The 72089-nt window shown below is 42.9% G+C and overlaps 1 protein-coding gene across 1 annotated transcript; it reads right to left on the bottom strand.

The window, feature by feature from the left end:
* Window positions 1-28895: 28895 nt before the first annotated feature.
* On the bottom strand, window positions 28896-39412 carry IL26 (interleukin 26). Its single transcript, XM_073624029.1, has 5 exons — window positions 39150-39412; window positions 38949-39005; window positions 38721-38858; window positions 33328-33396; window positions 28896-29988 (listed from the first exon to the last, which is right to left on the bottom strand). The coding sequence occupies exons 1-5, from the start codon at window positions 39312-39314 to the stop codon at window positions 29869-29871; spliced, it is 549 nt and encodes a 182-aa protein (XP_073480130.1). The 5' UTR covers window positions 39315-39412; the 3' UTR covers window positions 28896-29868.
* Between the last annotated feature and the right edge of the window lie 32677 nt (window positions 39413-72089).

The raw sequence follows: 72089 nt of genomic DNA, 5'->3' as shown, positions 1-72089 counted from the left end.
CTTCCCGTTTGTTCCCCGTCCAGTGCAGCTGAGGCTGCAGAGAAAGGGATTGGGGAAGCCCTGTTTTTCCCTATCTCTCTGTTTAACCCTTGATATTTCACCAAAGTCCCTCTACAAATTTTTATTTCTTTTTTTACAATTTTGTTTTTTTAATTATTTTTTACAATGCTATTTTTATTTATTTATTTATTTTACAATATCTTTAGGAGCCTTTCCTGAAGAATTAAAAAAATTAAATATGTTTTTTGTGTGGATATTTCACTATGATTTACAGCACCTTATCCCGTTTTCCTGGACCTCCCCATGTCAGCCTAATATGGGTCAGCTCCGCCCCCTCTGAACCCTCCAGGACCACCTTTTTTCTAGCCCATAAAAGGCGGCTGTCGGACCAGGCCAGTGTTCTTTTTTCGTCCTCGCTCCGGACGTCTTTAAAAAAAAAAAAAAGAAAAGAAAAATTTTTCTTATAATGTGAGTGAAGAAATGGGTGGAAGTAAACTCCTGTTCGGGTTAAGCCTCTCCCGGTACAGAAGACCCCCCCCCCCAGATGGGCTGTAAATCTCCCAAGGTGGTGGGTTCCCGTGGTGCAGGGACGTTTGCTAAGCAGTTTAAATTACTGTGCTGTTCTCTGGCAGACAGAAACAGGCAGGTTAGTGGGGCTGTGTGTTGTTTTCACTATGCAGCTGTTTACCTTGCTTTCCCTGGTGTCTAGCGGTATGCTGGGCTCTGCAGTTCGCCCCTCGTGTGTCTCTGAGCGGGGCGGGTGACGTCATGACGGCTTCCCTTCTCATTCGGTTGCCGCTGCTAGCCTTAAGGGGCGGTGTTCCCATGCTCTGGCTTCCCTGCATTCCTCTCAGCGCTCCAGCTCGTCAGGCTGCTCTGCCTAAAGGTAGGCTCTTTTTCTCTTCTGATGCTGCATGCTTGCTAGTGCCTGATACCGCTGTACACAGTGCATTGATCCACACACTTGCCTTCCAGGTCCAATTTTTTTTTTTTTTTTTACGTATGTGTTTTTTGTATGCATATGTACTCAGATTTTATTTTTTATAATTTTTAAAATTTTTATTTTTTAAATGTTTAATTTTTTTATTTTTTAAAAGAGAACACCTCTTCTGTCTTTTACAGAGAGAAAAACCCAATGCGAGCTAAATGCCCGCAAAGAGGTTCTAAGTCTGCTGCACTGCCTCAGAAAAGTAAGAAAAAATCGAGACATGCCAAGTCGCAGAGCCGCATGCAGGTTTCCTCAAGATCTTGGTGTTCCAGATCTCCTTCTCCTGAGCCTCATTGTAGTCGCTCATGCCTGAGCCAAAAGAGATCAAGCCATCGAAAAGCCTCCGAAAAGACCAGATCCAGTCACAAGCACAGGGAGCAGTCTTCCTCTTCATCCAGGTCCTCCTCTCCAAGTCAATTGGAGGAAGCAGGCCTGTGCGGCTGAAGCCCTTCTGGGAAAGTTGGTGTGCGCTTCTTGTCTTCAAGAAACTGCGCGAGATAAAGCATCTGAAGCTCGTCAGGTGAAGTCTTGTATTAAATCTGCAGTCAGGGAAGGGCTAAGAGGTGCATCCAAGAAAAACGCCCAACCAGCATCCTCTTCAGTAGATTCGGATTTGGAGGCAGGCGGAGAGATTCCTCAGAGGCCGAAGTAACCCCTAAATCACGCACCTTCGATTTTGCATTAGTCCCCATATTGGTGAACTCATTGCAGTGGCAGGAGGAAACCCCTCCGCCGAAAAAACAACGGAAATACTATCCAGAACTGAAGAAATCCCTGCCTTCCTTTCCCCTCATTTTTGAGATCCAAGAAATATTGGAGGATGAATGGACTAGGCCGGAAAGAAAGTTTAGCGTCAATAACAGATTATCAAAGTTGTATCCATTCAGCCAGAAGGATGCAGAGTTATGGAACACTACCCCCAGGGTGGATGTCTCGCTGCAGCGTTTGGCCTATCATATCACTCTACCATTAGAAGATTCGGTCTCTTTCAGAGATCCCATGGATCGGAGAGTGGACATGGATTTAAAACGATTGTATTCAGATTGTAACAGTAGTTTTTTATATCTCTCCCCTTGATGAATCATTACACTATTTAATTACTTGTTTATTTTATACACTATTTATTAACACTTATATAGTGATGGACGTTTGTCCATGAGTGTATATTGTATATAATTTTATGTTATTTTATTTTTAGATATTTATGAGCAACATCATTTTTATTTTTATTTTTGTGTAGATATTTATAATATTTTGGAGTTCTTTTGAAACACTTGGACTATTAATTTTAGTGAAGCCCACACTGGTTTGGGTATTGTTGTGCGGGATGCACAGTAGTGCATCTTTTATATATCTTATACTTTAAAGTTTACTGATCATTGAGTAAAGCGCTTCAATTTTTCACTTTTATATTCCTACAGACCTGGCAGGCCATTCTCCAGACAATGGAGATCAGCTGGTTCATTCTTTCCAAAGGCTTCCAAGTCCAAACCTGGCCAAGCCACGAAGGCCTTCGACAAGACCTTTTGAAGGTTTCTCCACCCAAGACCCTCATGTGGGAGCGAGGCTCGCTTAGTTCGAGAGGGTTTGGGCAGATGAAATTCAGGACGCATGGGTTTTGGCCATAATTCAAGATGACTATCATCTCGAATTTGGATCAAGACCTCCACAGTCCCTGTTTATGGAAACCTGAGTCCCGGCTTCCTCGGAGAGGAGGCACTGTTTGCAAAATTATGTAGATGAATTGCTGACAGCGAAACCCATCATCCCGGTGTCAATGCAAGAACGGGGTCTAGGAGTCTATTCTCCGTTGTTCCTAGTATCAAAAGCTTCGGGAGGTTTCAGACCCATATTAGATCTGAAGGCTCTAAATTCTTATATGAGGGTTCCGCCTTTCAAAATGAAGTCGTTGGAGACGATAATATCCGTGGTGAAAGAAGGAGACTGGATGGTCTCCATCAACCTGGCGGACCCCATTTTACATGTTCGCATCCATCCAGCTCATCATCGTTTCCTCAGGTTTGCAGTGGAAGACTCTCACTACCAGTTTCGATGCCTCCCGTTTGGCCTTTGCATGGTACCCAGTACCTTTTCGAAAGTGCTCTCAGCCGTCATCGCAACCCTCAGGATCAGAGACGTTCAAATTTGTCATTATTTGGACGAATTGCTACTGCTAGCCTCTTCATAACATCTTCAGCATGTGGCCCTCACCTGCAAAACACTGGCTCGGTTCGGCTGGCTAGTCAACTACCGGAAAAGCCAAATGCAGCCAACCCAGGTTTTAGAATGCCTAGGGGTGAAATTCGACACAATTCGGGGTCAAGTCTTTCTCCCTCGGAGGAAGATTCGGGACATTCAGATCCAAACCAGGAGAGTAATGACCAGTTCATTCCTTGCAGCGAGAGAATGCATGCGCTATCTCGGAGTGTTATCAGCCACGATCCCAATAGTTCCATGGGCCAGGTGGAGAAGAAGAACTTTTCAGTGCAATTTCCTTCTCCAATGGGATTGTCACTCTCTGATGCAGAGGATATACATTCCAAGGTCGATAAGTCAATCCCTCCTTTGGTGGACAGTCTCATGCAACTGGCCCGGGGTGTATTTCTTCGGCCTCCGGATCCGGTGGTGCTGACTACCGATGCCAGTCTCCTCGGTTGGGGAGCTCACTGCCTGGGCCAGCAGGCTCAGGGTCGGTGGCCCCCACTCGTCTCACAAATGTCAAACTTCCTAGAATTGCAGGCCGTCCGGCGCAATCTTCTTGCTTTCCGACCACTCTTGAAAGATCAAGCGGTAAAAATATTGTCGTACAACAAGACCACTGTCACGTACGTGTCCCGTCAGGGGGGCACCAGGAGCTGGGTCCTTCTTCAAGTCAAGTGCCAGTTATTCCAGTGGGTAGAGAAGAATCTCATTTCCCTGATGGCAGCCTCCCAGGGCCCCAGAATACCTTGGCAGACCAGTTGAGTCGGAACTTTGTGGATCCCGGCGAAAGGGCTTTGAATCCGAAATTCCTGCGAAGGATCTTCAGACTCTGGGGGTTGCCTGTAATAGACCTCATGGCATCGGTAAAGAACGCCCAGCTTCCTTGCTTTTTCTCTTGAACATACCATCCACAAGCTTACAGCCAAGATGCTCTGTCCAAACCATGGGACTTCCCCCTGGTGTATGTGTTCCCTCCACTTCCTTTAATCCTCAAGACCCTGTTGAAGATTTACAGGGAGAGGGACACGGCCATAGCAGTCCTACCATTCTGGCCCAGGAGGCCATGGTTCCCACTAGTGTGGCGAATGAAGATGTGTCAACCAATCCCGCTGCCACCTTGTCGGGATCTCCTGTTCCAAAACAGAATATGTCACCCAAACCCCAGGAGGCTGAGGCTAATGGCATGGAAATTGAGAGGAGATCTCTCAAGGATTTAGGCCTCTCAGAGCGAGTGTTGAGCACCTTGTTACAGTCTCGTAAAAAATCTACAAACTCGACCCATCACCGGGTATGGAAGGCTTTCCGACGCATCGCTGCAGAGAGGGGCTGGCAGCCCGAATCTCCTTCAGTCTCAAACATCTTGGAATTTCTCCAGCAGGGTCTGGACAATGGCCTGGCTTATAATTATCTGAAGGTCCAGATTTCTGCCCTTTCGGCAATGATGAATTCCAGATGGGCATAAGATCCTGTCGTGATCCATTTCCTGAAGGCAGCCATTAAAATCAGACCTCCCCTGAAGTCCTACTTTCCTAAATGGGACCTGACTCTGGTCTTAAAAGCTTTGTTGGCTCCTCCGTTTGACCCGACATCATCCTGTTCTTTATTTAATCTAATATTGAGGACAGTGTTCTTGACGGCCATAGCCTCCACTAGGAGGGTTTCCGAATTATGAGCCTTTTCATCCAGAGAGCCTTTTTGTGTGATTTTTCCCGACAAGATCGTTCTTAGACCGGTTCCTAGCTTTCTACCAAAGGTCTCTACTGCCTTTCACATGAATTGGGAGACTATTCTGCCAGCCTTCACCGTGGACCAGTTACAGGATGATTGGAAGAGGCTAGACTTGGTCTCTTCTATTTCAGCTTATTTGGAGCGGACTGAGGAGTTTCGCAAACAAGATCAACTGTTCATCTTCCCTTTAGGACCTAAAAAAGGCACGGCGGCTCCACCTAGGGTTGTCTCGTCCTGGATTGTGAAGACCATCCAGATCGCTTACGAGTCTCTGGGCCTTTCCTCTCCTGCAGAGATCAGAGTGCACTCAACCAGGGGCATGGCAGCATCATGGGCAGCCTATGCGAAGGTGTCACCCGAGGTAGTGTGCAAAGCAGGGAGTTGGAGCGCACCCAACACGTTTATCCAGCATTATAGGCTAAATGTAGCCCTCTCTCCTGTAGAAACGTTTGGTTCTTCTGTTATTTCTGCGGCTGTCGGCCATTAAATTTGTTTAAGCAGCAGTATTATCTCTGACTTGTTTCGTTCTTTCCCTCCCTTATCGAAGGTTGCTTGGTACATACCATAGTAGACTGACATGAGGAGGTCCAGGAATAAGATAAATTGTTGCCCATACTTACCGTAATTTTCCTTTCCTGGATCCTCCCCATAGCAGCCGGGGATTCCCACCCTATCTTCCATCGCGAGGAAGGGTATTTGAACACTGGGCTGGTCTGACAGCCGCCCTTTATGGGCTAGAAAAAAGGTGGTCCTGGAGGGGTCAGAGGGGATGGAGCTGACCCATAGTAGGCTGACATGGGGAGGATCCAAGAAAGGAAAATGACGGTAAGTATGGGCAACAATTTTCCTTAATTTAGTATCCAAAAAGAAAGTAATTGAGTGGGTTTATAACGGTGCAGATATATAACTCACACCAAAGAATTTTGGTAAAATGGTTAAAATGTCAATATTTATTACTAGCATTTTAAAACAATATCGCCATTAAAAAGATTTTTATAACCCATAGACATAGTGGACCTTAGTCTGCATAAAGCAGTGTAGATGGGGGTCCCGACATGTCTTGCCTTTTAATTAGGCTTTCTCAGGGGATGTTATCCGCTGTAAAGTTATCCACTTTCCTAAATTTTCATAGACTTAATGCAGAGTATGATCATAAGTATATTCAATGAATAATCTGGCCAGTCTCAACCACAGGAGTGGGGGTGGCTACAGGAGGCAGACAAGGACTAGACTACAGAATGTCTGTATGTTAAGAAACCACCGGGGTAGAGAGATCCACAGGAGGCCAATACTATTACTGAACTCCTCTTCTGTGGTGCAACTGGTATCCCCTTGTGTCTCCAGATGAAAACATTTTCTTTATAAAAAATATTGTAAAAAAAATGTTTTTAAAAAATTGTAAAAAAATAATAAAAATAAAAACTACTGGCATCATCCACTGCCCTACTGACACCAATCTTTGCTCTGCTCACAACGTCCACTGCTCTCTGACATACATGCACGTGTGTTTGTGCTCTGGGGTGCACACTCTAATGCAATAAGCTGCACACGCCAATGCAGTCAGGGTTTTTCAAGCCAAATGGTGTCAGCAGGGGGACAGGAGAGGGTACTAGTTAGGTAACCAAAAAACTGACTTTTAAGGCATGGAAACAATGGAGAAGCAAAAAAACAAATAATTATCATAATATTTATTGAAAAAAGTTAATAGTATATCACAATGTTCAGAAAGGTTAAAAGCATGGAAAAATGATTTGTACAGTGAGCCCTTGTGCGTCTACGCGTTTCGGCGTGAGGCTTCTTCAGGACACGATCAAGGTTCAGAGACGTAATATACACAAGAAAAGAGCAAATCTCACTATCTTCAAATGGACTAGGCCTCCTGTACAGGTTTGCAATAGCCGTAAGGTTTCCAAAAATATAAGATATTCATGGCAAATATTCTGTAGCCTTTAAAAAAAAGCTATAGCAGGGGTGAATTGTGTCCAAGGGGGAAAATGACCACCAGAACACTAACACTGGAAAGTCCAGGATCCAGAGAGGAAAAGAGAACCCTAAATAGAGTTCAGCAGAGCTAGTGGCATGTAATACAGCCCTGACTAGTATGCACTGCATGGAAGTTGGACAGATTATGTATGCCCCTGGGAGACAGCCAGGTGCTGTACACGAACGGTGTCAGCAGGGGCACCCATGGCTCCAATTTTGTCCGATTCTTAGAAATCGGACAAAATTTAAGCCACGTTTGGCCATCTTAAGAGTGGTTCAGTATATGAATTATTTGTCTTCAGCTGACTTTTATAGCTGATTCAAAGTCTGGAGTACTGATATTAGAGTTCTTCTTAGAACTTTGACTGAACTTTAGACTGTATTGCATAGTGGCATAAACCCATACAAAATAATGTGCTTTGTATTCATAATGAGCTGGAAATACTGTTTTTTTAGAAGAATTTCACGGGAAATACCGTATTTATCGGCGTATAACACGCACTTTTTTCCCCTTAAAATCAGGGGAAAATCGCGGGTGCATGTTAAACGCCGATCCCCTGCGATCCGGAGCTGTCAGATTTTCAAAATCGCCGACCGCGATTTGAAAATGGCGCCGCCGGTGCTGAAATACACAGTGCCGGTCCTCGGCTCTTCTCGGCCACTTTCGTCTTCACTCGAGCGCCGCCCGGACCTAGCCGAGCTGCACTGACATGGCTGCACTGACAAGGCTGCACTGAGAAGGCTGCAATGATGGGCATTTAAATGTAAGTTTTTTTTCCTTCAACTTCCCTCCTAAAAGTTTTTTTTTCCTTAAAATTCCCTCCTAAATTGGGGTGCGTGTTATACGCCGGTGCGTGTTATACGCCGATAAATACGGTAGTTCACATTTGAATATAATTTATTTACAAGCCTTTGGTTGCTTTAAAATCATTCAGACAGAATTATCAGGTATCAAGTTATGCTTTTTATTAGTTATTAGCTTTGTTTATCTATTTATGTATCTGTGTATTTGTTTGGCTTGCAAGTTTTTGCTCCATTTTTTGATATTCACTTGTGTAAATATTCAATACTACATATTGTTATAATGTACAATAACCACTTGATGGAGACAGAGTTTGAACAATACATGGCACTACAGCATGTCTATGCTAAACATAACTGAAACATATTAACCATCTATGAAAGTAACTAGTTGAGTCAACTGCTTGAAGAATGAGGCACCCTTAGAAAAAAAAATAGAATAGAGTTTAAAAGGTGTAGAACCTTAATCAACCTTTTATTGTTGTTAGTGTCCCTGTTTAGGAGACATTCCTTTACTTTTGGTCTATTAGACAACAGGAAGTGAGAGAAAATATCCCTCTTTTCTGCATATTTGACAGTAGTCAGACACTATAGGAAGTGAGGGAAACATTCCCCGAAGAGGACACAGGTAGTGATACAAATACTGTACATTTTCTAGCAGAGAGAGGAATGCTTAGAATCTCTCTCGGAGTCTTTTGCTGTGTGGTTTTCTCTGAGGAAGAGTTCCCCTCACTTCTTATCCAGGCAATAGATATCAAGCATTACAGGAAGAAAAGTCTTCTCTGTGGTGACACAGACAGAAATGAAATCTTACATGCAAAAATCCAAATTGATGGGACTTGCACACACATTGCCACTGTGTTTGTAGATTTTAAACATACTTTTATTACCCACTTTAGCTCAGGAAGGTTTTACCATCTTTATGACCAGACCAGAACTGCGCTATTTTATATGGTAATTGCATGGTCATGCAATGCTGTACCCAAAGAAAATTTATATAATTTATTCACACAATTTATGCCCCATACACACGGACGGAGCGTGTTGTCGGAAATTCCGACCGCATGTGGGCTCCATCGGACATTTGAGTTTAAGAGCAGGATATAAAATTTTCCGACAACAAAATTTGTTGTCGGAAAATTGCACTAATGTCACAATTCATCATAAACAACTGTGATACTTGAGTGATTTCTTACCTTACTGCTGTAAGGTGACAGCATATAAAGGTATCTTTATCTGGTGATCCGTATGCCTCTGCTTGCCTCTAGGGGTCCTCTAATGGTCTGTCTGGCCTGAGGTTCTCTATGGTAATGATCTCTCATCTACGGTGATCTTGGGGTTTCCTCTTGGTGTCATCTGTATTATGTGCATACATAAAAGAGACTCCATAGTGTAGTATCATTTAGAAGCTTTAATATTACAAGGAACAGCTTATTTACGCACTTTTTCAAAATAAAAAATGTATACATGTATATACATGTATATCATCCACGAAGGCCAACTCCACGAGAGCACTCTTCCAGTATGCCTCTGCTCACGCTCCATGCGTTACATCACGCCCACGTCATGTGATCCTTTGATGAATGCATAGGGTGTGAGCGGAGGCATACCGGAAGTGATGGCAGCGTTATACGAGCTTGGCGCTCGTGGATGATATACACATTTTTTTATTTTAAGTAAATAAGCTGTTCCTTGTAATATTAAACCTTTAGACGATACTACGCTATGGAGAGTCTCTTTTATATATGCACATAATACTACAGATGACACCAAGAGGAAACTCCAGGACCACCATAGAGGAGAGATCATTACCATAGAGATCCTCAAGCAGGACAGACCATTAGAGGACCCCTAGAAGCAAGCAGAGGCATACGGATATCCGCAGTAAGGTGAGAGGCTAGAGATTACGTAACACAGGTGTTACATCATTTAAAAGAACAGATAGCATTTGTTTACCCACCCTGGATGGTGAAGGCATACACCAGTCAGTTGCAGAACCACAACAGAGTGCACTGATAGTTTATATGGACTTTATTGGCTCACAGTTGCTTGTATATAAATTTTGATCGATTGCACTGAAGTCACAGTTCATTGGTGGATGTATTTTAATTGCACTACTGTTTTGGTTTTTTTTTAACAATCAGGAGTGCTTTATTGAAAAGTAGAAAATGCAGTACAAAAAAAAAGGAAATAAAACAAGACATGTGTAGGCAAGTACATAGAGAAATGGATCATACATTTGACTAGAGGTAATCTCTTACTCACAAAAAAAATGTATTCTGCTGTATCCGATGTAGCTAAATAAACTCGCTTTAATATTGAATTATTGATCATGCTCGGTATTCCTATCAGGCTTGTCAATACATCAAAAGATAAGGAGTCAGGAGAGGCGTCCACGACACCAGAGAGGGGAGCGTGCAACAGTTTAGTTACACCCTCATAGCAATTTAACCACAGAGCAATCCATCCCCCCCACCCACAACCCGATGACCCGTCACCCAGCTGAGAAAACCAAAAGACAACATTATCCACCGATCCATGGCAGCCAGACCTTGTCGAACTTCCAGGGGCACCCTCTACTGATATATGTCAGCCTATAGAGGGGTAGAGCAGTGTTTACTCTCTTTTCCCAGGAGGAAAGAGTCGGAGGGCTAGTCGAGGTCCATCCAGCAAGAATCTCCTTTTTAGCATAATAGAAGAGGAGTGAAATTAGAATTTTACTATGATGTAACCTGTGCTCATCCTCGTGTATTCCCAATAGGGCTATCTCAGGTGTTTTTGGAACAGACAAATCCATTCTAACCTTTAAATGATCATATACTCCTAGCCAGAACTTTGACAATGCAGGACAGTCCCAAAACATGTGTATATACGTGCCTATCTGAGTTTGACATCTACGGCAATGTGGATCCCTATCAGGGTATATTTTAGATAATCTCGCCGGCGTGAAGTAAACCCTGTGTAGAAATTTTGTTTGTGTCAATTTGTCTCCGGCTGATATTACCAGTTTGGGACCCTGCTCCAAACAGGCTTCCCAGTCCTCCCTTTCTAGAGTGGGGATATTTGATTTCCAGGTATTCCATAGCCTGTCCATCTTGGGTACCTCCCTAGGCAGCAGCGTGGTATATATGGCCGACAGGGGTTTTGTTAGGTCACTGCTAGAAAGCAGGTCTTCCAAAGGGTCTAGTTGTAGGAGAGGAGGGATAGGAAACTGTGCCCTAGTCGCGTGGCGCAATTGTGCGTATCGGAAGAACATCCATCCCGGGAATCCATACGTCCTTGACATAAGTGCAAAGGACATCAATTCCCCATTGGGCATAATGTCTCTTAGGGTTTTGATTCCAAATTCCGCCCAGAGCTGAGGATCAGGAATTGTTCGGAAATGAGGCAACCGAGGATTTCCCCAAAGAGGCTGGACAGGCGCCCATCGCCCCACAAGGGAAAACCTCCTTCTAGCCATCCTCCATGCTTGAAGTGTTGCCCTGGATGGAGCAGGAAGCTCCTCGTATGCCTTTGCCCCCCTATAAACCAGGTTTTGCAGATCCTGTATAGACCCTAACTGTGCCGCCTCCACACAGACCGCAGCGTTAGAGCGTTTCCCCTCAAACCACCAATACGCCGTCACCAGCATCGCTGCCCAATAATACAGTTTGAAATTAGGGAGGGCAAGTCCCCCCATCTGAGTCGGTAGTTGTAGGGTGGATTTGGCCAATCTTGGAGTAGCTCCATTCCATATAAATGAGATAATTTGTTTGTCTATTTCCCGAAAAAAGGACGCTGGAAGCCAAATCGGGCTATTTCTAAAAAGATAGGTGAACTTGGGTAGAAGCATCATTTTTAGGATGCTTATACGTCCTAGTAAATTAAGTGGCAGTTCAGACCATGCGCGACACCTTTCTTTAAGGAGACAGAGCAGAGGAAGCATATTTAGATTATAATATTGGGCAGTATCCCTGGATACCCGAACCCCGAGGTACTTAAACTCTGAGACCCACTGTAGAGGTGTACCACCCGCCGCACCGGGGATCCCGCTATCCAAAGGGAACAGGACTGATTTAGACCAGTTTATTCGAATCCCTGATGCAGCACCAAATCTGTCAAAAATAGCCAGGGCAGCCAACAGAGATGGCCCTGCATCATTCAAATAGAGTAATGCGTCGTCCGCATAAAGGGATATTTTCTCTTCAAGTCTACCAATCTGCAATCCTCTGACCTCCGAAGATTCTCTAACTAATATCGCTAAGGGCTCCATGGAGTGGGAATATCTTTGGGAAGTGCTGGCTCCAAGGTGAGAGCGAATAAGCTAGGTGACAACGGGCACCCCTGGCGAGTGCCTCTGTGGAGTGGGAAGGGATCAGAGACCCTATTATTGGTACGCACCCTAGCTCTCGGCGCTCGGTATAGCAACTGGATCCAACGGAGAAAGCCAGGGCCAAACCCAAAACGCCCTAGCACTTCCCAAAGATATTCCCACTCCACAGAGTCAAACGCCTTTTCAGCATCCAAGGAGGCGATTACCCTATCCCCACAGTTTTTATGGGCAATGGACAGGTTTAGGAAGAGGCGTCTAATATTAATATCTGTCCCCTTGCCCGGCATAAAGCCGGTCTGATCAACATGAACTAATGTCGATATAACTGATGACAGGCGAGTGGCGAGGATCTTGGCCAAAACTTTCATATCCACATTAAGTAGTGAGATGGGCCTGTATGACGCCCATTCTTGAGGATCCTTACCCTGTTTATGGATCAATACAATAACCGCCTCCTCCATGGACTCCGGTAGAGCACCCCCACCAACCAGCCCAGCAAAGAGGGACATGAGTTTGGGTGCAAGGAGCTCCATGTTTTGGGAGTAGAACTCCGTAGGGAGTCCACCCGCCCCGGGGGTCTTTCCTATCTGCAGGCCCCCAATAGCAGCCTGGACCTCCTCTAAGGAGATATCTTTATCCAACATTGCCCTATGTTCATCAGATAGCATAGGAAATGGGATACTGTTCAAATACTCCTGCAACGACAAAGGGTTATCACTGGCACTGGAAGCGTATAGATCCCTGAAGAAACAGGAAAATCTATCATTAATGTCCTCCGGTGAGGTCAGCAATTCCCCACTATCACTCCGTACCCCTGCTATGTGTGTAGTGCCCAATTGTCCACGTGCCAGCCAGGCTAACAATCTTCCATTTTTATTGCCATATTCAAATATCCTTTGTGTGGAGTGTAGCATAGATTTCTTAGTTTGTTCTACATTGAATAAGGAAAGTTCCCTCAAAGCCCTCTGCCATGTGTAGTAATTTGGTTCAGTAGGGGACCTTACATAAGCCGCCTCACTCTCCCCCACCCCCTCCTCCAGCCGCTCCAGGGACCGAGCAGCCTCCCTCTGCAGTGAAGATATACGGGATATATATTCCCCCCTAACCCAGGCCTTAAAAGTATCCCAGAGGATCTGTGGGTCTGCAGTCTCTCTATTTCTCAGCCAGAAATTGCAAATAGCTTCCGGCATTACCTCCTGAATCTTATCATCTAGCGCCCAGAATCTGGATAGACGCCATAGCCTTGGACCAGATGATCTACCCAAGGAGATGACCAGATTAAGGGGGGTATGGTCTGATATACCCCGTGGTAAATGTTTGACCTCTCTTGTCCAGCAGAGTGCATCTCCGGACACATATGCCAGATCTATTCGGGATAGAGCTCTGTGTGAGGCTGAATGGCAAGTAAATTCTCGATCTGTAGGGTGAAAATGTCGCCATGCATCCGTCAGAGCAAAAGTAGTCGCCCAGCTCTGCAGCTCCGACGAAATGCGGGCCCCAGGGTTGAGCCTATCCGCCTCCTGAGAGGGAACCAAGTTAAAATCTCCAAAAATAAAAACTTATTGAGTGTGATATCCCATGACATTCTGCATAATATCATATAAAAGTTGGGCCCTCGCAGGAGGGGGGAGATACAAACCCACCAACACCATTCGTTTGGAGTGAACAGACATATGTATGATCACATATCTACCCTCGATGTCAGTTTTAACATCAAGAATCTGGGATGGGAGGGATCTGCGGATCAACACGCTCACTCCCCTTGCGTAGCTGGAGTAAGTAGAGTGGTAATGCGTCCCCACCCAGGCCTTTTTTAACCCCAGAATTTTGGAGCCAACCAGATGCGTCTCTTGTAAAATACATATGTGAGGTACGTACTTTTGTATGTATTTAAAAACAAGAGACCTCTTTATGGCTGAGTTTAATCCTCTGACATTCCACGAGATAATAGAGATGTCAGTCATCTAACCAATCTCAATAGTATAGCGCGTCGGATCCACAAGTCCCACCCATCCCCCGGTCCACTTAAACGACAATACCTCTGCCCTGTCTAATGTCTTGAGATTATGAACTTCATGCAAGGATAAATCCAACTGCATATCAGCAAACATCTGGTACAGTAATGAAGGGCATAAGAACCCCCTTGTGTCAAAAGCAACTCCTTTTTCAAATAAACTAACACATCTGATTCCCCCATGTCTGCAACGGCAGAAAACTCCCCCCCCTCCCCCACACCCCCTTGAAACTGGTGATGTGTAGATCCCCATAAATCCCAACTATTACAACCGTATAAGGGGCGTGAACTTAAATACGATGGAGTTGTCTAGCCAGACAACAGAGATGCTGGAAAGACAAAATTATATATAGAAATCAATTCTCCTGAACTATTGCAAGGGCACATAGCTTAGTTACAGTACAAAGGCACTGGGCTCCCTCACTCCCAACCCAGGTACTAGCAAGAAAATATCTCCTAGGTTTATAAAAATCATCTCTCCTGCACTGTTGCAGGGGCACATTTCTTAGTTACAGAACTGAGGCTCTAGGCTCACTCACTTTTATCCCCAATACTAGGAGCAATAATGTAGGTTATAAAAAAAAAAAAAAAAAAAAAAACCTTTTCTCCTGAACAGTTGCAGGGGCACATTTCTTAGTTACTAAACTGAGGCTCTAGGCTCACTCACTTTTAACCCACACACTAACAGAAATAATATAGGTTATAAAAAAACATTTCTCCTGAACAGTTGCAGGGGCACATTTCTTAGTTACTAAACTGAGGCTCTAGGCTCACTCACTTTTAAAGCAAGTACTAGCAAAGTAGAATAGGTTATAATAAGTATTTCTCCTGAACTATTGCAGGGCACATTTCTTAGTTACTAAGCTGAGGCTCTAGGCTCACTCACTTTTAACCCAAGCACTGGAAAAAATATAATATAAATTGTTGAAATCATTTCTCCTGGAGTGTTGCAGGGGCACATATCATGGTTACATTACTGGGACTCTAGGCTCCTTTACTCTTAGCTCAATACCCAGCCTAAAAGAAGGGCTCAGTTATAGCAATCATTTCTCCTGGATTATCACAGGGGCACATTTCTTAGTTACAACTCTAACGAGCTCTGTTCTCTAACCCTTGACTTAGAGACTGGCATAAAGGGACTGTTCCAAATGAAAAATAATAAAACACAAACCGAAGGGTAACAGAAGAGGCACCCCCTTCCCCCACAGCAACCACATGAGGAAAAAATGTTTCTTTGCACATGCCCTCAGCATTCGTAGGATAATGCCAGGTATCCATATCTACAGATCGGCAGTTCACTGGCTGCATTACCCTTATGTCTGAGCACTAACCACTCATTCAATGAAGATCCTTATCGAGTGTATCTAGCAGTGCAGTAGCAGGTGTAAATTACTGGATCGTAGAGGGTCCTCTGTGAATAAGAAGGGCCAGCAGGTTGATCCTCTTCTGTCCCAGGTGCACGGCAAAAGTTTTTGGATCCACCAGAGCGTCCAGTACAGTGAAGCTGTGTAACAAGAGCCTGCACCAGAGTCTCCATCATGTTGCTGCGAGAAAGAGGTGGTAACTTTAGCAAATGCAAAACTTATAAACAGTCATGCAGTCTCCAAGCTGGTCCAGAGAGGAATGCAAAAATCTATAGATTTAGCGATGCTGTGGCAAGGTCTCAAGCCAGGCGGCAGCCTCACGGCGGGATGTAAAGAATTTCACTGTCTCACCATCCTGCACCCGCAATCTGGCCGGGAAAAGTATACTGTACTTAATGTTCCGCGCCCGCAGCGAAGCTTTAACTTGGTCAAAGGACCTGCGTAGTTTCTGTGTTTCCACAGAATAATCCGGGAAAAAGAGTAGGTTAGCATTTTGAAACTTTACTTCACCAGCCCTGCGCGCTTCCCTCAGAACAGCATCCCGGTCCCTGAAGTTAAGCATACGGAAGATCTAGGTGCGGGGATTCGAGTCAGGTGGACCGGGAACAGGAGGAATCCGATGCGCTCGCTCCACAGTGTAGAAGGGGGAGAACTGCGCTGCAGGGAGTAGGGTTTTCAGTAACTCCTCCACAAAAACCGTAGGGTTTTTTCCTTCAGCTCCCTCTGGCAGGCCTACGATCCGAAGATTGTTTCTTCGGTTCCGGTTCTCGGAGTCATCCACCTTATATTCCAGGGCCCGGACTTTAGTCTGCAATGTGCGGATGGATGCAGCATGGTCTGCAACCGCATCCTCCGCCAGACCCACACGTTCCTCCACTTCAGTCACCCTCGATCGAAGCTTGTCCTGGTCCTGCCGAATCAGGCTCACATCTAGCTGCACAGACTCGATCTTGCTAGTCAGGGCAGCTTGACAGGAGGCGATCGCTGCCATTACCTCCGGAAATCCAAGCTGTGGTGTCTCGGCCGGGTCCGCTGCCTCAGTCTGCGACGCCATATTGGAGAGCCGCCGGGGAGAATCCGCCACGTGGGGGTCCTTAATCAGAGCCGTATCGTCCAGGTTTTGTGGGAAACGTATTTTTTTTGCCCGCTGCCGTGTTCTGTATGGCATTCAGGCTATTAATGATAAATCTCCTCACAGAACAAGAGCCAGGAATCAGGATCTTAGGGAGTCTTTCAGCAGAGCTCTAGGAAACACGTCCTCCTAAGTTGCCATCTTGGCCACGCCCCGGCACTACTGGTTTACATTTACATTTGTTCATTCACTGTAAAGCACTAATCACTTTGAAGATTGTTTATTATGTGAATGTATATATATTGTTCTGACTCAACTACAAGGCAATAAACGTTATCTTCAGCTTCACATAGAGCTTACATGACCTGGTGATCTATTTATCCCTTGCATCAATTCAGACAGCTTAACTCAATGGATAACTCACTGTATGGAAAGACAAACGATGAATGCTCTCGAAAGTTCCGTTTAATGATGGGTATCCATAGGTAGAAAAACGTTGCAGTTGTAAGTCACATGTAAAGATATTACAGCAATGAGGTATACTGTGCACAATGAATCAGAGAGAGGAAGGGGAGGAGAATATACAGAACTACGGTGACAGAAAGAGTTCAGATAGACAGAGGGAACAAATCTTAAAGACACAGAGCATAATAAATCATATAGTGTAACACAACACTCCCCGTCTGAAATCTTTAGATTTCATAACCATAAACAATATATATATATTCAATATCCAAGTCCAATACTGTTAAATGTCCTGGAACCTGTAACGAAAAACATGCAACAAGCAAGTATAAACATAAGTCCAACAGGATAGAAGAAAATGTAGTCCGACGTATGACGTCTTCAAAGAATTCCAAAGTTCAGAGTAGAACCTGTTGATAGCAGCAATGTACTCCCCGCCATGCCAACAGCATGGCTAGTCCTTGCATAAGTCACTCACCTGGCAAAAGGAGTACTAACTCAGTAATTGGTCGAGTGAAGGTTCGTGTGGATCCTCCCTTGGTTACCTTGACTTCTACCTTCCGGACCTTGTTATCGTCACTGGGCATAACCTTGGTAATAAGACCCATAGGCCACTCATTACGACAAACTTCCTTGTCTTTTAGAAGTATGAGATCTCCAACCTTAAGATTAGGCTTAGATGTTTGCCATTTGTTACGACCTTGAAGGTGATGAAGATACTCTTTCCCCCAGCGATGCCAAAACACATTGGCGAGATGCTGCACCTGCTTCCATTGACGCCTGTAGATATCCTTGGGTTCAAACTCACTTGAAGATATTACAGCAGTCCCAATCTTTTGAGTAAGGAGCGAAGCTGGAGTAAGGATCACTGGAGCATCAGGATCTGAAGATACCGGCACTAAAGGTCTTGCGTTCACTATAGCACACACTTCAGCGAGAAATGTAGACAAAGTATCATGGGTGAGTGGTAAAGACTTGTGAGTCTGCAACATGGAGTCAACAGGGGGTGAGTATGACTCCTCACACAAAAAGCTTGGAGGAGACAGCCATAAGTTGTCCTGAAGAACATCAGATGACACGGCTCTGGTCCCACAGTCAGCTGGATTGAGTTCAGTGGGAACGTAATGCCATTGACTTGGTAGGGAGAATCTCTTAATACGTTCAACCCTGTTGCTGACATACACATGAAACTGTTTTGTTTGGTTGTATATGTAACCAAGTATTACCTTACTGTCTGTATAGAAGGTGAAAGAATCAATTCTAGTGTCCATTTCACTTTGTATGACTTCGGTAATTTCTACTGCTAGCACGGCTGCACCAGGTTCAAGTCTTGGTATGGTATGTGCAGGTTTGGGAGTGAGTTTTGCCTTGCCTAGAACAAAACTACAGTGTCATTCCCCATTCATTTCAGAAGTTTTCAAATAGGCTACAGTAGCAATAGCTTCAACTGATGCATCGGAGAAAATATGAATTTCCCTCCGGTAAACAGTTGAAATAGAACCTGGAACATAGCAACTGGAAATCTGAAGTTTTTCTAGTGACTTCAAAAAATGTCTCCACCTTTCCCACTTGTGTTGATTCTCACTAGGTAAGGGAGTATCCCAGTCTAAGTTCTCAGTAGATAACTGTCTTAGCAGAATCTTACCTTGAAATGGTAACTGGAGCAAGGAAACCGAGTGGGTGATGCTATTCACCACCAACAGGACTCCTCTCTTAGTGAAGGGTTTGTCACAAGTTGACACTTGGAAGGTGAATGTGTCTTGTTCGATGTTCCACAACAAACCCAGACTTTGCTGTACAGGAGGCACATCTGTACCCAAATCAAGGTTTTTTAGACTGGTGGCATAGTCCTCAGAGTGAAAGGCATTCATAAGTTCCTGGCTGTTGGATATAATCTTGTGCAGTCTAAGGTTTGCTGTAGCCAGCATCTCCTTTGTTCTGGTGAGGAGATCAATCGTTTCTTTAGCAGTTGGAAAAGACTTGAGTGCGTCGTCAACGTAGAAGTTTCTTTCAACAAACTGACGAGCATCAGATCCATATTCTTCTTCTCCAGTCTGAGCTGTTCTCCTTAGCCCATAAGTTGCCACTGCGGGGGAAGGACTGTTGCCGAAGACATGTACCTTCATTCGATAGTCTAAAACTTCCTTGTGGATGTCATTGTCTTTGTGCCATAGAAACCTGAGGTAGTTTCTGTTGTCTTCTCTGACAATGAAGCAGTGAAACATCTGTTGAATGTCTGCCATTACTGCTACAGGTTCTTGTCTGAAGCGAATCAAGACTCCTATTAGACTGTTGTTCAAGTTAGGCCCTGTAAGGAGCATGTTGTTAAGAGAAACACCTTCATGCTGAGCACTGGAATCAAAGACAACTCTGATTTGGTCTGGTTTACGTGGGTGATACACGCCAAAGGATGGAAGGTACCAGCATTCTTCTCCCTCCTTTGGTGGGGGAGCAGGCTCTGCATGATCTCTGTCAAATATATTTTGCATAAAGTCCACAAAGTGTCTTTGCATCTCTGGTTTCCTGCTTAAGTTGCGTTTTAAGGAGGATAATCTACTGATGGCCTGTTGCAAGTTGTTGGGCAGTCTCTCTCTTGGGAGACGAAAAGGTAGGGGTGCTACCCAGTTATTGGCGTCGTCTTGAAAGAACTCATTGTCAATTACCTTGATGAATTCTTTGTCTTCCGTTGAAGGAGCCAGTATGTCATCTTCACTGGTTGTATTAAACACTGTAGAGCCAAAGTCGTCATCGTGGCAGGAGAAAGGGCTTGTGTTACCTGAGATACCATGTTGCCATCCGTGGCTGGCTATCTTCTCTTTCACCCAGTAGTGATGTGGGCATGGCTCAAAGTAAGTGTTTCGGCCATTTGGCAGAACATTTGTCTTGAATGACGAAATGTTGGTAGGTCTCTTCATTTTGCCTATACAGACGTTGCCTATGATGACCCACCCTAGATCCATGCGCTGAGCAAATGGGGCATCTGGGGGTCCACTGACTTGTCTGTGTACCTTGTGAATTCTTAGAATGTCTCTTCCTAACAGAAGAAGGATCTGAGCATCTTTGTCAAGCGGCGGTATCTCATTTGCTATTACCTTCAGGTGAGGGTGATGGAAAGCAGCAGCTGGAGTAGGGATTTCTTCCCTGTTAGCAGGTATCTGATTGCACTCGAAAAGTGTAGGTAGGGGTAATTGCAAGTTACCTTTGAGAGAAGATACCATGAGTCCATGAGCCCTTCTTCCAGAAACCTCTGTAGTTCCACTACAGGTACCCAAGGTGTAAGGATGAGCTTCGCCTTTTATTTCAAATAGATTAAACAGTTCTGATTTAGCAAGCGATCTATTGCTCTGATCATATAGGATAGCATAGGCTTTTAGAGTCTTTTCTGGTTGGTCCTTGGGGTATATGTTCACCAAGCATATTTTAGCACAGGACTTATCACAGCGGTCTTCTCCACAAACTTCAGTGCAGGATGAAGAAATTATGGTAGAATTAGGCACTTGGTCTGTATTCTCCCCGCCATGCGTTAACTTGGGAGGAGCGTTAGCAGGTTGTGCAGAGCTGGGCTCAAGCAGATGTAGAGCTTGCACATGTTCTTCAGAGCCACACTCTATGCACTTGATGGATACATTACAGTCCCTTGCAAAATGTTCGGTAGAAGCACAGCACCTGAAACATACCCTAAATGTCTTTAAAAGCTCCTTACGCTCTTCAAGAGGCTTTTTCCTGAAGCCGATACATTTTTTGAGGGGGTGCGGCTTCTTGTGAATGGGACACTCTCTGTTAGGGTTTTCAATCTTCCTGCTCTGTCTGTCCGTGGCCACCACTGTGGTAGGAGTGGGAAGGATGTCAGTCTTTTTCACGGATACTGGGCTTCTACGGCTTCTATAGTTGCCCTGAAGACTGGTACTCTTAGGAAATGGTGAGAAGAGACTGTACTCACCGTAGGAAAAGCTTGGATCATTCTTGGTCTCTGCGATTTTCCTGATGAAGTTGCAGAAGAAAGAGAATGGAGGGAAGGAAACCTTGTTCTCTTTTTTGTATGATGATCCTAGTGCAGACCATTTCTCTTGTACACCATACGGGAGCTTGGAGACGATTGGGTTTACCCCTCTTGCAGTGACAAGGTAACTGAGTCCAGGTAGTTTTGGGTCTGTCTTGGCTAGATGAAGCTCAAGGAGCTTAACACGTGCAGCAGATAGAGGACCAAGCCATCTAATCAGCAGATCCAATTCTTGAGCCGCTGTAATGCCAAGATCGCTGATTGCAATTCTGAAAGCACATTTCCAACTTCTGTAGTTCTCAGGTTGGTCATCAAAACTTGTAAGACTAGTCTTTGTGAGCTCTCTACGAAGTATGTACTTCACAAACTCTGCTGTCTCAGTTATCTCTGCCTTTATATGAGATGTTGTTGGCTGAATGGTGCTGATTGCACTATCTTTGACATTATTGTTAAAGGACACAGGGAAATATGGTGCAGCAGATGCGTTCAGGTGAGTTGCTTGCTTGAAGTCGGTTGTTCCAATGGTACGTTGACTCAATGCTGTACCGATGACAGGAAATTGATGACTTGCTTGCAGCTTGCTCTGATGCTCTGTGACATAAGAAGGAAGGTTAGGTAGGCAGGCAGGAAATGCATTGGAGTGATTTTGCATGCAGGAAGTTGCTGGAACCTCTTTAACTTGGAGCTGTGAAGGAGTTTCTAAGTTGCCACGAGCATTGGAGACAATGGAGTGTATACTGCAGTGGCTTAGGACATAGTCTTTAGTGCGTTTGAGGGGAACTTCCATATCTGCTATGTTTAGGTTGATGCTGTCTTTCTCACTTGCACCTTCGTCTGCACTGATAGCTTGTTCTAAAACCCTTAGCCTTGCCATAGCTGCGTCATGTTTACACTGTTCATTTAAGATTTCTATAGTTGCTCTTTGACGTGCTGTGTGAGCTTCCAACTCTGCTCTTTGACGTGCGGTCTGAAGCACTGACTCCGTTTCCAACTCTGCTCTCTTTTCTGCATATGCAACCTGCACCTTGCTGGCTTCCGCTTCAGCGCGGGCACTAATAAGTCGCTCACTGAGTGTAGAGTATCTTGAACTATGACTTCTAGAAGACCTTTTAGAATGTCTGGTGGAAACAGATTTGTGAGATGCAGTGTCCTGTAGCAGCTTTAACTTTGCTTCTGCCTTTAATTTGGTTTGCTGGATAAAACCATCTCTTTCCGGATTAAGAGCCTTGAAATTCTTTAATTCCTCGAGTGAAAGTTTTGTGTTCATATTTTGTAAGACATTAATGAACTTGTCACTGGTAAGCTGATAGAGCTCATAAGAGATAGAGAGTTGTTTAATGGCGCCCTCTAGTGTCAGTAATTCACGTTCAACAGACACTGTATTTGATTCAAAAGTAATTTTTTCCCAAAATAGCTTCAAGCTATTAAACAATTCAGTTTTAAAGGCTTCATAATTCTCCATCACTTTCCAGGTGGGTTTGACTGAGCGTTTGGGTAAGTCAGTTGGCTCAGTGTCTTGTGTTAGAGTGGCTGTGTATTCACATTGAGAGCTGTGGTGACTCATGGCTGACACAGGCAGAGAATGTCTCAGTGATAAGCAGGCAGGATCTATGTGCTGTAATATGACACCCTGCAGCCTGGTCTCAGGTTATGGAGATTCCATGTGTTGCTGTCTCATTCTTTCTTGCAGTGAGGGCAGTAAATCTTGTCTGTAACAGTACTGTATGCAGAAATCTTATAATTAGGCTGTGGAACTCCGTTTTTCTACTGTTCTGACTCAACTACAAGGCAATAAACGTTATCTTCAGCTTCACATAGAGCTTACATGACCTGGTGATCTATTTATCCCTTGCATCAATTCAGACAGCTTAACTCAATGGATAACTCACTGTATGGAAAGACAAACGATGAATCCTCTCGAATGTTCCGTTTAATGATGGGTATCCATAGGTAGAAAAACGTTGCAGTTGTAAGCCACATGTAAAGATGTTACAGCAATGAGGTATACTGTGCATAATGAATCAGAGAGAGGAAGGGGAGGAGAATATACAGAACTACGGTGAGAGAAAGAGTTCAGATAGACAGAGGGAACAAATCTTAAAGACACAGAGCATAATAAATCATATAGTGTAACACAACATATATGAAATAATTGATTTGAATTATCATTACATTGCTGGTCAATGAGTGGGGAAAAAAAGTCATGTGGTCAGTTGGAGTGGGCATTTGGGGATGCCTCAGACAGTGGTCCCTGGGAAGAAAAAAAAAGGCATGGGATTAGTGGGAGAAAAGTATTCTCAGTGATAGTGGTCAGAGGAAGAAAAAAGGTGTAATGGTAGGAAAAAAGACAATCATTGGTGGTCAGTGAAAGTAAGAAAATGTAGTCAGTGGGAGAAAAAAAAGTTGGTAGTGTGGGATGAAGGAGTTGTTATCAGGACAAAAAAAGTGGAGAAATGTCACCAAAGGTGACACAAACAGCAATAAAGGCTGAACAGGGGTTTTAACCCTTCCCTAGTTGATCAAAAAATAAGTTTAGGCTTTGGATACACTTTTACTCTCCTCATGTATGCAGCATGCTGTCTGCAATATTCAGATAGCTAAAAGTGCTCTGTGAATTTAGTTTAGTAAAGAAGTACCATTCCCTGATTCACAGTAGAAGGTTATTTAAATAAAAGATAATGCAAAATACAGTAGCATTAAAAAAGAAAACAATACACAAAGCAAGCTAGCAGCAGATCCATGTAGTGTCCTGTGGTTAACAGCAAGCAGGTATCAAGTCAATTGTGTTAATATTAGTATCCTATTGTCCATGTATTGCCCTTGCATCCTAATTCCCCCTGGATGGTTGATATATGCCACCATGGTGGCATTGACTGACTGCACCCAGGCTGGGTGTGCCTTCAGAAAGGGGGTCCAATGCTCCAGGGATAACCTGACTGTTCTGAGCTCAGGATGTTGATTGGGAGATTGATTTCCTTTCTTGAACACGTTCCTGAACCGTCAAGGATTGGAACATTTCTTTCTGGCCTGATAGACTTGCATCTGTTGTACAGACTTTCCAGTGTTAGGGAAAGAAAGACTTCCCCACTGTCAAAGCTGGGGTAGTGATCCACTGAGACAAGGATGTTTTTGTTTGGCTGAATAGGAGCATGGGTAAGTTGAAGGAAAGAGCTTGTGTGTTCCATGCTTACTGGATGTTTTGTTTGAGAGTTCTTGAATGGAATTGGGTGAAGGGTACTGCCTCAAAGCAGGTGGCCATATGGCCTAAAACTCTTAATGTAGGATTTCACTTGGATCTCAGTTGATGACCATGAACCTTCAGAGAAAGTGTTCATGGAACTACAGGAACATAATGTAGCACCCTCCTAGATAGATGCTACGTTTAAGTAAATTTAGTTCTGGCTCACTGAATTCAGTAGACCTGTATTTCATTGTTATGTAAATTTAGTTTGGCTCACTGTATTCAGTAGAGTTGCTTTTGTTTGTTCTGGTCTTTTCTGTGTTTCAATGGCTGCAGGTTCAACTGCTTTCCCCTATCTTTCTGGAAATGTTCTGGAAGATAGAGGGCAGGGCAAGTTCAATCAACAGCTGAACATTTATACAGTCCTGGCCAATCCCTGGGGAGAGTTACGCAGATAGTGGCTGGGAGAGTGTATAAATGTTCTGAGACTTAGAGCAGAGGTTTTTTTCCCTGAGGAGGAGATCACAGCCAAGGGGGGCTGTTTACCACCTAGGCAATTCTGCAATGTGTCTGCGGTACATCAAGGCCTTAGTGGGGCTTGCTGAAGGCCTGCTTTGCTGAGATGTTAATTAATATTCCTGTGAGCCTCCAGGTGGTTGACCAAAACAGGTCTCCAAAATAATGTATCTTACAAATGATCAGCTGCTAACGTTACGCAAAATAATCAAACCAAGTTATAAAACGCTGCACTACCAAAATAATAAATTTATAATTAATAAAGTGATATTGTGCTCTCTCGTGACATATATAAAACGTCCACAGAATTATACGTTAATGTGCACAAGACTTCACTAAATAAATTAATAGGAGTGTTCCAATACGCCTATGTAAAATATATATAAATATTCCAAAATATTCCAAAATCCTTGGGGAAGGGGACAGGATGGAACACTACACACATCATCTGTTGGGAACGATTAGCACGCCACCCCATTACCGGGCGCTGTCACCCGTTCGCTACCGCTATTGTAGAGTGACGCACTGTAAGCGCCTTGACAATGTGAGTACCCATTGTGGGGTTTTTATTGTGATTTTAAATAAAGGTAATACATACTGCACCATGAAGTTATCTTTATATTGATATACCGAGGTATAAACTGGACTGTTGTGAGGAACAGAGGCACATGTGTAACCTGTCCGGGATCCTGCATATGATACCGAACCCATAGAGGTTTTCAGGCGTATTTTGACCAAGCTTAATGGCAAGGTCACACGCCCTAAGATGAGGGGCTATCAACTGGGGGGAGCACTTATATGAGCGCACACCACTTTAGGTTGTGTTCACTGAAATGCATGGATGGATTTTGGAAAGTTTATGGACTATTAATTTGATTATAGCACTAAGCTACACAGCACCGAATTGCACAGATGCAACACTGAATTACATGGATGCAGCACCGAATCGCATGGATGATTTTTTCTTTGGAATCTTTTATCTAATATTGTTTGAACATTGCAGTAGCACTGAATTACAGAGATACAGCACTGAATTGCATGGATGTAACACTGAATCGCATGGATGTAACAATGAATCGCATGGATTTGTTGTTTTGAAATATTTATTATTTGTTTAAATATTGCATAAGTATTTTGGAATATTTATATATATTTTACATAGGCGTATTGGAACACTCTTATTAATTTATTTAGTGAAGTCTTGTGCACATTAACATATAATTCTGTGGACGTTTTATATATGTCACGAGAGAGCACAATATCACTTTATTAATTATATATTTATTATTTTGGTAGCACAGCGTTTTATAACTTGGTTTGACTGCTTTGCTGAGAGTTTGCTGAAGCTGACTAAGGGGCATTTCATCTGAGACTTTATTCTGGTATCACTGGGAGAAAGTGTTTGGAAGATATTGGATAAAGGCAACCAATTATCCAAGGACATTAATGAGTACAGACTGGTGTGAGAGATTCTAGAGACTTAATGCTGCTGCCACCCTTCTTGTGCTAGAGTCAGTGTGTTGAAAGGGCACAGTGTGTCTGGTATCTTGAAGAGCTCAGTATATTTAATTCTTATTAAACAGACTTTGCCCGGATCTCTGAATGAATGAATGAATGAATGAATGATTTGTAAAGCGCTGCAAATGCAAACTGAATCGCCTCAAGGCGCTAAATGCGTTTAGTGTTGTCAGCTTCTAGAAGAGGAAGGTCTTGAGTTTTTTCCTGAAGGCCAGATGGTTTTCTTCCAGCGAATGTGGGTCGGAAGAGTGTTCCATAGCCGAGGTCCTTGGACTGCGAATCTTCATTCTTCCTTTGCTTTGTAGCGGTATTTGGGAATGAGGAGGAGGTTTTGGTTAGATGATCGAAGGTTGCGATTGGGTGTGTAGTGTTTTATTTTCTCTCAAAGGTATTGAGGAGCATTTTCTTGTATGCATTTGTGGGTGAGGCAGAGGGTCTTGAATGTGATCCGAATCTCCTTAGGTTGTTACTACAAAACTCAGTCCGCCATTTACTTAGCTTTTAGTTCTTGCTACTAAAGGTTGCTGGGATATCCTACAATCATCCACCAGCTATCCAAGTTCAAGTTTTCATTAAAGCATCAAAAAAGCATATACCTAGACTGGTTATTGAGTCTGAAGAGTGATCAGAATTGTGTACCTGGCTGAAGAACAATTACTGGGAAAAGAACCTTGGACATGTACTCAGCGGCTCCTTTGGGATAGCGCTGCAATAAGACCCCTTTCACACTGGGGCGCTTTTCAGGCGTTTTAGCACTAAAAATAGCACCTGTAAAGCGCCTGAAAAGTGCCTCTCAAGCCACCCCAGTGTGAAAGCCGAGTGCTTTCACACTGGGGAGGTGCACTTGCAGGACGGGAAAAAAAGTCCTTCAACCATCAACTTTGGGGCGGTGCGGGAGCAGTGTATATGCTCCTCCACCACCCCTGCCCATTGAAATGAATGGGCAGTGCTGCCGAAGCAGCACCACAACACGGGCCCTATTAACCCTTTCCTCGGCCGCTAGCGCTTTTAACAGCGGTATGCTATAACAGCGGTAAAACGCTGCTAAAATTAGCTGCGCTATACCACTAAGCCCGCACCTCCCCAGTGTGAAAGGGCTCTAACATAATTTAAAGAGTATTTGTACTTACGCAGTCAAATTTGAGTAAACCCTACTTTATGTTTGTGCATTCAGCATATATAAAAATAATGTAAAAAATATTTTTTATTTTTCTTTGTGTTTGTCTAGAGCAGCCCTTTGGCAAACTGCAAGCTACTCTGAACAATTTGAAATGAGAAGGAAATCAGTCTGTCCCCACTGACAAAGAGGTACACATGACTAGTTCCCCCTTATTAACATACAATAGACGCCCAACCTTTAGATTTTTAACACTTTTTAGAATACTTTTCAAAGCTAGTCTACAACTGAAAATGAGATCAGCCTGCACATTACAGACAGGGTTAATTATGGTAAACTCCAACTCCCCTGCCCTCTCTGCATAGCAGAGGAAAACTTCAGGTTTTGGAGTTTTCAGAAAAGAGCAAGTAAATGCAACAGTTTAATATTCTCAGTAATGCCATGTGAATGAGAACATGTAACAAATATTTAAACAATAAAAAGTGCCAAACGAAAATGGTGTACTAAAAATTGTTGTAATGTTTTAACCGCTTCCCACCCGGTCACTCCAATTAAATGGTGGGGTGGGAGCTTTGTCGTTCTGAGTCGACGTACCCATACGTTGCTCAGAACAAGGGCACACGCACGGGCGCATGTCCATGTTGCCGCGCAGCTGCATGATCCTGATGTACTTCTGTCCCCTGGACACAGCGCATCTCCTCTCGGCAGAATGGCCCTGTGATTGGCCCTTGTGATCACATGATTGCTGTGTCCAATCACAGCCAATGTAAACAGAGCCGCCTGTCAGTGGATTGGCTCTGCTTTTCATTATACAAAGCCCGCCAGTGAGGAGAAGGAGAGCCAATCTGTGTTGCCAGCCAGGGATCAGTAAGCTTATAGCACTTTTACTGCTTTACACACACTGATCACCCATAAGGTGTCCTGTCACAGTCTCCCAAACAGTGTCCTGTCACAGTGTCCCCACATAGTGTAAAACATCTGTAACAGTGATCAACAATGTCCTGACATTTTAGGACCTCAAGAAATGAGGCGGTCAGTACATCGGGATTGATCAATTTTTAATAGTATGTAGCATAGCTTGTAGACACTAACTTTCACACAAACCAATTATCATACCATTATCAGGATTTTTTTTCCAAAGACATGTAGCAAAATACATTCTGGCCTAAATTTATGACGAAATTTGATTTGATTTGTTTTTTTTTTTTAAACAGAGTAGAAAATGTTTTTGTTTTCCAAATTTTTGCTCTTTTTTCACTTATATCACCAAAAAAAAAATACCCCATGATGAATAAATACCACCAAAAGAAAGCTGTATTTGTGTGAGAAAAAAATAATACAATGTTCACTTGGGTACAATGTAGCATTACTGAGTAATTGTAATTCATTCAAAGTGTGAGAGCACTGAAAGATGAAAATTGATCTTGGCAGGAAGGGGATAAAAGTGCTCTGTATTGAGGTGGTTAAACATATGCAAGCTACAAAAAATGTAAATGATAATATAATTTATTCAAGTAATTCATGTGTACAGACAATACAATTAATAAATTATGCATATAATTTTATAATGTAATAATTAAGAATAAATAAGGATAGTTTAACTATTACAATTAAAACATATTATTTATATCACCTGAAAAATATGCATATGTATTTTTGTAAATAGTCTGGAATGGTAACATCTATTAGAAAACATGCTATAATGTTCCATTTCATCAAAAATACAGATAGGTCATTAAACAATAACACTAAGTTTGCTATAATTTCCCCAATAACTTTTAAAAAGCTATATTAATCATTTAGAGTTTTATCACATGAATAAATACAAAAAAGCTATTTAAAAAGTAGTCATCGTCCAAATGGATATTAAATTCATACCTTTGCAAGTGCAATATAATATTTTTCTTTTCTGTCTGAAAGCTGTAAATTACTACTCAAAGCACAATGGCAACCAAAAGTCTTTTTCTGCTTTGCATAAAATGAGTAAGGGTTAGCGTCTCTTTCTGGTCTGTGTTCCTTTTGGGGGAGATTTTCAATCACTTCCTCTCTCAGTGACAGTAAGTGGCAACAAAAAATGGGAAATATCTCCAAAAGAAACCAAGACAGTGACAAAAACACATACAGTGTTAGTATAGTACTGAATCGTTAGAACCTCAAGTTTTTAGGCTGGAAGCCTGTGTATGCCTTCAAACCTTTGATTTTTTTTTGGTTTTGGTTCTTATACCCCAGTGAGAGTAAATCTTCCCATTTGAGTCACAGACAGAGATAAAAATAGTATAGACCGTAGATTTTAACCCTTCCCTGCTCTATTCAAAACAAAAACAAAAAAAGGCTTTGAAGTTGTCAAAGTGTTGTCATAATGAGCATGGTTTTGATATATACTGTATTTGTTCTAAGAAGTTTATATAAATAACCATTCAAAAGTTATACAAATCAGCTTCCATGAGATATGAATATAAATAATAATAATTAATAGTAATAACAATAATAAATACAATAACTATAGTTATATCTCCTGCATTTACTTAAATATAAATGTGTTCACATTATAGAATTGCTTCAAGTATATCCATTCATGCTTTCAAATCATAATGTGCTTCATATAAATTATTTTCTTCCTTTTGTTTTCTTTAGCTCATGAATGGCAAAATTATGGATCCAGAAAAGAAGACTCCTAAATTCACTTACAGCTTTATTTAGTCTCTTCATCCCCTTTGCAACCTTGTTCTGTGAATACAATAAAAAAAACATTGATACTTCATTTTTCTCCAATAAACCTTGTCGATTGATTTATAAAGTATGTCATAACTTTGGTCTGTTTAACAACTACATTGAGGAAGGGCAAGTAAAGTCAATAAACAACCAATGAATGTTTTGACTAGATTTACACATTTTCGCGCATGGTAATATTCATAAAAACTGCATTCTAAAGTCTATTAGTGCAATGTACCAAAACATGCTGTATAAGTCTGTTGTTACAATGACATTCATCTGAATTACACTAAATAGCTACATACTGTATACAGTGTCCACTAACTTACATGCACTTTTACAACCACAATGCATGTATAGAATTGTACATGTATTGCAGCGAGATGCCTTGGCCAAAAGAAGTGCAGGTATTTTTATTCTTGCATTAAAGTTTCTGGGCTGCCTTACAGCACTGTTGCATGTGTTAACAAGTGCAACAACATGCACACAGAGCTGTGAACAGAAATCTTACTGTACTGCAGTAAAGGACATAACACCTTCACCAATTACAGAATTACTTTACAAATACTATGCAATTATGGTTGCCACCTTTTCTAAGAAAAAATACTGGTCTTTTTATCTTTTTCTTATCTCTTCAAAACATGTCCAGATAAGACAGAGTAATGCCCTGTACACACGGTCGGATTTTCCGATGGAAAATGTCCGATCGGAGCGTGTTGTTGGAAATTCCGACCGTGTGTGGGCTCCATCGGACATTTTCCATCGGATTTTCCGACACACAAAGTTGGAGAACAGGAGATAAAATTTTCCGACAACAAAATCCGTTGTCGGAAATTCCGATCGTGTGTACACAAATCCGACGGACAAAGTGCCACACATGCTCAGAATAAATAAAGAGATGAAATCTATTGGCCACTGCCCCGTTTATAGCCCCGACGTACGTGTTTTACGTCACCACGTTCAGAACGATCGGATTTTCCGACAACTTTGTGTGACCGTGTGTATGCAAGACAAGTTTGAGCCAACATCTGTCGGAAAAAATCCTAGGATTTTGTTGTCGGAATGTCCGAACAAAGTCCGACTGTGTGTATGGGGCATTACTGGAGTCAGGCACATGCTCAGTTTGGTGTGTATTGCTAGAGAGGAGTTTTTTTTTTTTTTTCCTTGGGAGAGTGTATGTGATCAGCACAGGGCCAATCAGCACTGTCCAGAGGGTCAGGGGTCCTGCATCCTGTTAGGTCAGACAGTACAGTATGAAAACTCCTCCTACAAGCTTTAACCAAGCACTGATAGAAGTCAGAAGACTGCTATATACTGCTGATGAGAAAAAGTATTTAACAGTTTATATTTACTAAAATTATTGCATTTCAATGTTCTGTGTACTGTGGGGGACCATATATAGTGAATGCAGGGTCATGGGTTTAGTAACACTTTTAATGTTTGTTTGCAACATTCAGTTATGTGTTCCAGTTTTTGTTAATTCCCTTGCATTTCATGGGTGTATTAGGTGGACATGTTCCCTGGCAAAAGACTTAAAGGAGTTGTAAAGTCAGAAGTTTTTTTTATCTTAATGCAGTTTATGCATTAAGATAAAAATCCTTCTGTGTGCAACAGCCCCCATCTGCCCCCCCTAATACTTACCTGAGCCCCCTCTCTGTCCAGCGATGTCCACAGTGTCTCGGCCATCCGAGAGTCTCCCTCCTGATTAGCTGAGACACAGCAGCCCTGCCATTGGCTCCCTCTGCTGTCAATCAAAGTCAGTCAGCCAATCAGGAGAAAGGGGGCAGGTCCGGGCCACAGCTATGTCTAAATAGACACAGGAAGCTGTGACTCAGCTCGGGTGCTCCCACAGCAAGCTGCTTGCTATGGGGGCACTCGACAGGAAGGAGGGGCCAGGAGCACCGAAGAGGGACCCTGAGAAGAGGAGGATCCAGGCTGCTCTGTGCAAATCCACTGCAACAGTGCAGGTAAGTATGACATGTTTGTTATTTTTATTGAAAAAAAAACGAGACTTTACAATCACTTTAAGGTATAACCCTACTTTTGTTGAGAGAAAAAAATATTTTCTCCTGGTAGTTACAGGCATTGCAAGGATTTTAAACGTTGAAGCCCTATTTGTTGCTGTTTCTGTTTAGATGACACATGGATTCTAACTATTCCCGTTCCCTGCAGTAAATTCCTAATGCTTCCGTGATTAGAAGGGGTGTGCTGCTAAGAAAAGCAGTGAGTCAGTCACTTGAGCCGGAAATTACTTACCATTAACATTCTGTACATATCTAGTGTACAGAACACCCCGGTTCTCATCTTGATTGTCAAGGTGACTATGTGAAATTTATAGCTGACTGGAGATTGAAATATAAAGATAATATTACACTGTATGAGGCTTGTGTAATTAAATATGCCATTTATAAACAAAAGTGGAGTCACCACTTTGTGACCGTCGCACGCCGATATATGTCAGCACAATGGCAGCGGTGGGCAAATGGGCGTACAAGTACGTCCCCTTTAATTTGTGGGCTAGTGGGCGCACATGTCCGCCGCATACTGCGTGACCGTGCCCGCGGGTCCCGCGGACTCGATGTCTGCTGGTGTCCAGCAATCGTGTCACGGAGCGACAGAACGGGGAGATGCCTATGTAAACAAGACATTTCCCTTTTCTGCCTAGCAACATGACAGAGATCTACTGCTCCCTGTCATCGGGAGCAGTGATCTCTGTCATGTTGTAGTGAGCCCACCCCCCCACAGTTGGAATCACTCCCTAGGACACACTTAACCCCTTGATCGCCCCTAGTGTTTAACCCCTTCACTTCAGAGGAGGGTGCACCAAATCCTAATACTGAGTGATATTGTTTGCTACAGTTCAAGTGATGATATTTAAAGATACACCATCTTATATCACTGCTCAGAAATACTCTATTTAGAGCAACAAAAATGGCACCATAATTAAATTAGTATGTGCAAATACCACCGCGCTAATATTGTAAAAAGTGAAACAATATATGCAAATACAATTATTGCCAAAATATATAATGGGCTTACTGCTAATCACTGAAATCTGTTCCCACACCTAATATAACCAAACTTTTTTGTTTATTCATTTATTAAATTAGTATTTATCAGCTGGGTCCAGATGCTTAGCATTAGTAATGATGTCTTTATTTCATCCTGACCACCATTCCATGGTGGTCAGGCTTAAATAATAAATTTACAGTAATTTCTAACAGTATGTAGTAATTAAAATAGTGTAGATATAAACGTCATTATTATTAATATTATTATTATGATTGTACATAATTATTATAAGGTTTACTTTTTTCAAATAAACCCCAGTAAGGAATTCTTCCCATCACTTACCCCATCAAATTTTTCCCTAAGCTCTTTCATATTCCGTGTTACTTCTGTCGCTTCACATTTACCGGGTGTCTGTAGGAAATAAAACAGTCTGTTTAAGTACTGTATGCATTCCTAGATTTTGTTATATTTCTATTTTTGTAAAAACAGAATACAGTATAATGTCAGGTATTTTTGAAAGTAAACAAATGAACATAAGAAAGGAGAGAAGTCTCGAAGTGTGAGGGTCAAAATCATGTATTAAAAATTGTCTTTTCAAAATACAGATCAACATTTTATTCATCAAGTTTAATGTACAGTATTAATACACTTGAATATCACAATTTCAATAACTTTGCCATAGTAGGTTTTAAAAGGTCAATCTAACTGATCTACCAAGTAATCGTGAGTGCATTATTTATTCATTATGTAAATCAACCAGCTCAACAGTCATAAGAAACCTTAAAGCCAATGAAAACAATGACTGTAATAACATTGGGGTTGATTTACTAAAGGAGAAATGAATGTCTATCAATCTTAACTGAACTATGTAAAACCTTTTTTTCTTAATGAATACCTAAAGTCCAAGGGAAATAAAAATACAAACCCGATTTTTTTTTTTGCTCATTTGCGCAGCTTCACCTTATTACCAAAAACTCACTTTACAAAGTAAAGCACAGTGGTGTAGTGGTTAACACTTTCACCAGGCAGCAAAAATCCCCACCATTACACCATATGGCTGGAGTTTGCATGTTCTCCCTGTGCCTGCGTGGGTTTCCTCCGGGTATTCCGGTTTCCTCCCACACACCAACTGGTAGCTTAATTGGATCCTGTCTAAGTTGGCCCTAGTATGTATGAATGTGTGGTAGGGATCTTAGCTTGTAAGCTCCTTGAGAGCAGGGACTGATGTGAATGTAAAATGTATATGTAAAGCGCTGCGTAAATTGACGGTGCTATATAAGTACCTGAAATAAATAATAATAATAATAATAATAATAATAAATAATAAAAATCTCTGCTCCTTTTTTAAAGTGGTTCTAAAGGCAGAAGGTTTTTTACCTTAATTCATTAAGGTAAAAAACCTTTTGGGTGCAGCTCTCCCCCAAGCCCCCCCCCCCCCTCTGTACTTACCTGAGCCCAGTCTCGATCCAGCGATGTGTATCAGAGCAGTGGCTTTCTCTGCTTACTAATATTGATTAAAATTATCCACACTCAATAGTCTTTTGAGAGAGAATTTCAATAACTTAAGTAGTTTACTTTATCAATTTAAATATTATTTTCCTAAATAAAAAAATATATTTGAACTAAAGGAATTTTTTTTGTCATATTAGGGAGATTCACTTCCTATCCCATAGCTAAAACAGCAAGTGAGAGGAAATGCACAAAAAAAAAAGTGATTTACCACACATGTAAATAATAGTGAATGCTATTTTAATACTTCCTAATAACCAGTTGATTTGAGGGAAACGTACTAAGAGTAACACAAGGGCTGCCATTCCTGACTTTCTTCAAAGAATATTATTTGCCTGGCTGTATCTTGTTTTCTGAGGCACAGACCTGGAACAAGCATGCATATAAGTAAGTGTGTAGTCAGGACTCTTGATCTGCATACTTGTTCTAGGTCCATGTTTCAGAAAGTACTGAAGGTACTGGATCAGCATGACAGCCAGACAACTATAACAGTCTCTACATTTCCATATGAATGTTTTCATTAAAGTTTTTTGCATGGAAAGAATGCACTATTTTACAATTTATCTGACATTCTGAGCAGCAATGAGTAATTTTCTAAATTATGTACATAAAGAAACAAATCACTTTCAACTTGAAAATATTACTTAAAGCGGAGCTCCACTTAAAGGGGAAGTCCTGTTTTAAGGACTCGTTGCCCGCTCACCTTGAACAATTGTGACTTTTGAGGAGCGGGGGGAGCAGGTACCTGATTTTGACAGGTACCCGCTTCCCACTTCTGTTCGGAGTGCCGCAGTGCTCAGAAATGGAAGTTCTCCTTCCTCCCTCCCCCCTGCAGTCTACTGGGACACTGACAGGACCCAGAAGACTGCATCCGCCATTCACGATGCGCAAGCCACAAGCTGTCAAAGCCGGGTGCCCATAGTGAAGATGCCAGCGCCGGGGAAAGAAGACAGTGGGTGAGACCGACTGGGGTGAGCACACCGCTGGATCGTGGGACAGGTGATTGGCTGTTTTTTAAAAGTCAGCAGCTACAGTTTTTGTAGCTGCTGAGTTGTATTTTTTTCACAGGTGACTGTTTAATTTAATTTAATGCTTAAATCAGGCCACAGAAATAACTTCAGGAGAAGAAATCCCTTTCATCTGTTATGTCTGTAGACTGTATCATGGAAAAGTGGGTGGTTGCAAGTAAAATAAACTGAAACTATATAAATCATGCTACCAGTACTGCCTTTTTAGAATGATTTAGTCTTCATCACATAAGATACAAATATATACATCATAAAAACTTTGGGGTTTATTTATTAAAGGCAAATAGACTGCGCTTTGCAAGTGCCGTTGCACTTATTTTTTGCAAAGCTTAGTGAAGTGGTGGAGCTTCACTTTATGAAGAATGCCCAATCAGGTGCAAGAAAAAAAAAAAAAACAGCATTTTTGCTTGCACATGATTTATGATGAAAATCAGCAGAGCTTCACCAGATTTACTATCCAAAAAACTGCACTAGCAAAGTGTACAGTATATTTGCCTTTATTAAATCAACCCCTTTATGTTTTCTAGTAGTGGTATTAAATCAGTATATATTATACAATATATAGGGGGTTATTTACTAAAGCTGAAGAGTGCCAAATCTGGTGCAGCTTTGCATAGAAACCAATCGGCTTCCAGGTTTTATTGCCAAATCTTGATTAAACCAGCTGAATTTAGAAGCTGATTGGCTACCATACACAGCTGCACCAGATTCTGAGTGCACCACTTTTAGTAAATCTCCTCCATTACCTCAGATTATCTTTATTGCTTTCTACCAATGTGCTCTTATAACACAGATTCCAAGTAACAAAATTTACATCGTATTATACAAATACAGAAAAGAAAAAAAAAAGTGTAACTCAGAAACTAATACATTTGATATAGTCTAATATGCTTGCAACAACAATGCAAATTCTTTACCAGCGCATTTTTACCAAAAAAGTATGCAAGCCCTCAGAGTAAAATTCCTAAAAATTCATGAGACAGCACTTCTTGTGCACCAATTTTGATGTTTTCATGTTGTACAATGTGTACTATGATAGACTTTTGTCGTTTTTCAATCTGATTAACTATGTAACTATATACCTATGCAAGCCCCTTCATTCGTAAAAAGCATCATAAAAAGTTATGTATACCACTGAAGGTTAGTGGTTTTGGCTTGTTGCACTCTGGCGAATCAGTCAGAAAAATAAATGAATCACTGCTCTTTTGGCTGCAACAAGTGTTCCTATCTCTTAAAGCATCGTTCCAGGCTTTTTAGTTTATTAAAAGTCAGCAGCTACAAAAAGTGTAGCTGCTGACTTTTAATAAACAGACGCTCACCTGTCCCACGGTCCAGCGATGCGTCCGCACGGAGCCTCGCTCCTCTCCCCCTCCTCTCCGCGGCACAACCATAGAAACTGTGGGCACCCGGTCGTGACAGCTTGCCGCTTCATGGCCGGGCGTGCACTGCGCATGCGCGAGTTGTGCTGCTCTCTCCGAATGGACAGGCAATCTTCTGGGACCTGTGACATGTCCCAAAAGATTGCCAAGAGGGCGGGGCCGCCTAGGGGGAGAGGAGGAGTCGCCTAGGTGGCCTGAAGTCGGAAGCAGGAAGTGGGACAGGAGGTCCCACTCAAAACTAGGCACCCACTTCCCCCCAAAAAAAAATTACATGCCATATGTGGCATGTAAGGGGGTGAGGAGTGCTTAAATCGGAAGTTCCACTTTTGGGTGGAACTCCGCTTTAAATAGTAATAGGGGTCACCTCTGACATGTTTTGCAATGAAAAGCACTCTTCAAAATCAAACATGTCAGAGGTGACCCCTGCTAATTTTCAATAAATAAAAAAAAGTTTCTGCAGTCTGGAGTGTAGTGATTCATTTTCTATAAAAAGCATAGATCTAATTTTATACTCACATTAGCATCCTACCTTAGCAAACATTTTAGGGCCCTTTCACATGGGCTTTCCGTTCAGGTTCACCTCGCAGGCAGACCTCATCAGACCCTCCAGTCTCCCCTATGGAGCGGCAGATGTCAGCGGTGACATGTCCACTGACATTCACAGCTATCCGATCCAATCCTGCCTTCAAAATCCAGATGGATGGTGGTCCTATTTTCCATCTGTCCGGCAGATTGGATCAGATCGGATCAGATGAAAACAGGCAGGCGGTCCGTTTCCATCTGATTTCCCCATAGGGGAGATCAGGACTGGGTCTGTTCCGCTCTGTAAAGTGAGCAGAGATGGGCCTGTCATCCGCCTGCTCAGTGGGGGTCATCGGAGCCATCCCCCACTGAGCAAGCGGAATCCGTTCCATGGAGGCGCTCCGTGTAAAAGGGGCCTTAGACTACAGGTAGCGTGCAGGGCTGCTTTACAATCAGCAACGAAATTGTAACAAAAGTGGAGCATTGCCCATAACAATCAAAAGGATTTAATGCCTGGTACACACGATGAGATTATCGGACGAATGATTGTCCTTTTATTTATTTTTTTTTTGCATGCTAGTCTGAAAATGAGGAGGTTATGAAAATTCTCGTATGACAGAATAAAAAAAAATGGAAATACTGTACTGTCTTGATTAAACAAAAATCATATTGTACAAGAAAAAAAAATGTGTTTGTCCCTACAGATAATATCGGATGAACTGTCGTGATCAGCTCTCAAAAAGCTGTGTACTAACAATCAGATTATGGTACAATCGGTTCAAAAGCGGAATTTGTCATACGGTTTTCTGATCGTATGTACGAAGCTTTAGTGATCAACTCAAGCAAGGAACCAGAGTGCCTGTTATGAGCAACTATGTAACTTTCCCCAATTTTCTTTTTTAGGTTTTGTTTTTTTGTTTGTAAATCCAGCCATATTTTTTAAAAAGATATTTAAGTAACCATAATAACATTGTTTCTGTTTATTATTATTATTATTATTATTATTATTATTATCTGACTGCATTGTATGGGAGCATTTTGAAATTGTGCTCCAGTAAGATCATTTTCTAGTAATTTGTTGAATTCACCTACAGTCTCAATAAATCAGAAATACCTGTAGTTTGACACCTCACAATGCCCTATAGTTTCTGTTTCATATCACACTATAGTGTACTTACATACAGTGAAAGTGACAGACAGAAATGTGTTATAACACATTAGATGGCTTCAAAATACTTCCTCAAATTTTTGCTTTCAGCCTTAAAAGTTAAGAAAACACTGGATTCAATTGACTTACACAAAACTGGAGCAGATCTTGAATTTTCAGAAAGTCATGATCAATACCGCTTTTCTTGGCCTCAGCTAAGATTTTGCCTGCAGACAAGACATCCTCAGCATAGAATGAGAGTAACTGATTTCTGGTGCTGCAGTTTTCCTATACAGGAGAAATAGCAAAGTATTGGTTACAAGTATAGGGTTGTGTATGATGATCAATAATTGTTTATATTATATTCCATTTGCTTACCTTAAAGTCATTCTCCAGTGCTTCAGTTAATAATCTTACAGATTTATTCTTGTCCTGCTAAAAAAAAAAAAAAAACAACAAAAACAAAAAAAAGATAAGTTAATTGCATTAGATATTTATCTCACTCCCACCTGCAACAATTATGCATGCCTATCTCAAGCCCATAGAAACTTTCTGTATGAGTTTACAGGGTTCACTTACAGGAAAAGATTGTATGAAGTCGTTTGTCTTGTTTATAAGATTTGTAGTGTCTTTAAGAATTATATTTAAATTGCATCGGTTCTTCACTGGAAGTCTGCCCCCACATGCCATAATCATTAGCGTAGCTAGACAGAGGGCTTGCATGAAGGCAGAACTGTGCTTCATCTTTCTAGAATATAATTCTTTGTTTTCTTCACCAAAGGTAAACGCTATAAGTTATTGAATACTTAAGAGGAGATCGCAGCTTGTTTAATCTCTCACTCAAGTTAGATCACATTTGTTGTTGGATTTTTATATAGATCATCCTCCCAGTTCTGACAAAATCCCCCCGTCATCATCAGTGACGTGTAGTAAAAGACCTACACAGGTTTACCGGCATAAAAAAAGGTAAGTTTCTAAGAACTATGACCTTACTCACCACAGCAAACATTTCTTGTGTGGCTACTAAACTATTTGACTTTACTTGTGGCTTTGGTTCATGTAATGTGGTCATAAAAATCCCTCAAAGTAGTTTTGAAGCCTTTTTTCCTTAATATACAAGATGTATTTCCTTTTGTTAGCAATTTTGCTTTTAAGGCTACCATACTTGCACAAAAAAATTGCATTATTGATCTGCACATACCGCAGATGCATGTATGATGTTTTGCATTGTCAGTAGTAATTTGTTTCCAAAAAATTGTACTTTTTTTTTTTTTATGAATGTAATCTATGCTGATAAGTTCTCTTAAAAATATACACTTTTTTTCCTTCCCTTTTCTTCTGTACCAATCCCAAAATGGCCATGTGCTTTGTATGTTTGTGACATGAGTTAAGGCTCAGTCAGGCCATAAATCATAAACCACAGTACCAGATCTTTCACTAAATTCTCCCAAAACTCAAAATAAATGGAGCCATGAGGGTCCTCCTACTTCTTCTGCTAAACGCAAAACAGAGATTCCTCTTTAGGGTGGAACTGTACATGGGTGTACGCATTATAAAGGTTGTCATTGGAGTTTGTTATAGACCTCCCAGTGTTAGTGAGGAGGTGGAGATCCGGCTCCTTGCACAGATGGATAGGGCTGCAAGGGCTGGGACAGTGATAATAATAGGGGATTTTAACTACCCAGAAATTTACTGGAGTAATAGCACTGCTGGGACAGTTTAGGCTCGGTTCACACTGGGACGACTTGGGATCCGACTTGTCGCCCCTCAAGTCGCCCCAAGTCGCCCCAGAAAGAGATTCACATGAGAGTGAATGGGAGCGTCTTAAATGACACTACTGAAGTCGCTCCGACTTCAGAGCGTACTCCCTGTACTACTTGGATCCGACTTGGTAGGCGACCTGTACCATAGAAATCAATGGAAGTCGCCTCCAAGTCGGATCTCTCTGTAAAGTCAAGCGACTTTGCAGGGAAAACCCCTCCCTCCCCCCCTCCCTCCCAGAGAGCTGATTGGCCACAGGCGAAGTCGCCTGTCATGCAGGCGACTTCAAGTCGCCTGTCATGCAGGCGACTTCAAGTCGCCTTGTAATTTGCTAAAGTCGCGTCGAAGTCGCGTCGAAGTCGCCGTGCAAAGTCGCGCTGAAGTCGTGTTGCCCCAGTGTGAACCGAGCCTAAAGGGCAAAAATGTATAAACCTGTTACAAGACAATTTTGTGGTGCAGTTTATTTAGGCCCCAACTAGGAATGAAGCTCTGCTGGACCTGGTAATCTCAAACCATGCAGAGCTTATTACCAATATTCATATAAAAGAACATCTGGGTAGCAGTGGCCATAGCATGATTTCGTTTAATGTTATCTGTAAGCAACAAACACATACGGTAAGATAAAAACAACTTTAATAGAGCAAATTTTCCAAGGATGAGGGCTGCTCTCCAGGACTTAGATTGGAAAGGAATATTGCCATTAATGGACATAGAAAAGAAATGGGAATTCTTCAAAGTGACTTTATGTAAACTCACTGAAACATATATTTCCATGGGCAATACGTTGAAAAGGCTAACGACCAAAGTTAAAATGGCTATAAATAATAATAAAAAGAGCTTTTAAAATATATAAAAATTAAGGAACGCTATCATCGTTTAAATGTTACAAAGACTATAACAGAATATGTAAAAAGGAAATCAAGGACGCAAAAATTCAAAACGAACAACAGATTGCAAAAGATACGGTAAGTAGGGCAAACCCCAAAAAAGGTCAGGTCTGAGCATGTAGGCCCTTTATAAAATAATCTAGCGTAGGTGACTGGGGACAAAGAGAAGGCAAATGTATTAAATAGAATTGAGATATACTCTGCGCTCAGGATAGTATCAGGTTGCAGCCTTCCCTAATCAGTTCCCAGAAGGAACTTACAAAGGATAAAAAGCAAGCAAGTTGGGGTGAGTGCCGCTACCTTACTGGCTGTCAAGTGAGGGTAAATAAAACACATAAATATGTAAATAAATATAACTTCCTATAAGGGAAGAAGCTTTCCCCAATAAGGCAGCGTGCATTCATACCAATGTGTATATGTGAAAACAAAAAGTGATAAAAGGTACCCAATGAACCCAATGTCAGGGATGGATCAACTTCCATTTGTATAGTCTCACACCTGCTTTGCTCTTATTGCAGTTGTGTAGTGTGTCATAACATGACTGTGCAGGCCAGTAGACACCAGGGTTTGACCACACTCTCCAGTGCACTCCTTGAACTGATATACTTCACAAATATATCTATTTTGATTCATATTCACTTATATATTTCACATTATATATGCATAGGTTCATTGGGTACCTTTTATCACTTTTTGTTTTCACATTATACACATTGGTATGAATTAGGGGTGCTGAAATTAATCGTTGCATCGATGCATCGCGTTTCGGGTGTCCCCGATGCGGCATCGATGCATAAGGACCGGAAAATCGATGTCCGTTGACGTCATTACTAGCCCCGCCCCTCCCGGGAAAGCGCTCCGAGTGTATTTTTAAAATGACTTTATTTTAATTAATGTTGTATTACAATAGATGCTGTGCCCCCGCTGTATGTGCTTTTTAAAAAACAATGTCGCTTTATACCGAATTTCGCCGTAGTAGTACGATCATGTCACTCCCGGCCGTCCCGCCCCTCTCCGCTCTCCGCTCTCCTCTTCCGTCTCCTGAGTCCTGACGTCAGCGGGGATTTCTCAGTCCTGCCTGCCTCTCTTCTGATACGATAACTAAAGTCAGCGAGCGGGACTGAGAATTCCCCGCTGACGTCAGGACTCAGGAGACACGTGAGAGGGGAGAGGAGAGAGGAGAACGGAGAGGGGCGGGACGGGACGAGCCGGGAGTCACATGATCGTACTACTACGGCGAAATTCGGTATGAGGTGACATTGTTTTTTAAAAGCACATACAGTGGGGGCACAGCATCTATTGTAATATAACATTAATTAAAAGAAAGTAATTGTGGGGGGGGTTAGTGATGGCTGCATTTAATGGGCACAGGTGGCTGAGTTTGGGCACAGGTGGCTGCGTTTGGGCACAGGTGGCTGCGTTTGACGGGCACAGGTGGCTGCGTTTGACGGGCACAGGTGGCTGCGTTTGACAGGCACAGGTGTCTGCTTTTGATGGGCACAGGTGGCTGCATTTGACGGGCACAGGGGGCTGCATTTGACGGGCACAGGGGGCTGCATTTGACGGGCACAGGGGGCTGCGTTTGACAGGCACAAGTGGCTGCGTTTGGGCACAGGGGGCTGCGTTTGGGCACAGGGGGCTGCGTTTGACGGGCACAAGTGGCTGCGTTTGGGCACAGGTGGCTGCGTTTGGGCACAGGTGGCTGTGTTTGACGGGCACAGATGGCTGTGTTTGATGGGCACAGATGGCTGCGTTTGACGGGCACAGATGGCTGCGTTTGACGGGCACAGATGGCTGCGTTTGACGGGCACAGTGAGGCTGCATTTGATGGGGGAGGTTCAGTATTTTTCAGTTTGTTTGCGCCCCCCAAAAAAATTTTGAGCACCAGCTGCCACTGGTCAGCACAGAGACAGTACAGGGAACTTCACAGGGCTGTTTGTCATCTGTGGATTCTATCCTTTCTGACCTCCAAGCAGCCGTGTGTGAGAATCTCTGTACCCTGTAGTGCACCGGATTAGTGCACTTTTTAGGGAGTGAAGTTATTTTTAATTCAAAGCAGAGTTCCAGTCAATTTTTTGTTTATTAGAAGTCAGCAGCTACAAAAAAAATGTATCTTCTGACTTTTAATACAAAGACACTCGCCTGTCCCACAATCCAGCGACGTGGCCACCCAAACCCTCCCTTCTTTCCCCCGCCTGTCCACAGCACTGGCAATACTACTGTGGGCATCCGGCTGTGACAGCTTGCAGCTTCACAGTCGGGTGGGCATGTCTCACTGCGCTGTCCTGCATAGCCGGGCAATCTTTTGGGAACTGTGATGTGTCCCAGAAGATTGCAGGGTGGAAGGGCCGCCTAGGTGGCCCAAGCGGAAGTGGGAGCTCGTCGGTAATCGTGATGCATTGCGGAATCAAATCGAATCGTTGACCAGATAATCGTAGTCGAATCGATTTGTGAGACCAGTGAAGATGCGCAGCCCTAGTATGAATGCACGCTGCCTGCATTATTGGGGAAAGCTTCTTCCCTTATAGGCAGTTATATTTATTTACATATTTATTTGTTTGATTTACCCTCACTTGACAGCCAGTAAGGTAGCGTCACTCACCCCAACTTGCTTGCTTTTTAAATTTATTAAATACTTTCTTCAACTTGGTGTATACAAAGGAGTAAGGGAGAGCTCATGTCCATCATGGGGATGGTATTGACACAGCCCCAAATGATCCACAATGGCTCAAAAGTGATATGGTCTAGAAATATTTAGACAGAATAAAGGTGGATAAAGCACCTGGACCAGATGGCATCCACCCACGGATCCTAAAAGAATTAAGCTCTGACATTTCAAAGCCATTGTTTCTAATATTTAGGGACTCGTTAACAACTGGAATGGTACCACTGGATTGATGCAGGGCCAATGTGGTGCCTATATTTAAAAAGGGATCAAAGTCTTTATCAAGTAACTATAGACCTGTTAGTTTAACTTCTATAGTTGGGAAGTTACTGGAGAGTTTAATAAAAGACCACATAGACGAGTTCTTGCTGGAAAAAAATATTTTAAGCAACAGACAGCATGGACTAATGAAAGACAGAAGTTGTCAAACAAACCTGATTTCTTTTTATGAAGAGGTAAGTAAAATCTTGGACAGAGGGGTGGCTGTGGATATGGTATACCTGGATTTTGCAAAAGTGTTTGACACAGTTTTCCACACACACGGCTCATGTGTAAGGTAAAGTCTACAGGCTTGGGAAGATCAATTTGATTTGATTAGATAGAAAAGTAGTGGTTAATGACTTTTACTCTGAATGGTCTAAGAATATAAGTGGTGTACCCCAAGGTTCAGTGCTAGGACCCTTACTTTTTAATATCTTTATAAATTATATAGGATCTGGGATTAAAAGTAAAATGTCCGTTTTGAGTTATGGTTGGCAAACACATTTCAGCTAGCCTGGGCATAGATATCCTGGCTCTGCCAAAACATTTTCTGCTCCACATCCCCCCATGCCCCTGTCTCGATATAAACGAAGTGCTCTCCCCCACCTCCTCAATGTAGCTAAACGCCTAAATACCAATACACTGGAAGAGTTTGCATATTCCAAGCGGGCAGGATTTGTTGGGGAAGGTAGGGGAGATCATGGAAGCAGAGAGTTGGCTCGCCACTTGTAGAGATACCCGCAAGCGATTTAACCTTAAATGGGCAGCCTGGAGAAACCACGTACATGACACAACTATGGCCTCATCTAGTTTAGATGTTGCACTACTTGCTTTAGCAGATCCTTCCTTTGGGGGACTTGTCCAGGCGCACCATCCCTCAACAACTACAGGCTCTACTTAAAAGTGGACCCATTACATCTACAATTCTGGTGAGACCCATTCCACACGCTTTCTTCTTCTTCCCTAGCTTTCTTTTCCTACTACTCCTTTTCTCCCCTCTTTCTTGTTTGTTATGTGTTTTTTGCTGTGTTACAACCTCAGTATACCTAGTATCCACCTTATGAGCTACCTAGACGGTCACCAGGTTTCTGACCGACCCAGGTACTCCGAGTTCACTTATGAGGTTTACATTATGGGAGCCATGTATACAATGACTCTGGATATAAAGCTAATAAACACCCTACCCCCTTCCAGCTTGAAGGGGAGGCCTGTCCATATAGATCGAATGTCTGGGACAGGAAGGATGCCCCTCTGGTCACCACAAGTAGATATGCCTCCCAGTTGATACGGATGTCCGCACTCGGACTATGTTAAATGTATCCCCCTGTATCCCCCATTCCCCTCCCATTTTTTCCCCTTATCCCTACCCCTATCTCCCTTCCCTTCCTCCCCCCCACCACCCCAATTAAAGTTACCTTGTTGTGATTTTAATCTGTTTATAACATTTTAAAATAAAAATAAAGATTATATATAAAAATAAAAAAGTAAAATTTCTGTCTTTGCAGATGACACTAAGCTATGCAATGGAATAACGTCCTTACAGGATGTCTCCAATTTACAAGCCAACCTCAATGCACTGTCTAATTGGCCAACTAAGTGGCAAATGATGATAAACGTAAAGTTATGCACTTGGAGGCTAAGAATATGTGTGCATCATTCATACTGGGGGGCACAACTGGGGGAATCCATAGCTGAGAAGAATCTGGGGGTTTTGGTAGATCATAAACTCACTAATAGCATGCAATGCCAAGCTGCGGTTTCCAAAGCAAGCAAAGTCCTTTCTTGTATTAAGAGAGGTATGGTCTCCAGAGAGAGAGATATCAATTTGCCCCTGTACGAATCATTAGTAAGACCTCATCTGGAATATGCAGTTCAGTTTTGGGCCTCAGTTCTCAAAAAGAATATCTGGGAACTGGAGAAAGTGCAGAAAAGGGCAACCAAACTGGTAAGAGGCATGGAGGAGCTCAGCAATGAGGACAGATTAGAGGAAATTAATCTATTTCCTCTTGAGAAGAGATTGGGGGGGGTATGATCAACATGTATAAATACATAAGTGATCGATATAGTGAACTTGGTGTTGCGTTATTCACTTTAAGGTCATCACAGAGGACAAGGGGGCACTCTTTACGTCTAGAGGAAAAAAGATTTCATCTTCAAATACGGAAAGGTTTCTTCACAGTAAGAGCTGTGAAAATGTGGAATAGACTCCCTCCAGAGGTGGTTCTGGCCAGCTCAGTAGATTGCTTTAAAAAACACCTGGATTGTTTCCTAAATGTACATAATATAACAGGGTACTGACATTTATAGGTAAAGTTGATCCAGGCAAAATCTCTTTGCATTGCAAACAGCTAGGTGGTTGTTTAACATGTCCATGTACGTCCTTCCGTGCATGAGCTGCCTGTGCGCCCCCTGTACTATTTTTTCCCCTCACACTAACAGCATGAGGAGAAAAAAAAGTTGATTACTGGCTTCTGTCAGAGGGACACTAAGCAGTGTCTACCAGCACCACCTGCTAGTGCCCACCAGGGCCACCTACAAGTGCCTATCAATGCCCACCAGTGCCACCTATCAGTGCCCATCAGTGCTGCCAATCAGTGCCCATAAGTGCCACCTATCAGTGCTGCCTATCAGTGTCATCTACAAGTGCCTATCTGTGCCACCCATCAGTGCCCTTCAGTGCCACCTATCAGTGCCCTTCAGTGCTGCCTCACCAGTGCCCATCAATGCCACTTATCAGTGCCTATCAGTGCCTATCAGTGAAGCATATCAGTACCCATCAGTGCAGCCTATTAGTGCCCAGCAGTGTAGCCTCATCGGTGCATATCAATGAAGGAGAAAATATAGTTTTATTCTTTTTTTTCCAAAATTTTCTGTCTTTTTTCCTTTGTTTTAGCAAAAAAAAAAAAAAACCCAGCAGTGATTAAATACCAAAAAAAGAAAGTTCTATTTGTGTGAAAAAAAAATGATAAAAAATGTCATATGGGTACAGTGTTACTTGATCACATGCATGGGCAGGAAGGAGGTTTAAGTGCCCAGTAAGAAAGTGGTTAAAAAAAAACAAAAAACAATTACATGGCTAAAATATGTGATACCAATATATGGTATTACTGATACTGTTCATAAAAATCGTACTATTCTGTAACACTGTATACCACTTAAAGGCACTTCCCAAGCATATCATTTAAAGAATTTGTAGTTTTACGTTGTCACCTTTGAGGTTCCATTAACAACTTCAGCCCCAGAAGGTTTTACCCTCTTCCTGACCAGGCCATTTTTTTGTGATACGGCAAAGATCAAATTTCTTCATAAATTTAGGCCAACATGTATTCTGCTACATATTTTTGTTAAAAAAAAAAAAAAAAAAAAAAAACAATAAGTGTATATTGATTGGTTTGCACAAAAGTTATAAGCATTTTTATTTATTTTTACTAGTAATGGCAGCGATCAGCAATTTTTAGCGGGACTGCGACATTGCAGAGGACAGATTGGAAACCTAACTGACACTTTTGACACTTGTTTGGGAACCAGTGACACTATTACAGTGATCAGTACTAAAAATATGCACTGACACTGTCTACATGACACTGGCGGGGAAAAGGGTTAACATCAGGGGCGATCAAAGGGTTAAGTGTGTTTCCTGTTTGTGTTTTCTTATTGTGGGGGGGGCTCACTGTGTGGACACAGTGATCTGTGTTGCTGATTAGCAGGAACACAAGATCACAGTGTCCATGCCTGACAGAATGGCGGTCTGCCTTGTTTACATCGGCAAACTGCAGTTCTATCTCTGTGGGGAGCGACTGTGGGTGGCCAGGGACCCGCTAATTGGCACCCCCTGTGCCCAATCAGCGAGTATTCGTGCCCATGTACAGGTACGTGATTTTGTGGAATAGAGCCCACCTGCCGCAGTAAATGTGCAGAAGGCGGTCGGCAACTGGTTAAAAGGACCCACTCGCACTTTACAGTATTATACATTTTTTTGCTTTAGTAGATGTCCCTCATGGCAGTGCCCAGATCCCAATGCACTCTTTTGACAAAAGCTTGCCTATAAGACTTGGAAATGGCCAGAATTTCATCAAGATGTCACCCAAAGGTTCACCCTTCCCTGGTATCTACCAATGAAATTCTTAAAGCCCAACTCCAGGCCAAAATTTTAATTAAATAGTGCATCTATTAGTTTACTCCTCAGTCTTGTTTTCAAAACCTCTCTCTAGGCCATCCAGCAGTGTAATGGATGAAAGTCTTAGTTTCCTCTATGAGCCAAGCTAATTTCCTGCCCCAGGAACCAGGCATTTCTTTCTGATCGTTATCTTCCTGGGCACTGGTCACCTCACTGTCCCCATGAATTCTCCTGCATCTGGAGCCGTATAGGCTGCTGCAAGTGTCACATCCAACAATAGGAGATGTCCACGTCACACAGGCAGCAACAATCAAGACTGCTGATTACTCCTAAACCCAGACAAAGACGGGGAGAAGATAGAAAATTACAACAGAGTGAAAGAAGGAAACATTGACTTCACATCACTAGAAGAAAACATCTTGCAAGGTAAGTGTGCCATTATGTGAAAATATGCTATATATATAGTATTTTCACATTATGGTAAAAGCTCCAGGGAGGCCAAAAACAATTAATTCCATTTTCAGTGCCTTTGCAGCTTGAGCAGGACCTTGACTTTTAGAGAATTATTAATATTCTTTTTTCCAGCAACAACGCATTTAAATATCTGACTGAAAATTTTAGCTTAAAAAAATTATAGTATTTTTCTTTTTCAAAAAGACTTGTCAAGTCTCTACTAGGGATGAGCTTCGAGTTCGAGTCGAACCCATGTTCGACTCGAACATCACATGTTCGACCGTTCATCGAATTTCGAACGATATGGGCCGTTCGCTCCAAATTCGAGTGGCGCGTCACAGCCCATAATTCACTGCGGCATCTCAGTGCATTGCTGACTGATGATTGGCCAAGCATGCACTATGACTCGCATGCTTGGCCAATCACAGCGCCGTCTGTACAGAGAGCCGTAATTGGCCAAAGCCAGGGTGGCTTTGGCCAATTATGGCTCAGGGGGTTTAGTACAAGCCCCACACTATATAAGGCCGCCTGCACGTCGGCCCTGTGTAGTGTGTTCCGGCGTTGAGACATAGAGATAGAGAGAGACAGTGTCATTTGATTTAAGTTAGATAGAGTAGGCAGGCACATCAGTTAGCTGCACTTACAGTGTATTGTGTGTATATATGCATCCTAGGTGTTGTGTGTGTGTATATATATATATATATATATATATATATATATATATATATATATATATATATATATATATATATATATATATATATATATATATATATATATATATATATATATATATATATATACACTGTTCAATTTAGCTAGATCCGTTCCTGTTATTCTCTTCCTACTGACAGGCAGGCAGGTGTTTTTATAGTATTTACAGCTACCTGAAGAAAATTGGTGGTGTTCTTTTGATCCTATTAGTCCTATTAGCTACAGTATTTACAGTTAGTGTAGTGTGTCCTCTGCACAGTGTGCACCTAAAGCTACCTGAAGAAAATTGGTGGTGTTCTTCTGATCCTATTAGTACCGCAGGCAGCTGTAGTATTTACAAGTTAGTGTAGTGCGTCCTCTGCACAGTGTGCACCTAAAGCTACCTGAAGAAAATTGGTGGTGTTCTTCTGATCCTATTAGTACCGCAGGCAGCTGTAGTATTTACAAGTTAGTGTAGTGCGTCCTCTGCACAGTGTGCACCTAAAGCTACCTGAAGATGTTGGTGGTGTTCTGATCCTATTAGTACCGCAGGCAGCTGTAGTATTTACAAGTTAATGAGGTGTGTACTCTGCACAGTGTGCACCTAAAGCTTCCTGAAGAAAATTGGTGGTATTCTTCTGATCCTATTAGTACCGTAGGCAGCTGCAGTATTTACAAGTTAGTGTAGTGCGTCCTCTGCACAGTGTGCACCTAAAGCTACCTGAAGAAAATTGGTGGTGTTCTTCTGATCCTATTAGTACCGCAGGCAGCTGCAGTATTTACAAGTTAGTGTAGTGCGTCCTCTGCACAGTGTGCACCTAAAGCTACCTGAAGACAATTGCTGTTGTTCTGCTCCTATTAATACCACAGGCAGGCAGCTACAGTATTTACAGTTAGTGTACTGTGTCCTCTGCACAGTGCGCACCTAAAGCTACCTGAAGAAAATTGGTGGTGTTCTTCTGATCCTATTAGTACCACAGGCAGGTAGTTGATTCTGCTAGCTGCAGTATCAGTATATATATATACATCCCATCTTTGTGCAGCTACATCTCACTGCAGGCCATTAGTATGTTTGGAAGGCTAACAAGGAGAGGGAGACAGTCACATGCCAATAAAAGAGGGCAAGCAGGCTCTGTGTCTAGAGGCAGCAGTGCTGGTCATGGAAACGGTGCATCCTCATCAGCACGTGGCCGTGGGACACGCTTGTCCTTTTTTTTAGCAGCTGGCCGCGTTGAGCCGCAACATGCGGAAGACTTGGTAGAGTGGATGACCAAGCCGTCCTCATCCTCCTCATCCTCTCTCTCACCCAGGCTCAGGGTACTTTGTCTGGCAAAGCAGCTGCCAACGCTGCCTCTTCCCTCGGCTCAATGGCATCAGTCACTCCTTCCCTAGCCCCACCATGTCCTCCTGAGGAGTCCCCCAAACTGTTTGACCACAGTGTTGGGTACATGCTCCAGGAGGATGCCCAGCATTTTGAAGGCTCCGATGATGTTACCCAGCTAGAGGAAGGCAGTAACGTGAGCCAAGAGAGAGGGGGTGCCCAAGAAGGACAGCAATCTGGCAGTCATGTTCCCCCAGCTGCAGCATACTGCCAGCTTTGCTCCAGTGATGAGGAGGGAGTAGATGATGAGGTCACTGACTCCACGTGGGTGCCTGATAGTAGAGAGGAGGAGGCACATCTCCAATGAGGCAGGATGCACTCCAGGGGCCAGCTTAAGGGCAGCACATCGACTGCATCACACCGCAGAGCTCTGCATGTGCAGGGAGCTGCTGTCTCTGCACATTATTCCAAAAGGTCTTTGGTGTGGGCCTTTTTTGAGACAAGTGCATCAGATCCCACCGCTATTTGCAACATATGTCTCAAGCGTATCTCACGTGGCCAAAACAGTTCATTGGCAAACGTACCTAAAAGACCCACGCCAAAGAACAAAGCGAACCTTTCCTTGCTCCTCATCAGCTGGGATCTCCAACCCCACTATACCTTCAGTCCTCTCTGAAACCTGCACTGAGAGGAATGAAGGTGTAGAATTAGGTGTTTCACAGCCAAGTACTTGCGGGCAAACTGCTATCAGTACACCAACGTCAGATTGTACCAGGCAAATTTCCCTGCCCCAGCTGCTGCACCGCCGAAAGAAGTTAGCTCCCAGCCATCCACATGCCCAGCGGTTGAATGCTAGCTAGGCTAAATTTCTAGCACTTCAACTGCTGCCTTTTCAGTTGGTAGACTCTGCCCCCTTCCGTAAGTTTGTGGAATGTGCGGTTCCTCAGTGACAGGTTCCCAAACGCCACTTTTTCTCATGGAATGTGATTCTAGCTCTCTTCCAGCATGTGGAAGGCAATGTCTTGACCTCGCTGGACAGGACAGTCAGCAGTAAGGTGCATATTACCGTTGACTCATGGTCCAGAAGGCATGGACAGGGACGTTACCTATCTTTCACCGCACACTGGGTGACTATTCTGGCAGCTGGGAAGGATGCAAGACAGGGTGCAGTAGTGTTGGAGGTTGTTCCGCCACCACTCCTTCAAAATTCTACTAGTGGTGATTCTGCCACACCTCTCTCCTCCACCCCCTCCTCTTCTTCTTCCTCCATGGCCTCTTCCTGTGCTGATTTGTCCTCGGAACCAGTGGTGCTCCATAGGCGTTCAAGGGGCTACGCAAGCACGCAGGCAAAAAGATGCCATGCGGTGCTTGAGCTGGTGTGCTTGGGGGACAGGAGCCACAGTGGGCCAGAGATTCTGTCAGCTCTGCAGGGGCAGGTTTAGAGGTGGTTGACGCCATGCCAGCTTAAGCAAGGTATGGTGGTTTGCGACAATGGCACTAACCTCCTCTCCGCCCTCCAACAGGGACAACTGACCCATGTGCCCTGTTTGGCTCACGTCCTTAACTTGATGGTGCAGTGGTTCTTGGGCAGGTACTCGGGCTTACAGGATGTTCTGAGGCAGGTCAGGAAAGTCTGTGTGCATTTCCGCAGGTCATATAATGCCAGTGGTCGGCTGACTTCCAAAAGGAATTTAACCTTCCCACGAACCGCCTAATCTGTGACATGCCCACCAGGTGGAACTCAACGTTGGCCATGCTGCAGTGGCTGCACATGCAGCTGAGGGATATCAATGAGGACCTATGCATCTATGGCACCAGGACAGGGTCCGGGGAGCTTGTTCTTTTTCCCCCACGCCAGTGGGCTATGATCAGGGATGCATGCACTGTCCTGTCACCATTTGAGGAGGTCACGAGGATGGTGAGCAGTGACAGTGCATGCATCAGTGACACTGTCCCTCTTGTCCACCTGTTGGAGCACATGCTGTGTGAAATAATGGACAGGGCACTTGAGGCAGAACAGAGGGAGGAAGAGGAGGACTTCCTTACCTCTCAAGGCCCCCTTTATCCAGACAGTGTTCCTGCGTGCCCGCTGATCACACAGGAAGAGGATGAGGAGGAGGAGGATTGTGTCAGCATGGAGATGGAGCCTGGCACTCAGCATCAGCAGCAGTCTTCAAGGGATTATTTACAGTCCGAAGAAACCCATGGACTTGTACGTGGCTGGGAGGAGGTGGCTGCGGATCATGTCGTCCTTAGTGACCCAGAGGACTCTGGATGGAATGCCTCAGAAAACCTATGCTGCATGGCCTCCCTGATCCTGCAAAGCCTGCAGAAGGATCCTCGTATTCGTGGTATCAAGGAAAGGGATGATTACTGGCTGGCAACCCTCCTTGATCCACGTTACAAGGGTAAGGTTGCGGACCTTATCTTGCCATTGCAGAGGGAGCAGAGGATAAAACATCTTCGGGAGGCCTTACAGAAAGGTTTGTGCAACGTGTTTCCAAAGCCTGGGAGGTTACAATTTCCTGGTCCTCCTGAACAACGTGTTGCTGAGGCTTCGGTCAGTCAGAGAAGGAGCGTTGGAGAAGGTGGACATCTGACTGATGCGTTCAGACAATTTTTTAGTCTGCAGCCCCAAGGTCCGATTGGTTCCAGCAACCATCGCCAGCGTCTGATTCACGTGGTGCAGGATTACCTAGGGGCAAGATCAGACTTGGACACCTTTCACACCGAAAATCCTCTGGGTTACTGGGTCTTGAGGATGGATCACTGGCCAGAGCTTGCACAGTATGCAATTGAGCTACTGGCCTGTCCTGCATCCAGCGTTCTTTCGGAACGCACGTTCAGTGCTGCTGGAGGCTTTGTAACCGATCACAGGGTGCGCCTGTCCACTGAATCGGACAATCGGTTGACCTTCATAAAAATGAATCAGTCTTGGATCACCAGCTATCAAGCACCTGATGCTGATGTAACCTATTCAGGGGCGAACTGACCATTCGGGCACTCGGGCACTGCCCGAGGGCCCCATGCCACTAAGGGGCCCCATTAGAGTCGCCAGCCTCAATCAAACCAGGGACAGTATGTCAAAATCTGTGGTTTTTTTAAAATCCCAAGATTATAGCTGCCCCGCCTCTCCAGTACCTTTTTCAGTGTGTGTATGTGTATTCTGTGTGTGTATACTGTGTGTCTGTGTGTGTATACTGTATGTGTGTGTATACTGTGTGGCCCCATAATCTATTGCCTGGGGGCCCCATATTCTCCTATTGCCTGGGGGCCCCATAATCTCCTCCTATTGCCTGGGGGCCCCATAATCTCCTATTGCCCGGGGGCCCCATGAGTTGTCAGTCCACCCCTGTGATTTTTTTTTAATGTGAGATCCCTTCAAGACTGCCTATGCTGATGCTGAGTGACTATCCTGTTATGCTAAGTCACAATCCTCTTCCTCCACAATTTTCATGCTGATAGCTTGTCATTTTTGGTTCTGGGCACTGCCACCAGTGACCAAGGCCCAATTTTTCTGCCCCTGTTTAACAGGGGCATGTAATTACAATTTTTGATGCAATACTTTGCAGCAGGGCTCATTCCTGCGCTCCAACTAGAGTATCTGTGAGGGGTTGCAGTGTTGTGGCACCAGCACCAGTGCCCAAGGCCCAAATTTTCCTTGTCAAAAGAAGTTTATTGAGTATACAATGTTATAAAGATACATAAAGTAAGTTTACAAGGATCTATAAAGTAAGCTCATTGTTTTACAGTAGGGTTTATATAGGTAAATATCATGAAATTTCAAATATTAAACATTGGGTTCACGTAAACCTAAATTAAAGATATATATCATTTCCTTAGTTACTTTTGTAGGTATTTAAATGATTTATACCTACTATACATATTGTTTACAAGTAGAGTGTATATAGGTCAAATAAATTCTGATAATGAGCTTTCATCGTAAGGTGGAGAAAAGGAAAGAGAAAGAAGAAAAAGGGTTGAAAGGTAGAGGTATGGTCCACAAGGTTGTCCCGCTCGTCAGTTTATTATTCTTTTTAGTTCTCTTTGAAGCCTTAGAATGGGTGTCTCTGTAAGTCATTTAATCTGTTACCATGGCAACAGGACAGAGTAATTGAAGTTTGACAGGAACTGTTGTTTTATCCAAGGATGCCAACGTTTTTCGAATTTTGGAATTTGGTTTTGAACGATGGCTACCATCTTAGCATGGGACATTGTATTATTCATTCTGTGAATTGTTTCTGCTAGTACCAATGTAGGAGATTTCCATGCCTTGGCCACTGTTTGTTTTGCAGCCGTTATTAGTTGGATCATAAGTTTGAATTGAGAGAGTGTTAACCATTCCAGTTTTAGATTAAGTAAAGTTAAATATGGATCTGGTTGTATTATTTTTTTAAATATTTTAGATGCAATCACGAAGACTTCCTTCCAGAAGGTTTGGATTACTGGGCACGTCCACCATATGTGTAAATATGTGCTAAGATGTTGGGTGAAGATGACTTAGATGTGAGCCATATGTTAGACCAGTCCGTGTCTTCTAAAGTTCGTCCCAGGTCCTCCTCCCACCTCTGAACTTAAGAGGGTCTATTAAGATTTGCTACTCCATATAATTGATTATAAAGTGATGAAATTGTACCTTTAGCAAATGGATCTTTTGTACAGATTGATTCAAAAATGGATAATTGGGATAATGGTGTATCCCCCTTTAGGAATGGTGTATAGAAATTTTTGATTTGGAGATATCTAAATATCTCAGAGTTTGGTAGATCATATTTTTCTCTAAGCGATGGGAATGAAAGGAATGATTTAGATGCTATGAAGTCATTTAGTGTCTGAATGCCTGATGTTGTCCAAGCTTTAAAAGAATTTGGGTAGATCCATGCTGGATAAAAGGCCGGATTTCTGATAAAAGAAAGGAGAGGATTGTGTGGAGATTGTAACTGATATTTGGTTTTTAGTTTATCCCAGAGAGATAAGAAGTGTTTAGTTATGGGATTATGAATTTTAAAGCGGTCTTTAGGATCAAGCCATAATAAATTTGATATTAATAGAGGGTCATTTTCTGAAGCCTCTATAAATACCCATAATGGGATTTCCTGTTTTGCATGGTATTTGGACAAACTGGCCAAATGTGCTGCTCTGTAGTAGTTAGTAAAATTAGGGTATCCCAGGCCTCCTTTATTTTTGGGAAGATGTAGTGTGTGTATAGGTATACGTGGTTTAGAAGAGCCCCATATAAACGAAGTTGCTCTTTTTTGTATTATTCTCAAAAAATAGGAAGGAATTGGAATAGGGAGGACTCTGAATAGATAAAGCAATTTGGGTAGAATAGTCATTTTGATTGCATTAATCTTCCCTATCCAGGATAAAGGAAGTTGCGACCATTGTTTTATTAGATTTGTGATCTGTCTTAATACAGGAGGATAATTGGTTGAGAATAAGTCAGAATGAGATGCTGTTAAATTAATTCCAAGATATGGGATTGATTTTTCTGCCCATGTGAATAGGAGTGCAGCCCTAGCCGGGATCAATTCCATGTTTGTGAGTGAAATATTAAGCACTAGGCATTTCTTGGGATTAATCATAAGGCCGGATAGGGCTGCAAATCCATCAAGAGCTGGTATTAAGTTAGGACCAGAGACCTGTGGTGATGATAGAAAAAGTAATATATCGTCTGCAAATATACATAATTTGTGTGTAATACCTCCTACTTCAATGCCAGTTATAGTTTGGTTTGTTCTGATGTATTGGGCCATGGGTTCGAGTATAAGGGCAAATAATAAGGGAGATAATGGGCAACCCTGTCGGGTACCTCTTTCGATATTAAAGGCTTCAGATTTGTATCCAGCATATTTTATATAGGCTTTGGGTTTATTATATAATGCTTTGATCCATGTTAAAAAGTGGGGTCCAAAACCCCATTTTTGTAATGAATATTGCATATATTGCCAGGATACTGTGTCAAATGCCCTCTTAATATCGAGAGATAGAAAACATAAAGGGATTTTCCGTTTTTTAGCAATATGTGCCAATAACACTGCCCTGCGTATATTATCGCCTGCCTGTCTATTTGGCATGAAGCCTACTTGATCTCTATGTATTAATTTTCCTATAATGCTATTGAGGCGTTTTGCTATTATTTTTGCTAATAATTTAATATCGAGGTTTAACAGAGAGATAGGCCGATAATTCACACAGGAAGTATCATCAGAAAGGGGTTTTGGGATCATACAAACAATTGCCATTAGTGTTTCTTGCCGAAAAGAATGTCCATCTAGAAGATTGTTAAAAGTTTCAGTGAGAATGGGAGAGAGTATTTCTGAGAATGTTTTATAGTATAAAGCCGAGTAGCCGTCTGGGCCTGGTCTTTTGTTAAGTTTTAGGTCTTTTATGGCGTTAGCAACTTCATCTATAGTTATAGGCTCATCCAAACTGCTTTTTTGATTCTGAGATAATTCAGGTAAGGTTATTTTTGAGAAGAAGGATTCAGCCTCTGTAGGATTAAATTCATTGTTTGTCTTGTATAAAGTTGCGAGATGTGAGTGAAATTTATGGACTATTTTAACTGGATTACAAGTGTAAACATTTTTTGATAATTTCAAACGTATTGGTTTGAAAGATTTGTTAGTTGAATTTAATGCCCGAGCCAAATATGTACCTGGTTTGTTTGTATTCATGTAGAAATTGTGTTTGGAGCATTTGAGGGATTTATCAACTGACTCAGTGAGAAATAGATCGTATTCCAATCTAGCTTTTTCCAGATGAGATTTTGTACTCTGAGATGGATTATCTTGAAATGATATGTAGGCTGCATTAAAATTGAGTTCTAGTTTTTTTGCTAGATTTTTGCGTTCCCGTTTAAATAGTGCCATTTGTCTTTGTATTGTACCACGCAAGACAGGCTTATGAGCTTCCCACAGTGTTATTGGGGAGATGTCTGTTGTATTATTAATTGATATGTATTCCTTTAAAGCTTGTTCAATGGCCATCTGATGTAGTGGGTGTTTGAGCATTATGTCCGGTAAGTACCACGTTGGGTCATGCGCTTTTGGTATGGCTGAGGCTATAGTAGTGTATACTGCATTATGGTCAGACCACGGAATCGGAATTATATCTGATGCAATAATTTCTGGTATCATTCCTATTGTTAGAAAAATATGATCTATTCTGGTGAAGGTTTGATGAGGGTGCGAGAAATAAGTGAATTTCTTTTTCATTGGGTTACTTTCTCTCCATGAATCTACCAGATTGTATTTGGAAAGAAGTTGAGAAAAAAGATAATCTAGAGGTTATTTTGGATGGTGTAAAAGGTGATTTATCTAGAAATGGGAGGAGGACCTGGTTTGAATCCCCACACATTATCACTGTTCCTATTTTGTGTGTATTAATCACTTGTAATATATGTGAGAGGAATGGTGTAGGTTGTTTGTTAGGAGCATAGTAGGAAATCACCGTGATTGCTGTATCCATTATATAACCCATGAGTATCAGGTATCTACCTTCTGGGTCTTTAATTTCTGATGATAAGGTGAATGGTGTGGATCGGTGAAATGCAATTAGAGTTCCCCTTTGCTTGGTACAGGCAGAAGCCGTGTAAATTTGTTGATAAAAAGGAGAAATATATTTTGGAGTAGAATCTTTGGTGAAGTGTGTTTCTTGGAGGCATACTATGTGAGCCTTCTTGTTATGGAAAGTACGGAAGGCTTTGGTCCTTTTTTGAGGGACATTTATTCCCTGAACATTCAGGGAAAGTATATTCAGTGGTGCCATGGCAATAGATCAAATAGTTTTGACTTACTTTTTGTTATGCAGAGCTGACTGCGCAGATCAACCTGTGTGGACTGAAGAGATGAATAGATAGAAAAGAAACCAGTGAATTCTGGAGTAAAGAGTAAACAAAAAACATATGAGATTAGATGATACATTGTATAAATTATTTTTTGCAAGTAATCACAATTTACCCGTGAAAGAGAATAAATATCTCTCTCAGGGGAATAAGTGCCTTCGTCATTCTCCCACATAATATGGTTGGGAGAATGAGGAGGGCTAATGGGGGTACACGGATCTTCCGCTTACAGGAGAGAAGTGCTATGTCAAAAGACATCAAAATGTTGTTTCATTAATTGGAGTGCAGAATATAGTTTTTGTTGAAATTATTTATTCCAGGGTGGTTGTATATGGTTAGTCTTGCCCTAGGCTAAATATTTCAGTTAGAAAGGTACTGTTAATAACTTTGGTATTGATGAAGATAGTTTGAATTATTTTGGGACTTTAACCCCTCCAGAGTAAACAATTACATATTTTATTCATATGTAACTGTTTAGATATGTTAACTCATAAAATTGAGGTTGTATTGCTTCAGATTAGAATAAACAAAAACATAATTCTAGGAACTAGTTAGGTAATAATATATTTGTTTTAAGAAAAGAAAGAAAAAGCTTCCATTACTTCTGGATTATTGAACATATTTGTCCTAAAAAGTAATAAATCTATTGTTATTACCTGATAATATATAACTGAACAAGAATTTCCTTATTTCACTTATATATTCTAAGGCTATATGAATCAGAAGTAATAAGAAATATAACTGGAATGTAACATGATCCCACACAGTGTGTGACTATCAGAATGCAGTTACATTCAGTTATAAATACAGTTTTTTTATAGAGAACCATCTCTTAGTATAATAAATGAAGAGATATCAGGAATTTTAATGTCAGTCCATTGAATCTTCTTGGTCCATGGATGATGTGGCATAACGGCCTCTTTTGTGAGAATGATGATTCCCATTTTGTTCTGGAATTTTCTGGGTGCTGCCTGAAGGTGAAGATGATGCCATTCTTCTGCGTGTGGGAGTGTTGCTGCTTGTGGGTTCTGTCAGATTTAATTTTAAAAGGGTTTGTTGTAGTTCATCTGCTGATCTGCTTCTGTAAATTGTACCTTGGTGGTTAAATCTGACTGAAAAGGGGAAGCCCCATTGATACATAATGTTGTGGCGTTGCAGTTCCATTAGTTGGGGTTTCATGGATCGTCTTTTAGTAATAGTAAGTTGGGATAGGTCAGCAAAAATTTGATAATTGTGTCCTTGAAAATTAAGTTCCTTTTTTTCTCTTGCAGCAATTAGTATTTGTTCTTTCGTTCTGTAATAATGAAATTTTGTGATTATATCACGTGGGGGTCCATCTTTCTTTTTGGCTGTGAGGGCTCTGTGTACTCTGTCCAGTTCTAAACGTTCAATAGGGATATCTGGCTTTAGTTCTTGTAATAGAGCAGTAATAGTAGATTGCAGGTCTGTCACAGTTTCAGGTATTCCCCTTATGCGCAAGTTTGAACGTCTGGCTCTATTTTCGTAATCTTCAAGCTTAGTTTGAAGTATTAAATTCTCTTTTTTTAATTGTTCCAATTCTGTTATATTTTCTTGGGTTGTAATTTCAATTTCATCCATTTTTATTTCTAAGGCTGCGGTGCGGTTTCCCAGCTCTCTTATTTCTTTGGTTAGGCTTTTTGTTATTTGGTCTGAGGTTTGTTTTAAAGCCTTATGAAGCATCTTTTCAAATTGTAATAATATTACTGGGGATACTGAGGAGGCTTGTGGAGAAGTTTGTGAGAGGATTTGTTCTGTATCTGACTCAAATGGAGAGTCTTGCTGTGACATTTTCTGTCTGTGAGGGCGCCCTGATGCTGTATCTTGTGAGGTGACTGGAGCTGCTTCAGCTGCAGTGAGTGCCTGTGAGCTCTTTGTGAGGTGATTTTTATTTCTGCCACGGTTTCCTCCCAGTACCATATTTCCTGCCCAAACTTTCACAGTTTGTTCCCTGGGGCAAAAAGGTTACCTTTTAAGCCTGCAGGCTCCGCTTTGTCCTTCTCTTCTCTCCTCAGCGGTGTGGAGCTCTAACAATGCATGTCTGCTCCGCTAGGCTCCGCCTCCTGCCCCTCAAGGCCCAAATTTTCAGCCCCTGTTTAACAGGGGCGTATAATTACAATTTTTGATGCAATACTTTGCAGCAGGGCTCCTTCCTGCGCTCCAACTATAGGATCTGTGAGGGGTTGCAGTGTTGTGGCACCAGTGCATAAGGCCCAATTTTTCTGCCCCTGTTCAACAGGGACATGTAATTATAATTCTTGATCTAATATTTCACAGCAGGGCCCATTCCTGCGCCCACCAAGAGTAACTGTGAGGTCTTTCAGTGTTGTGGCAACACCACCACCAAAGGCCCAATTTTTCTGCCCCTGTTCAACAGGTGCATGTAATTACAATTCTTGATATAATATTTCACAGCAGGGCCCGTTCCAGCACCCACCAAGAGTAACTGTGAGGACTTACAGTGTTGTGGCACCAGTACCACCGCCACCATCACCACCAAAGACCCAATTTTTCTACCATTGTTCAACAATGGCATGTAATTACAATTCCTGATCTAATATTTCACAGCAGGGCCCGTTCCTGCGCCCACCAAGAGTAACTGTGAGGGCTTACAGTGTTGTGGCAACACCAACACCTAAGGCCCCAATTTCTGCAGAGTATATAGGGCAGGCCCCTACTTTCAAACATCCAACTTACAAACCAGAAAAAAAGGGAGGGGAGGAAAACTAATTCTTCAACAAGGAACTAGCAAGATAGCAAAAGTAACTAATTTATTATAGAAAAATGATTCCACATATACACCAAACAAAAATCAAAAAATATGACAATAAGTGAACCAAATACCAACACTGAGAATAAAATAGACAATGTTGTCTAAGGACAGAAACAACACACAGATGGCCACCACATACAATTACATCCAGCTGGCTAAGTGGATAAGAACCGTCTCATGTATTATGTCTATGAAGTAATGTTAAGGGCCAAGAAGTAGATGTATGCAGCCGTGGATAATGAGTCCGCTATGCACGCTGCCGGTAACAGACCTGAAGTATAACTAGAAAAGTAAACAACGAGGATAGCTGATGATGGCACTAGCAGATGAGTACTCGGCCGTAGCTGGTAACATACATCAGCAGCTGTGTAGAAACTATACGTGGGTACAAGAGGGAGTGTGTGCCTGTGTGGGTAGTGATGAATAAACACAGCGTGTTTGCTGAATCATGAAGCGGAAACACTGATAATACTATGGTGACAGTGGTCACAAAAGATGTTGGATAGATACAGTCTCACCAGTCCATGGACATCAGTGTATGACAGGCATGCAGAACACTCCGATCCTCGGATCTTCTCACGTTATGCAAAACAGCTGAATCGTCCTCTGGTTGAGTAAGGGTAGTTCATGGGTCTGTATGGCCGAATGCCAGCCAGGATAGTGGAGGATGGAGGGGTGTTTATAGCGTGCCGCCTGGATGCGGTGTAACTCCTCAGACACTTCCTGGTTCCGTGCGGCAAGGCTTCAGCGGCTTCAGCGGCTCAGCGAATCAGCGACTCAGATACCCAGGGCTGATAGGTGGAACCGTGTGATTGCTACGTTGGGCGTGATGGCGTCATGCTGACGCGTTTCATCCGTCAAGGATTTCTTCAGAGCATGCGCCGTAGCTAGAGCAAGCGGCTTATATAGCCATCCCAGTTACAGACGTAAATACGTCATTAGCTATCGGTTGTCTAGGCTACTGAAGCCGCTGAAGCCTTGCCGCACGGAACCAGGAAGTGTCTGAGGAGTTACACCGCATCCAGGCGGCACGCTATAAACACCCCTCCATCCTCCACTATCCTGGCTGGCATTCGGCCATACAGACCCATGAGCTACCCTTACTCAACCAGAGGAGGATTCAGCTGTTTTGCATAACGTGAGAAGATCCGAGGATCGGAGTGTTCTGCATGCCTGTCATACACTGATGTCCATGGACTGGTGAGACTGTATCTATCCAACATCTTTTGTGACCACTGTCACCATAGTATTATCAGTGTTTCCGCTTCATGATTCAGCCAACACGCTGTGTTTATTCATCACTACCCACACAGGCACACACTCCCTCTTGTACCCACGTATAGTTTCTACACAGCTGCTGATGTATGTTACCAGCTACGGCTGAGTACTCATCTGCTAGTGCCATCATCAGCTATCCTCGTTGTTTACTTTTCTAGTTATACTTCAGGTCTGTTACCGGCAGCGTGCATAGCGGACTCTCATTATCCACGGCTGCATATATCTACTTCTTGGCCCTTAACATTACTTCATAGACATAATACATGAGACGGTTCTTATCCACTTAGCCAGCTGGATGTAATTGTATGTGGTGGCCATCTGTGTGTTGTTTCTGTCCTTAGACAACGTTGTCTATTTTATTGTCAGAGGTCAGACCTAGAGGTCTGAGAGAACGGGTTACCCCAGCAGGGCATCTTCAAACACCACGCTTCATAGAGGCATGGAAGGCCAGCTGCATAAGACAAGGTCTCGAAATTATGCAGCTGATTGTTGATGAGGAACAGGCCCAACTTGATGAAATAAAAGCTGAGATAGATATCAGTGTTGGTCTACTTGAACCCTTCAAAACAGACCCCGCTTTTGAAAAACATAATGAGCTCCTTAAAAAAGAAGTAGAAAAAACCCAGAGAAATCTTAAAACCCACAAACAAGAGAAATTCAAACAAAATTTACTGGATCTTGAGAGTGGTGACCTATTTGATCCCACCATCCATAAAGGAAGGAGTCGATCGCGTAAAAATAGAGGAAGGAGTAATAGCTCAGCCAACACTAATGCCCCGTACACACGGTTGGATTTTCCGATGGAAAATGTCCGATCGGAGCGTGTTGTCGGAAATTCCGACCGTGTGTGGGCTCCATCGGACATTTTCCATTGGATTTTCCGACACACAAAGTTGGAGAGCAGGAGATAAAATTTTCCGACAACAAAATCCGTTGTCGGAAATTCCGATCGTGTGTACACAGATCCGACGGACAAAGTGCCACGCATGCTCAGAATAAATAAAGAGATGAAAGCTATTGGCCACTGCCCCGTTTATAGTCCCGACGTACATGTTTTACGTCACCGCGTTTAAAACGATCGGATTTTCCGACAACTTTGTGTGACCGTGTGTATGCAAGACAAGTTTGAGCCAACATCCGTCGGAAAAAATCCTAGGATTTTGTTGTCGGAATGTCCGAACAAAGTCCGACCGTGTGTACGGGGCATAAGACTGCCCGCAAACAATACTCTTCGACTGACAGCGATAGTGAACGTAGAGACCTCTCGGTGACTTTTTTAGAGAGGGACCAATCACCAATAGACAACCCTGTAAACATCACAGGGAAGAACAAGCCAAGCGGAAAAGGGAAAACACCCCCAGACTCACCCCCAAGTCATCAGGGAAGACAAAGGGAAACCCGCAAAAGCCAGCGACAGTTGAGGAAGAGAACACACAGGACATAACTACTCACAACCTCTCAGTAACACCCTCACCTAATTCCACTACAGACATGAAGGTTGTTAATCTCACTGAGTTCCCTCTGAATCGACACCATCTCTCCCTGCTTAGTAGGGGCCTTTCTTTCTTTCCTAAGTCAGGGATGAATGAATTTGAAGTATATAAGGACATTTCCCTCTACCTAAGAAAAATCATCTTTAGATACTGGCATTTATCTAAACACACTGAGACTAATCAAGATACCCAAAATAAAGAAGAGAGGGAGGCCCTAGATGCTCTTATTTCACTTTTACAAGAAAATGAGGACTTTGATTCAGACACAGAGACACCTTCTGAGCAAACTGTCTTGACACGCTCGGCTAACTTGTTCATCAAATCAGGTAAAATGCCCCCGTTATCCAAACATAAGTCCATTGAATTCTTCTTGGCACAAGTTAAAAGAGACCTATCTAAGGTCAACTGGAAGTACAGGGGGATAGATAACCTTACCAGAGATGAAAGAAGGGCTCTTAAAGAACTAGAGGAGACTCCCGGTATTGTAATTAAGGGTAGTGATAAGGGAGGTAATCTAGTCCTCCTTACTGAGGATCAATACGAAAATGAAATACTCAGACTTCTAAGTGACAAATCCACTTATCACAAACTTGATTCAAACCCTTTTCCTGACATTGTTAATGAATTAAATTACCAGTTGAGCTTGGCATTGGAGGAAAAATAATTAATAAAAAGGAGTTTAATTTCTTGCGGATATCTCAGTTTAACACACCCACTTTCTATATCATACCGAAGCTCCATAAGTCTTTAACTAATCCCCCCGGTAGGCCCATTGTCTCTGCAGTGAATGGTCCCCTTGAAAAAACGGGCAAATTCATTGATGCACTAATTAAGGAGTTGGTACTTGATCTGCCCTCCTATGTGCAGGACACGGGACATGTATTATCCCATCTTGATGGTGTGGCCCTACCGGAGGGATCCCTCTTGGTTGGTATAGATGTCGAATCTTTGTACACATCAATTCCCCATGTATGGGGGCTTAAAGCAGTCCAATTTTTTCTTGAAAAGAAATTTCCGCTCTTGGGACATCAAAACGAATTTATATGCGATGTACTCAACTTCCTGCTGGAGCACAATTGCTTTCAGTTTATGGGGACCTACTACCGTCAAATCAGAGGTACCTCAATGGGGGCACCCTGGGCTCCCTCATATGCATGCCTCCACTTGGGCATGTGGGAGGAGGAGTCTGTTTATCGTTTGCCGATGTACCTCGGCCACAGCCACATGTGGCTGAGGTACATCGATGACGTGCTCATGATCTGGGGGGGTACAGAACAGGAACTGGTGTTGTTTATGGATGAACTTAATACCAACGACCGGAACATTAGGCTTACTTATACAGCCCACCAGCACACCCTCCCCTTCCTAGACCTAACCCTTACTGTTAACAACGGGAAGATTAGCACCAAAACCCATAGAAAACCCACGTCAGCGAACACCCTCCTCCAGGCCACAAGTGATCATCCAAGATCTTTAATTAGAGGTATACCTGTGGGACAGTTTCTCCGTATCCGCAGAAATTGCTCCACACAACAGGATTTTGACACAGAAGCCAGGGACCTATATGCTAGATTCCGGGACAGGGGTTACTCACATACGTCTATTAGAATAGCCAAGAAAAGAGCCTTCCAGACGGATCGTCAGCAACTCCTTGCTAGAAGGAGACCCATGGCCTCTAAAGATAGACATGGGCCTCCTAGGATTATTACCAAATATGGTGCCCAATGGGAACAGATTAGGACCATTCTCAGTAACCACTGGCATATTCTCTCTGGCTCCCCTGTTCTCGGTGAAATAGTGGGCGAACGCCCTCTTCTCACCGCCCGACGTTCTCGGAATCTCAGGGATCATTTGATCCATTCCGAATATCAAAGGTCATCTAGTCAAAACTGGCTTACTCGACTCCCACCCCTGAGGGGCATGTTTAAATGCGGCAGATGCACTATTTGTAGGTATGTGGAGCGCACGGACGTGTTCACTGGTTCTGATGGTAAGAGACAGTTTAAAATTTATAACTTTATTAACTGCAATACCACACAAGTAGTCTATATGCTCACATGCCCATGTGGCAAAAAATATGTGGGAAAGACTAAAAGGAAACTCAGGATCAGAATCAGTGAACACGTCCAGAGCATCCTCAGTAAGGATGACGAACGCCCCATTCCCCTACATTTCCTTAATCATCATGGTGGGGATCCCACGGGACTTACTGTCAAGGGTATCTACAGGTTAAACCTTCCCCTTAGAAGGGGTGATTTCGACAGGATTCTCTGCCAGAAAGAAAAAATGTGGATATATACCCTTGACAGTATGTCCCCACATGGGTTAAATAATGAGTGCAACCTGTCAGTATTTCTCACATCCTAGTTGCTAAGGGAGATACCTCATACTTTTCTGTCCTTGTCTTTGCCCATCTGATAATACACTTATTTACGTCCAATTCCCATATCCATCTTATTTTTCTTATGGTCTTTAGTACCATTTAATTTTTTTATTTTTATTTTTTATTTTTTTTTATTTTCCTTCTCCACTCCCTTATGTATTTATGTATGATTTTGAGGAGGTGCTGCACCCACGGACGGGCCCGTTTTACCTATATTTGCTGTTGTCCTATGGTTTGAATGGCTGTCTATTTGTTGCGCTGTAGCCTAGACAACCGATAGATAATGACGTATTTACGTCTGTAACTGGGATGGCTATATAAGCCGCTTGCTCTAGCTACGGCGCATGCTCTGAAGAAATCCTTGACGGATGAAACGCGTCAGCATGACGCCATCACGCCCAACGTAGCACTCACACGGTTCCACTCATCAGCCCTGGGTATCTGAGTCGCTGATTTGCTGAGCCGCTGAAGCCGCTGAAGCCTTGCCGCACGGAACCAGGAAGTGTCTGAGGAGTTACACCGCATCCAGGCGGCACGCTATAAACACCCCTCCATCCTCCACTATCCTGGCTGGCATTCGGCCATACAGACCCATGAGCTACCCTTACTCAACCAGAGGAGGATTCAGCTGTTTTGCATAACGTGAGAAGATCCGAGGATCGGAGTGTTCTGCATGCCTGTCATACACTGATGTCCATGGACTGGTGAGACTGTATCTATCCAACATCTTTTGTGACCACTGTCACCATAGTATTATCAGTGTTTCCGCTTCATGATTCAGCAAACACGCTGTGTTTATTCATCACTACCCACACAGGCACACACTCCCTCTTGTACCCACGTATAGTTTCTACACAGCTGCTGATGTATGTTACCAGCTACGGCTGAGTACTCATCTGCTAGTGCCATCATCAGCTATCCTCGTTGTTTACTTTTCTAGTTATACTTCAGGTCTGTTACCGGCAGCGTGCATAGCGGACTCTCATTATCCACGGCTGCATACATCTACTTCTTGGCCCTTAACATTACTTCATAGACATAATACACGAGACGGTTCTTATCCACTTAGCCAGCTGGATGTAATTGTATGTGGTGGCCATCTGTGTGTTGTTTCTGTCCTTAGACAACGTTGTCTATTTTATTCTCAGTGTTGGTATTTGGTTCACTTATTGTCATATTTTTTGATTTTTGTTTGGTGTATATGTGGAATCATTTTTCTATAATAAATTAGTTACTTTTGCTATCTTGCTAGTTCCTTGTTGAAGAATTCGTTTTCCTCCCCTCCCTTTTTTTCTGATATGCTTTCTAAATTCAGAGGAACACACCCACCTGCGATCCCTTGAGCTCCTGGGTGTTTGCAAGTAGCTTTACATACATGCAGATGCTGTTAGGGTATCATCCCCATCTGCTAACATCCACATTGAACTAAAGCAAAGTCTCTTGGTTCATAAGTTCCCTTTTTTGTTTGTTATCCAACTTACAAACGACTCCTACTTGCAAACAGAAGGAGACAACAGGAAGTGAGATGAAATCTACTCCTAGGAAGGGAAATTCTCTCCTGTAAGAGTTAATATGGGAAAAACGTGTCTCCTCTTCACTGATGCTTTATCGCCAATCCTTGTTTCACTAAAAAACCCAAATTTTCAAAAAACATTTGTCATTGGGACCGAAAGTGAGGTGAAATCTTCTATAGAGGTGCACAGACAGCAAAACAAATGTCACAGGGGTGATAACCCTTCCCTATGTTTTCCAAAAAGCTTAAAAACAGATTTTTTGGCTGGAGCTACACTTTAACCACTTAAGGACCGCCTAACGCCGATTTACGTCGGCAAGGCGGCACGGGCAGGCAAAATCACGTACATGTACGTGATTTGCCTCTCGCGGGTGGGGGGTCCGATCGGACCCCCCCCCGGTGCCCGAAGCGGTCCCGTTCTGTTCCCCGGCGATCCGAGATGAGGGGGAGGCCATCCGTTCGTGGCCCCCCCCTCGCGATCGCCGCCGGCCAATGGGAACACTCCTTTGCTGCTGTATGCTAAACAGCAGCAAAGGAAATGATGTCATCTCCCCTCGGCTCGGTATTTTCCGTTCCAGCGCCGAGGGGAGAAGACATCAATGTGAGTGCACAACACACACACACACAGTAGAACATGCCAGGCATACAAAACACCCCGATCCCCCCCCCGATCGCCCCCCGATCCCCCCCCAATCACCCCCCCCCCCTGTCACAAACTGACACCAGCAGGTTTTTTTTTTTTTTTTTTTTTTTTTTTTCTGATTACTGCATAGTGTCAGTTTGTGACAGTTACAGTGTTGGGACAGTGAATATTACCCCCCTTTAGGTCTAGGGTACCCCCCTAACCCCCCCTAATAAAGTTTTAACCCCTTGATCACCCCCTGTCACCAGTGTTGCTAAGCGATCATTTTTCTGATCGCTGTATTAGTGTCGCTGGTGACGCTAGTTAGTGAGGTAAATATTTAGGTTCGCCGTCAGCGTTTTATAGTGACAGGGACCCCCATATACTACCTAATAAATGTTTTAACCCCTTGATTGCCCCCTAGTTAACCCTTTCACCACTGATCACCGTATAACCGTTACGGGTGACGCAGGTTAGTTCGTTTATTTTTTATAGTGTCAGGGCACCCGCCGTTTATTACCTAATAAAGGTTTAGCCCCCTGATCGCCCGGCGGTGATATGCGTCGCCCCAGGCAGCGTCAGATTAGCGCCAGTACCGCTAACACCCACGCACGCAGCATGCGCCTCCCTTAGTGGTATAGTATCTGATCGGATCAATATCTGATCTGATCAGATCTATACTAGCGTCCCCAGCAGTTTAGGGTTCCCAAAAACACAGTGTTAGCGGGATCAGCCCAGATACCCGCTAGCACCTGCGTTTTGCCCCTCCGCCCAGCCCACCCAAGTGCAGTATCGATCGATCACTGTCACTTACAAAACACTAAACGCATAACTGCAGCGTTCACAGAGTCAGGCCTGATCCCTGCGATCGCTAACAGTTTTTTTGGTAGCATTTTGGTGAACTGGCAAGCAAGCACCAGGCAGCGTCAGGTTAGCGCCAGTACCGCTAACACCCACGCACGCACCGTACACCTCCCTTAGTGGTATAGTATCTGATCGGATCAATATCTGATCCGATCAGATCTATACTAGCGTCCCCAGCAGTTTAGGGTTCCCAAAAACGCAGTGTTAGCGGGATCAGCCCAGATACCTGCTAGCACCTGCGTTGTGCCCCTCCGCCCGGCCCAGCCCAGCCCACCCAAGTGCAGTATCGATCGATCACTGACACTTACAAGGCACTAAACGCATAACTGCAGCGTTCGCAGAGTCAGGCCTGATCCCTGCGATCGCTAACAGTTTTTTTGGTAGCATTTTGGTGAACTAGCAAGCACCGGCCCCAGGCAGCGTCAGGTTAGCGCCAGTACCACTAACACCCACGCACGCAGCATACGCCTCCTTTAGTGGTATAGTATCTGAACGGATCAATATCTGATCCGATCAGATCAGATCTATACTAGCGTCCCCAGCAGTTTAGGGTTCCCAAAAACGCAGTGTTAGCGGGATCAACCCAGATACCTGCTAGCACCTGCGTTTTGCCCCTCCGCCCGGCCCAGTCCAGCCCACCCAAGTGCAGTATCGATCGATCACTGTCACTTACAAAACACTAAACGCATAACTGCAGCGTTCGCAGAGTCAGGCCTGATCCCTGCGATCGCTAACAGTTTTTTTGGAAGCTTTTTATTGAACTGGCAAGCACCAGCGGCCTAGTACACCCCGGTCGTAGTCAAACCAGCACTGCAGTAACACGTGGTGACGTGGCGAGTCCCATAAGTGCAGTTCAAGCTGGTGAGGTGACAAGCACAAGTAGTGTCCCGCTGCCACCAAAAAGACAAACACAGGCCCGTCGTGCCCATAGTGCCCTTCCTGCTGCATTCGCCAATCCTAATTGGGAACCCACCACTTCTGCAGCACCCGTACTTCCCCCATTCACATCCCCCCAACGAAATGCAGTCGGCTGCATGAGAGGCATTTTTATGTGCTCCCGAGTACCCCTACCCAACGAACCCCCCCCAAAAAGATGTTGTGTCTGCAGCAAACGCGGATATAGGCGTGACACCCACTATTATTGTCCCTCCTGTCCTGACAATCCTGGTCTTTGCATTGGTGAATGTTTTGAACGCTACCATTCACTAGTTGAGTATTAGCGTAGGGTACAGCATTGCACAGACTAGGCACACTTTCACAGGGTCTCCCAAGATGCCATCGCATTTTGAGAGACCCGAACCTGGAACCGGTTACAGTTATAAAAGTTAGTTACAAAAAAAGTGTAAAAAAAAAAAAAAATATATATAAAATAAAAAAAAATAGTTGTCGTTTTATTGTTCTCTCTCTCTATTCTCTCTCTCTATTGTTCTGCTCTTTTTTTACTGTATTCTATTCTGCAGTGTTTTATTGTTATTGTTATTGTTATTATGTTTTATCATGTTTGTTTTTCAGGTATGTAATTATTTATACTTTATTGTTTACTGTGCTTTATTGTTAACCATTTTTTTGTCTTCAGGTACGCCATTCACAACTTTGAGTGGTTATACCAGAATGATGCCTGCAGGTTTAGGTATCATCTTGGTATCATTCTTTTCAGCCAGCGGTCGGCTTTCATGTAAAAGCAATCCTAGCGGCTAATTAGCCTCTAGACTGCCTTTACAACCCGTGGGAGGGAATGCCCCCCCCCCCCCCACCGTCTTCCGTGTTTTTCTCTGGCTCTCCTGTCTCAACAGGGAACCTGAGAATGCAGCCGGTGATTCAGCCAGCTGACCATAGAGCTGATCAGAGACAAGAGTGGCTCCAAACATCTCTATGGCCTAAGAAACCGGAAGCTACGAGCATTTTATGACTTAGATTTCGCCGGATGTAAATAGCGCCATTGGGAAATTGGGGAAGCATTTTATCACACCGATCTTGGTGTGGTCAGATGCTTTGAGGGCAGAGGAGAGATCTAGGGTCTAATAGACCCCAATTTTTTCAAAAAAGAGTACCTGTCACTACCTATTGCTATCATAGGGGATATTTACATTCCCCGAGATAACAATAAAAATGATTAAAAAAAAAAAAAAATGAAAGGAACAGTTTAAAAATAAGATAAAAAAGCAAAAAAATAATAAAGAAAAAAAAAAAAAAGCACCCCTGTCGCCCCCTGCTCTTGCGCTAAGGCGAACGCAAGCGGCGGTCTGTCGTCAAACGTAAACAGCAATTGCACCATGCATGTGAGGTATCGCCACGAAGGTCAGATCGAGGGCAGTAATTTTTGCAGTAGACCTCCTCTGTAGATCTAAAGTGGTAACCTGTAAAGGCTTTTAAAGGCTTTTAAAAATGTATTTATTTTGTTGCCACTGCACGTTTGTGCGCAATTGTAAAGCATGTCATGTTTGGTATCCATGTACTCGGCCTAAGATCATCTTTTTTATTTCATCAAACATTTGGGCAATATAGTGTGTTTTAGTGCATTAAAATTTAAAAAAGTGTGTTTTTTCCCCAAAAAATGCGTTTGAAAAATCG

The sequence above is a fragment of the Aquarana catesbeiana genome, linkage group LG03 (genome assembly GCF_042186555.1).
Source record: "Aquarana catesbeiana isolate 2022-GZ linkage group LG03, ASM4218655v1, whole genome shotgun sequence".
In the NCBI taxonomy this organism is placed as follows: Eukaryota; Metazoa; Chordata; class Amphibia; order Anura; family Ranidae; genus Aquarana; species Aquarana catesbeiana.
This window is presented reverse-complemented; position numbering and strand designations above follow the sequence as displayed.

Excerpts from the sequence above, each read along its gene's own strand:
- IL26 (XM_073624029.1), bottom strand. The coding sequence starts at position 39,314 with ATGAAGCACAGTTCTGCCTTCATGCAAGCCCTCTGTCTAGCTACGCTA. Across the intron at positions 39,006-39,149 it reads ACTTCATACAATCTTTTCCT|CAGGACAAGAATAAATCTGT; the intron begins GTAAGTGAACCC and ends TTTTTTTTTTAG. Across the intron at positions 38,859-38,948 it reads CACTGGAGAATGACTTTAAG|GAAAACTGCAGCACCAGAAA; the intron begins GTAAGCAAATGG and ends TCTCCTGTATAG.